General features: G+C 42.0%; 1 protein-coding gene across 1 annotated transcript; it reads right to left on the reverse strand.

Annotated features, from left to right (window-relative positions):
• Positions 1 to 15,550: 15,550 nt before the first annotated feature.
• Positions 15,551 to 41,926, reverse strand: TMEM170B (transmembrane protein 170B). Its single transcript, XM_074944882.1, has 3 exons — positions 41,723 to 41,926; positions 26,954 to 27,124; positions 15,551 to 20,605 (listed from the first exon to the last, which is right to left on the reverse strand). Exons 1-3 carry the CDS (start codon positions 41,817 to 41,819, stop codon positions 20,475 to 20,477), a joined length of 399 nt encoding a protein of 132 aa, XP_074800983.1. The 5' UTR covers positions 41,820 to 41,926; the 3' UTR covers positions 15,551 to 20,474.
• Positions 41,927 to 72,089: the final 30,163 nt, after the last annotated feature.

The following is a 72,089-nucleotide window of genomic DNA, read 5'->3' on the forward strand; positions in this document are numbered from 1 at the left end:
GTTTTTAAAGGTTATTTGCTTGATTATACAATTGAAGAAGGATTTCTCCTTTTTAGGTGGTAGATTGATTTCATAACTATTGGGCCAGTGGAAATCTGGAGGAAGGTGGGCTAACTTCTTCAGAATCTGAGGAATAAGCACATTTTATTGAGGTGCTAGGTGCATCTTCACAGTTAAGGTTGAGTTTTGCATATAGATATTTAGAAAAATCCATAGTATACTTAAATTCTTTGAACAAATTCGCAAGACAGTAAGTTGCACATGATTTTAAATGAACGGTTTTAAACTGAATTAGCTTTGGCCTATCACAATGGGACAGAACAACATTCTCCAAAAGCAAGGTCGGAGCCCTATTGCATGGGACCCATCCCTCATTCTAAAATAGAATGTGCATGTGGGCCCTGCTACAATGACTTTATATTTGAGACACTTCTCTTAGCACTGAACTTTTACTGAAGAACTACAGTCATCTATACATTTTCCATGGACATTGGCAGAATGGTGACAGGAGCTCCTGGATCACTCTGCAGCATCGTTCTGTTAAGTGCCAGTAGGCACAACAAAGTGGTATGTGTACATGTCCCCAGCAGCTAACTCTCAAGGTTAAGAGGGTATGAAAGACCCCTAACACTAGACACCCTGCCAGTCCTCTTTCTACCAGCAGAGCCAATAACCCTTCCCTGCGTGGGATTTGTTTTGCTCATTAAAATGGTTTCCTAGTTGGTGTTAAAAATTAGTTTACCTAGGAAATTTGAGTGAATGATGCAATTTTGTCCATCTAGCGTCTCAGAAAACATGACTTACAGATCTACCATTCTACTTCAAACGTGTATCTTATCCAAACTGAAGTCTCAGCCTGTCTCTCTGGCATGTCCCTGTGCATGTCTAGCTATCAATTCATGCTCAACATGGCTAAAACAGAAATCTTAATCTTTCAACAGCCCTCCCGACTTGCTCCTCTCTCAATTGCTGCGGACACCGCTCCATTCTGCCTGCCACTCAGACCCATAACTGGCACAACATTTTCAACTCCGACCTCTTCCTTGGACCTCACATCCAGGTGATGCGCTCTCTAAATATTGCCAATTCTTTTTGCATAAGATCTCTCAGTTATGGCCTTTCCTATCCATCCAAACAGCTAATGCTCTCATCCAGCCTCTTATCTCACATCTCAGTTACTACGTCCTTCTCTCTAGTGTTCAAAAATGCAATCTTACTTTTCTAATATCCATTCAGAATGCTTCTGCAAAGATCATTTCCCTGGCCAATTGCTTTGATCGCATTGCCCTCCTCTGCATCCCTCCACAGGTTCTCCCTTCTCCATTGCATCAAACCCTTCAAAGCTTCAAGACTCTTCATATCCTAACCCCACTCTACCTATCACTGAGATGTCAACTTGCATCTCTGAGCAGCCCATGATGCCAGCCTCTATCATCCTCATGGTAAATTTTCAAATAAGTAGTTTCAGGCTCTCTCCCATGTTGTCTGTCACACTTGGAAGTCACTCCCTGTAAGCTCATTGTTCTCCAGCAAAACCCTCCTTAAAACTGTGCCACGATACCTGCAAAAAAACTTGACAACAGTTAGGCTGCTAGTGTGATGGCACCACTGCTGATCATACTGACCAGAACGGTCTCATGTTTTCCTTGTGCTCCCCCATTTCTCTTTATCCAGCTGTCATTTCTTGTTTTGTACTTCAGCCGTAAGCTCTCCGAGGCAGGGATTGTCTTTTGGTTCTGAGTTTGTACAGCACCTAGCACACTGGGGTCCTGGTCCCCAGGGCTGTTAGGTGCTTTGTTAATACCCAAATTGTCCATGTGAAACATACGTCTACGGAGCTTACACCCCACGGCTGCTGGACTGCTTGACATGTAATTCCTACAGTGGGGGGAGGGAGGGCAGTAGGAATAATTTTATGGAGAACAGAAGCTACCAAACACAAAGCTGACTTGAATATTTTAGAATAGAAGACATGTATTGTTACAGCAACAGAGAAATAATTGAAGACAGATAATTCATACAGTTGAAACAAGGATTACTTGTAAGAGTAGCAGCTTTTCAGATGACTACGTCACTCGCACTGGTCGAGCAGAAGTACTCAACAGTGAAATGTAATCACCACCCAGCAGGTACTGTTCAGATGAAATCTTTGCTGTTATGACTGAAATAGTCTTAAATGTCCATTTGCACAACAATTTCAAAGATAAATTGGAGTATACACATCTTAATATGCAGAGGTACAGACATCCAAATAATACACAACACTATCACTTCTGTCCTTCAGCAACAACATTCTTTCAGAGGATTTGTCCTATAGTAGCATTTAATTTAGTTCATCTGATCTGTCAAAACCATTGCCACTGCTCCCCAGCACACACCCCTTGTCCCATTAAACGAGAGCAGCGGCAGCATGGCCCATTTAAGAAAGAAAACCAATTGGGTATTTATGATTCCTGAACAATTTGAATCAGTTTCATATATATTATAGGTGCTGAATAGGCTTCATCTGTCAATGTACTTTTAGTGTGAGGAATCTTATGAGAGAAATATTTAAAACTAATGATTACTAGAAAGCAATTTAAAGAGATTGTGTCGATAGTCCAAAATCATAACTTTAGAGGCAAAGCTTTTACATGAATCAATCTTTAGCCAAGTATGAAAAATTACATGAGACTCAAAATAATGGTATGAAGTTTAGATGTTTGTTTATATAGTTGAAGTTTTACTGCGCTGATTTACATTTCAGCATGCTGGTCATCAGCTCAACTATCAGATACTATGGCAAATTATATATATATATATATATATATATATATATACACACACACACACACACACACACACACACACACACGACTATTTGATCAAGGAGAACCAGTGGTAATTTGAAAGTCTGTGATCTGGGTAACACTGGATGTTTGACATTAATGCTTAATACCACTAAAAAAACAAACTTGGATTTCCAGATGGAAAAAGAGAGTCTTTTTTTAATTTTGGGAAGTAACAAGGTCTTTTTACATCAAATAATGAAAAAAAATGAGATCATATTTTCAAAAGTGCTTAAATGACTAAGCGTAAGTCCTATTTTCAAAAGTAACACAGGCTTAAGAGTTTTTCTCATTGCAAAGTTACTCAGTGGCTGCCAAAATGTTAAAAATAGTGATGGAGAAGAAAAAAGGAATTAAGGTCAGGGTCAAGTTTTCAAAAGTGACTTAGGCACTTTTGAAAACAGGATTTAGGCAGACATGCCAAACCCATAAAAAAAAAAAGGCAGAAATTGGGCTTGTTTTTGGCTTACTTGGCTTGTGAGTTGCTTGTTGGGTAGTTTTTGGCTTGTAGCTTGTTGCTTGTTTGGCTTGTAGCTTTTTTTTTTTTTTAAATAGGCTCTTGGCAAGCTGGGGCAAGGGGGACGAGAGAGTTAGGGGTGCACAGCGGGCCCACCACAGTTCCAGACTGCATGCCAGGGAGATCTAGTCACAGAGTGTTGGGGTTCTTAGGGACTGGCTTGTTTTGGCCTTGTTTTGAAATGGGATTAGCTTGATTTTTGGCTTATTGTGAAAGCTGGGGTGCTTATTTACCGCGTGAAAGTTGGCAACTATGGATTTAGGGCTTGTCTACATGGCCAATTAGCATGCTGAAAACCAGGGTGTGAATCTACAGAGCACTAGCACTAACTGGCCATGCACTAAGTGGCTGGGTGGACCCTGCTACAGTACACTATTGTCTGCTTTGCTGTTTCAAATGTGAGTATGTCAAAGCGTGCTGTAGCAGAGTACACATGGCCAGTTAGTGTTCAGCAAGCTAGTGTACTATAAATTCACATTGTGGCTTGCCATGCACTGACTTGTGTTGACTCAGGCTTCTAAGTAACATTACGGTCAATGTGAATTAGGACCTGAAGTCATTTGAAAATAGGCTTTAAGTATTTTTGAAAATATTACCCTTGATCTTTAATTCCTTTTTTCCCTTCTATCATTTTACATTTCAACATTACTTTGGCAGCCACTCTCAGAGTACCTCTGTAATTAGAAAAATGCTGTAGCCTATCTGGAAAAGGGAAGTTACTTACCTTGTTGTAACTGGAGTTCTTCGAGATGTGTGGTCTCTATCTGTATTCCACCATGGGGTTCAAGTTCATGGAGCTCATGCATACCAGAGAATTCTTGCCAGTAGTGTCTGTTGGTCCACACCTTTGGCAAGGTTCCCCTTGTGCTCCCTACCAAGGATATAAGGGGCAGGGCAGACTGATCACCTTGCCAGTTCCTTCTCTACTGCCAATATAGTCATGATCCAATGCAGAGGAAATGGAGGGCAGGTAGTAGAATACAGTTAGGGAACCACACATCTTTAAGAACTCCGGTTACGCTAAGTAATTTCCCTTCTTCTTTCAGTGCTGGTCCCTATGTGTATTCCACTGTGAGCGACTGAAACAGTATTCTGAGCAGAAGAAAGTGAGAGGATGCAGGTGGTATAGCTGCTTGTAGAACTGCTCTCCTAAAGGATGCATCAGCAGTGGAGTCCTCGACCAAGGTGTAATGTCTTGCCAACGCATGTGTGGAATTCCATGTGGTTGCCCTGCAAATATAAAGTAGGGGTACCTCTTGAAGTGAAGCTTCTGAGGTTGCTTGGTTCCTTACTTGTTGTGGGAGAGGAATCTGTGTAAACTGGTAACAGAGTAGGAAACAGCCAGATGTTCACTGAGAAGACATCTTGTCCTTGTATTGTTCTGCTATGGAAGCAAAGTTGAGGGAATGAAGTCTTTGCTCCACACTGGAAGCATGGGGCTCAGGAAAAAACACAGTAAGTGTATTGACTGGTTTATGTGAAATTCTGAAACTATCTTGGGAATGAATTTTAGGTGTAGTTGTAGCGAGACCTTGTCTTTATGGAATATTGTGCATGGTGGATTAACCATAAGGTCCTAAATTTAACTTAACCTTCTGGCTGAGGGGATGGCAGGGAGGAAGGCAATCTTCACTGACATGTGAGACATGGAACACGTAGCTAGCAGTTCAAAGAGTGGCTTAGTGAATGCTAAAAGAACTAAAGTAAGATCCCAGTGCAGGGTTAATTTATTTACCAATAGAAAGGTTCTGATCAGGCCCTTCAAGAACCTGGCTGTTACCAGACGGGTAAATATCGAGTACGCATCTGCTGGCAGGTGACATCCACTAATTGCTGACAGGTCAACCTGTAGTGAGCTAAAGGAAAGTCCCATTGTCTTGAGGGTAAGAAGATAGCGGATAGTCCGAAGTAGCAGGAATATCTCTAGAGATATGATTTTGCTGGGTCCACATTTCCATTTGGCTAGATAACATTTTCTGATGGAGTCCTTTCTGTTATTATTAAGAATGACTTGCACAGCTTCAGAGCAGAAATGTTCTAAGCTTGACACCCATCCAAATACCAAGCCACGAAACAAACAGCCGTTGGTGTTGGGATGCCTGAATCTGCCATCAAGAGATCCAGAAAGGTCTGAATGCTGACAGGTGGATGGGATGACATTTCAAGGAAGTTTGGAAACCAGAACTGTCTGGGCCATCTGAGGGTAATGGAGGCTGATTTGTGACTTGGCCAGTCGAATCATCTGTATAACCCGAGGTAGCAGAATGGGAAGCAAGACATAGCTGAAGTGATCTGTCCAATGACTCTTTTGTCTTCTAATTGAAAAGATTTGACAAGAAAGGTAAATCCTCATAAGTGTTCCCCCCTGGGAAACCATGAAGTGTAGCCATGATTTCTGTCACCTCTTGATGATCTTGATGCCATAGCAGCTGCATTGACTGGAGTTTGCAAAGAGGTTCTAGTTTGCCCTTGTCCATAAGGTCCTGAAACTGAACCCTGTTCTCCTGAAACAACTTGTTCCTAAAGTCCAGGAACTCAGAGTAATTCAGGAAACCTTGATAGTTTGAGATTCAACACTGAAGGCCAGTAAATCTAAATATACTTTCTTCTCCATAAGGTTGAGATGCTTGACCTCCTTATCTGTGAGAGGCCCTTTGGTGTTGTCTGGATCTTTCCATGGCTGCCTGGACCACCAAGGAGTTTGGGTGGGTGAACAAGAACTCTGCTCCTTCAGCCGGCACAAAGTACTGCTCCTCTACCTGCTTGGAGGTAGAGGTATGTCCCATACAGTCCTTGTCAGTTGTCATGACCTATGGGTCTCCAACCCAGGTCCACAGGAACAACCATGATTCAACCCTCCACTTGTCAGCCTGCTGACCCAAGACCCATGAAGCCCAACACCTATTTGAGCCTCCACCCATTGGCCGAGTCCCAGAGCAGTTGATTTGCTGGCTTAAGTAGGGCCAGCAAGCCACAGAAACAGGAAGCTGTTCTAACAGCTGGGATCCACTCTGCTCTGGACTGTGTACCTTGTGCCCCCTGCTCCCCTGACTTGACTTCCTGACATACTGACCTGGCTTGGCTCCTGACCTCTGATGTGTGGTTCTGATCTCCAGTTTGTCTCCTGCTTCTGACCCCTTGGTATCCTGACCCAGCCTGACACTCAGCTCCCGATTGAGGACGCTGGCTCTGACCACTATGTCTGGATGCCCACAACCAGGCTTTGACCCCAGTTCTAGTATGGCTTCATTTACCAGGAGTACAACCCAATTGGAGCCTGTAAGCAGCAAGATATCTAGGAGCTTATGCTAAGAATCCTGGACCTCCTCTAAGTAGACTAAGATCTTTTGCCACTTTCTGTAACAGCTCTTGAAACTGTTTGTGATCTTTTGGGGGGGGCAGGGAGAGAGAGAGGCTGAAGCAATCACCTAAATGGGTGACAAGGACAAAACCCCTGTTGGAACCAGTGCCACCAGGGGATCTGGCTTGTCTTCCCCTTCTTGCATTGGGTCAGGGTATTTAGACTGATCCTGTGGAGGAGAGATGAGGTAAGACTCCCTGCTGGAATGGATGGACTCTGGGTAACGTGTGTAAGGGTCCTCTTGCCAGTATATAAGTAAATAAGGCCAGTATGAGGGGTCAAAGGCAGATTGTAGTGATCCCCAAGGCACTGGGTACCACTGGTCCCAAGGAGAAAGCTCCTGTCTGTGTGGCTGAGACTAGTTCCAGGAGATTCTGTCTAGGCTGAATTCCCTGGGTGGAGAAGCTGGTTCCACTGGTATATCCGACTCTCCCAAAGATGAGAAAAGGTCAGATATAGCTCCAGCAGCAGCGCCATTGGTTCCACTGAGAGGAAATTGTGGCTAATGAATGGGACGGAGGATATACTTCTTCCAGAGTCCTGGATTCTCGCAACCATTTGTATCTCTCTGGTAAGGATCAGTCTCCCATAAACAAGGGAACACGTAGGTTCAGGAGGACAACAGTATTCTCCAGAGTGGTATAAGTCACTGGCACCTTCAAAGATTGCATCGTCACAATGTTCCACCGGAGAAGGCTCTGGTCCAGAAAAAAGGTGTAGACAGTGGTTCCTTATGGGGCCATGATGGTACTGCTGGTGAATGAATGTCTCTGACCTCTTGGTTTTTGATGATACTGGTAGTGCCCGATGCTTCATGTCCTAGTGTTCTAGAGGACACCACAGTAGATATTGAAGTTGATGTGGAGGCTGGTACCAAAGCTGCCTTGCTCCTATGATTCTTTTGAATGTGTCTATGCAGCTTGGGCGTGAAGGCTCACCTGACTTGGAAGTAGGTCAGGACAGGACCTCTCCTTTTAAAGGGTCTAGGAGGGAATCTGCTTTTATGTTTGGAGTGTGTGTCCCTTATTCTCAAGAAGGGGCCTAGCCAAAGGGTCCTTTCCTCTGCCCTCGAGTTGGACATAGTATTAGGGGGCATGCTCCTTGCGGATTCTAGCCAATGTGCAGCAGGAATCTCCCTGGCCTGGATCTGACTGGGACCTCATTGCACACTCCAAAAGGTGCTTCTGAAGTTGAAGTTCTTGCACCTGCCACATTCCACTGGAGCAACAGATACTTCACTTAGCAGAGATCTGAGCGTCAAGGAGGCAGGAAGAGGCAGTGCTGGTGGCTGTTGCTGACTGAAAATGAGTGGGGGCAGGAGTTTCAGTTTTTGAAGACCGGTGTGCTGGGCATAATCTAAGACCTGCACTGGGAGACAAGGTGCGTTCCCCAGCCAGGGGATTCTAACGCTTACTAGGGAACTATAAAACATGAACTGACAAATAGCCTGAATATTTATAGAAGAGAAGGATCCGCTCTGGAGAACAGTGGAGAATTCTCTGGCCATACAATGGGTAAGGAGAACCTGGAGAGGTGGTTGATCCACCCCACCCTTATATTCTGTGTGGAATGAAGAGAGTGGGGGTGCAGGTGTGGACCAATGGACATTACTTGCAAGAATTTGCTGGTCTCAGATAAGGCATGTGTACCCACAGTGGAATACAAATAGGGACCAGCACTTGAATAACCCAGCTTTCATATTGTGCAGTGATACTCGGGCTGCAGCTCTTTGCAGCACATATTTAAACACTATGTGATTTAATTATTAAATAACCTAAATTATTAACCAGTCAGGATGCTTTTGCTATGTTATTAACCAAATTAAGTGATCAACTATTATTAACTTATTTGCTGTGAGAATATTAGTTGTGTGTGTGTACACGTACATACACACACACACAAAATATTTCTTGTCATACTGTTTATGTGCATGCAGCCATCTGTGGGTCCCGCTAGTCATTGGCAAACAATACACAATTATTTGTATTTGGATGTGCAAATTTGATCAGTAACTTTAGAGTTTAGAAACTGACAATTCCATGTACAGAAAGCATGTTCATGAACATTTGATTAGAGAAGCTGAATCAGAACATAACTTGCACTCAGTCACAACAACATTTAAATGTAGTGATGATATAATTCATGCAGAGGTTACTGTGAAGCTGCAGAGCAGAAATCAAATACATGAAGTAGCAGAACATCAAGTGTCTGGAAGAATACGCACCACAGATTGATATCAAATTTAAGTGATTTTGGCTTTGATCCCTTTATATTGTTGATTGTCAACCATTGTACAGGCATGCTATTACACAAAGAAAATGGCAATACATACAGCTTTAAGATCAATTTATTTATAAGTGCATGAAACAGGTTACAGAACATTATTAAAATACTGGCTTGGGGGTTTGTATTTTTTTTACCAACTTTTAATCAAATAAATCTGTACAATGAGTATTATCTACACAGTGGATTAATTTGTAAGTTACTGTATATAGATCATTACCAAAGATTTCCTCCAGTATGTTACAAAGATGAAAACTGCATAAAGATCCCCTGAAATCTTATGACTAGACAGGGCAATGTCAATTGTGCTTCACTGCTTTGTAGCTGAAGCAATGGAGTGGAAATATTTGCAGAAAAATTTGCTTTAATCTAAAGTAATATGCCAACTTTTATTGCTACCCTTTGAAGAAAATGAGAGGTGAGTGTGCTGTGAGAAACAGAGAAAAAACATTTGTATGGCTATACTAAGATCATTACTGCAATTAAAATACAGAAGATTAACCGCAAAACTTTTATAGTCAAGAAATTATTGTAGGTACATAGTAAGGTTTATACACAAATATGGAAATAAAAAAGTTGCTTTTATAAAAATTTTAAAAGTATACAATATTTACAGCTTGTTAGGTATCATCCATGAAAGTATTTTAATCTTAAATTAGAGCTAAACTATTATATAACATGCAGTACATACAGATATAACTAACTTTAAAAATACTGTTTCACACAATGTAATATGAATAATTTCTCAATTAAATTACCTCTCACTATTCTTGCTATCTTTAAGCTTTACAATAAACCTCAGGGCAAATTTTCAGCTAATGTAAGTTTGTGTCATCTGAGAATCTGGCCTTTATTTCTAAAAGAGGAACATACTATAGACTAGGAATCACATAACACTTTCTCCACCTCCATTTTTCTAATGCCTGGAGAAGCTGCATCTACTAGGTTTCCTATAATTGAACATTATTATTTAAATCACGGTTGACCAAAAGCCAAAATAAATTCAATCCAAATCAATCTTTATCAGCTTGCTACTGCAATGACTATTAAGACTAGATTTTTAATTTTATTAATCCTCTCAGAAACCCTATTCTTCTCCCTTTTATCTGACTACATAAGGGCCAAGTGATGTCTGATTTTTTTCAGCTGATTCAAGATGTTCACATATGATGGGAACTAGCTTAGCCCTAATGGTTCTTTTAAAGAGTCTCTACTGGATTCTTAAGATTTTTTTAAAAAATATTTAAAAGTTCCGGCCTTCATAGACTGTATTGTTGCAACTAAAACTCTAAGGCAGGGGTAGTCAATTATTTTTTGTCAAAAGTTCAAATTTCTTAGTCAAGGTCCACATTCCAGAGAAAATAAAAAAAACAACAATCATAATAAGTAAATAAAAATATTTTGTGGTCCATTCAAAAGCACCTGGCAGTCTGGATTTGGCCTATGGTCCGCCTATTGACTATCCCTGCTTTAAGGATTACCAGAAATGTACACAATCAATGTACTTTCATAGGTCAAGAGAAATGCTAAGCATTTTTTAACTTGTATATATTAATATAGTAAAAATCAAACTACAACTTATATAGTTTACACAGTTTTTAAATGGGAAGAACAAACACCTGTCAACCTAACCATTCTTACCAACATTCCTCTGAAAACAGATGACATTATTTGAGACAATAACTAATTACCAGTATCAAGCTAAGGGGCTAGCTTTCAGAGAAAAATGGCTTTATTTAGATCAGTCAATAATTACTTATTCAGTTAATCTTCAGTGTTTATTGAAAAAAATGTTAGTTATTTAGTTTGGCTTATAGATTAGTTTGCCCAGCTCATAATAGAAGCTGGAAGAGCAAATGCTAAGGATTCATTTTGATTACTGATAAAGAGAATAGTTAACATTCATGCAGTTTTAGTGATTTAATCTCAAATATAAACAAATTTTCCTACTTCTGATAGATTTTTTTCAGTGTAATAGATCATGGAATTGAAAGATGAACATTTGAGGTGAAAGAGGAAGAGGAATATTTCTGTAGATATCCTCACATACTTCTACTCTAAAATCAATTACTTTTAGCTCTGCTGTAGTTGGAAATTACTTTGAAGTAAAATGGCACTGCGGGGTCTGATGTTGCATCTCTTTAATTACACTACATATTAAACTTTCATGTAAACTAAGCATAAGGATGGCTTTAACTGCTTCAACTTTCATACAGTCTGGAATCAAGCCATGGTCTTTCTGGCTCACGAACCACCGTAAGTAGGTAGTAAGGATTCTGCAGGCCAAGGTCTGCAGTTACAATGCACCGAACCAAATGGAATTTACTTTAAAAAATTTGTTGACAGGCAAGATTGAATAGAAACTAGCTTGTTTTCACACAGCTGTGTTGGGTCTCTACCTCTGTCAAGAGTGAAAAGGTAACAAGAGCTTTGTCACTCGAGTAAACAAAACACTTTTAAAATACACAGGGTAAAATTCACCCATCCACAGAGGCCCACACAAGGCCTATGTACAACCGAAGGTCCATTTAAGCTGTACTTTGAGGGCATAAAGGGGGATTTCAGCAGTGCATTGACCTTGTGCTGGCCACTATATTAGAGTGAATTTTACTCAGCAGATCTGCTTGCTGTGGATGATGAGTTGATGCATTTTTTTAAATGATCACTTTTGGGATTTAAATTCACAATTCCCATTCACAATATTGTTTATTTTTGGAATGTCAGTGAAATATGTACAGTTATATTTAACAGAATACTCAAGCAGCTCATGGACACTTGTCTTACCTTCTGTATTTATTTTAAACTAGAATCTACAAGTCCAAAATCAGAAGACTGGTCAAAGCTCCAACATACGATGGATCAGATGGTTTAGCTACAGATATTATTTTGGACTGTAATTACAACTATAACTTCAAGTTTCAAGTATACATACAACAAAACCAACTCCTACAGTAGAAAGAAATGGTTGTCAGATATGTGAAGAGGGGATTATAAAACTGATTCCTTTCAATTGCAATGCAGAATATTTCCTTGGCAAGTCATTATTTGAAATGCCCCCGCTAAACTAATGGAATAATGTGTTAAATTAGGCTATGTGAGGATATCCCAAAAGTTAATTTTAGGTGGTGAATTTGAAAACTAGAAATAGACCTACTGTCCAAGAGTGTCAACAACTAATTTTTAGTTCCTTCAATGTAGTCCATAAAAAAGAGAAGAGACTACACAAAAAATGGTTAAGAGGAAAGGGGGTGCCCAGGAGAAATACTACCAATACATCAGCTACATGGAAGAACTGAGAGCAAGTCTTAATCTTATTGTGAGTATCAGGATCTAATATTTTTGTCTGCATGGAAACTTCCACCTTCACAAATGTATGTGGAAGGGAAGAGGGTTTGTGTCAGTTTCTTTCAACTGCTGACACAATGGAGATTGTTAAGTATATCAGTAGTAGAAACAAATAATCCCAATTTTAAAATAAGGTAACTTGAAAACAAAGTTTGTCTGAAAATTCTGTGCCTGTCAGTTACATATAAGATTACTGTAATTCAAAGTTTGTGAAAAAATATTTTCCTCAATGTCTATTTGACAGCACAGTGTATAATCAGTTTCACTTTTAACATACCTTTATAAACAGGGGAGAAGAAAAATTCTTATAAAAGAAATTTTAAATAATCAGGACCTGTTATTTAAGTTGTTCTACAGAAACTGGAATTTAAAATATGAATCAATTTTTGAGACGATTCAAGTTAAGAGTCCCTTTAAACAGTTCAAAATTATTCCTCTTCCCTCCAATTTAAAATTTTCTGGGGTGCTCTCTCCTTCCCCTCTATTTTGCATCTGACAAGTTCCTGAAGACTTGAGTGGGGTGAAGTGAGGTTCCTGCTCATCAGGCATCTCCTCCCCAATACTCTGCAGTCAGAGATTGAGGAAGGGGATAGGTATGAAACCTGCCCCAGAATTACAGGCTGAGCAGCTGCAGGACTGAGGCTTCTGCTCTGCATGTTGAGCCACCAGGGGTATGTCTACACAGCAACATAAGGCCATGTAAGCAACGTTAAGTCCCCCTGGCATCCACACCCCAATCACGTAGGGCTCGAACCTAGGGCTCCAGGACCCTGCAGGGCTGGAGGGTCTGAGCCCATATTAAGCTGGGACTGTGTGTCCAAATCCTATTGCTTTCCCATGTGCATGCGGCCCCTGACTTGACTCAGGTTCCAGAAGTCCTCCAGATGTTCCAGAGTTCCTTGGAGCAACGTCCTTAGCCCTCTTGGTATCCGCTCCACTCTCTGGCCCCCTCTGGGCCTACATGTGCAAGGGCACCTGGGCAGCATGCGCACTGTCAGGGTGGCAAGTGGGAGCCAGCCCCAAAATTTCCCTGCAGCCTCCCACAGTGGTGGCTCCAGCTTCAGCTCCTCCTCGCTGCTGTGCAGAGCTTGCCTGGAGCAGGGAGCAAAGCTGACAGGGAGCTCCAGACTGCCAGGATCAGAAAGTTACTCACCTTGTGCAGGAATGTAGGTTCTTTGGAGATGTGTCTCTCTATGGGTACTCCACTTTAGGTGTTCGGGTGCCCTTGCACTTGTAATCGGAGATTTGTGGCAGCAGTGCCCGGCTGGGTCGCACATGCGCGGTCCCCGTCTCGCACCACCTCAGGCAGTTAACTGGCGCTGTGTGACCAACACCCCCTCAGTTCCTTTTCTACTGCAGAGATTAAGTGATAAACTCTGAAGTAGAGGTGAGGAGGGAGGGTAGTGGAGCACCTACAGGGACACACATCTCGAAGAACCTACATTACTGCACAAGGTTGAAAAAACTTGAGGGGCATTGGATAGGTCAAAAGGAAGAACCTTATATTGGAAATGTTCTTGTCCAATAGTAAATCAGAGAAACCTCTGAAATGAGGGATGGATCGTTATATGAAAATACACATCCTGGACGTCGAGGGCCGAGAACCAATCCACTCTTTCTAGTGCTGGAATTATGGTGCCTAGGATGAGCATTTTGAAGTGCTGTGTCTTCACGAACTTGTTGAGTCACCGTAGATCAAGTATGGGTCTCTACCCACCCAACTTTTTCTTTATGAGAAAATGGAATAAAAATCCCCTCTCTCTGTGTCTTGTTGGAACAGGTTCTACTGCTCCTAGATGTATGAGATGGATTACCTCTTGACACAGTAGATGCTCATGAGAAGGGTCCCTGAAGAGGGATGGGCAGGATGGTGGATAAGGGGTTTGAAAAGAAAGGGGCTGGTGTAACCAGTTTGTATGATTTCTAGCACCCATCTGTCAGATGTGATGGTTTTCCAGATTGGATAAAATGGAACTAGGCAATCTCTGAAGGGTCAGGAGAGAGTAGACGTCTTCAGCACAGAAAGACATGGAGCTCTTGGGCCCTCAACAAAAGCTTCAAATTTGTTGCCTGGATGTCTATGGCTGCGACACTGCTGCTGGAAAAATAGGCTGTCATCTTCTCAATGACCTCTGTGACTCTCATATGCCAGTGTTGCTGTGAATACGGAGCGTGGCTGTAATGCTGAGGGGCATAGTAACAGTGCAGCTTGGAGGGCTGTTCTAGAGATGAGTTGTCCCTGATAAAACTCCTGAAAATTGTTCTTATCTTTGGAAATAAAGTCAATAAATTCAGAAAACTTTGTAGTAGTAGTTGTAATCATACTTTGCCAGCAAGGCCTCATAATTGGCTATCCGGAGATGTAGTGTAGCCAAAGAGTAAGCCCTGTGGCTGAAAAGGTCAAGCCTTTTCCAGTCCTTATCATAAGGTGTGCGCTTGGGCTGCTGTTGCCTGTCACATTCATGGAATGCATCAACCACCAGTGATTTGGGTGCCATATGGGAGAAGAGGAAGTCTGTACCCTTCACTGGCACATAATATTATTTGTCAAGACTTCTTGCAGGTTGGAGCAGTTGTTGCAGGTGTCTGACAAATGGTCTTGACAGGTTCCGTTATTGCATTGTTCATAGGTAAAGCAATTTTGAAAGGAGAGGATGTATTCAAAATGTCCACTAGTTTGTGCTGTGTCACCTGGACCTCTTCCAGAGAGATGTCCAGTGAACTTGCTACCCTTTTAAGTAGGTCCTGGAATTGTTTGAAATCATCCCCCATATTAGGGGGAAGAGGCATGACGGTGGAGGAGGCACAACTCTTACTGGTGGCTGCTCTCACTTTTCCTAAAATATTGTAATTTATTTATTTGCTAGCTAGTAAGTCTGTTGTGAAAAGTGATATTAACAAACATACAAATATCACTTTTCACAGCAGACTTACTCAGCCCTGGCAAGCCTGGGGACAAATTAAGCCCTGGATGGAGAGTTGGAGAGGGAGTGGGTGCCAGGCGAGATGGGGGTGGGTGGCTGGGGGAGGCAGTGGGGGGCTTGAACCTGAAGCTCTGCATCCAGAGCCAAAAGTCCTGGGGCCCGGGGACAGAGCCTGAAACCGTGTGGCTGGAGCAGGCCTGTCACTGCATAGCCAGAGCCCGGAGGTGGAGTCCAAAGCCCCATGGCCAGAGCCTGCTGCCCCACCACCACAGCACTGAAGCTCAAAGCCTGAGCCCTACCACCCCTGGGAAGGCAAAGAACTCACCATCTGCCTGCTCCTACAGCATTGTGCCTCAGCTGACTCCAGGTGGAGGCCCCAGCAACCAAACACCAAGGCAGTGCATCCAAGAGAAACAGTGAAAGGAAGGTGGAGGGTGCGCTACTTCGCCCACCCCATCCACAGCCCAGAAGGCTGCGGCCGCAAGAAAAGCCACTAGTGGCTGTATTTGAGAAACATTGCCATAGGAGGCCAGGGGAAGAGGATATGAAAGTTGTCCCTGCCTAATCTGCCTTTGACCATCAAATAGCTAAAAAAATTAACAAAAAGTTGTCCTGCTCAGGGGGGGAAGAAAAAAAATCAGAGACGGGAGAATTGCAGGGGCCTTGTAAATGTTCCAAAAAATCATAGCAACTCAGCAAATGAATTTAAGGTTCTTAAAATATAGGTCACGTGTTCACTAGAAAAGAACTGATTGCCAAACACAGTAATATGTTTCATGGGTAACAGATACTATATGCAGAAACAGGGGGGAGGGGAGACACAAAAACAACTACTCTAAAGATGCAGCAGTTTAAACAAAATATTTACATGTATTTAACAGCTACAATAAAGGCCGAAGAGATTAGCTGGAGTTTAATGGCTGGTTAGATCATTAATGCATAGAAAATACCCCAGTGCCTCACAATTCTTACTAGTTATCACACACACACACACACACAATACTACTGTAGTTTGGATAAGCACACTGAGATTTCTGCTTACCTCAAGTACCTTGGTCTGAAAAATTCAGGCTGCAAGCCTCATTGTGACAATGATTTCCTAATTTTGGCCATGACAAAAATACCATAACAGGTTCTCTTTATTTCCACTTCCAAAGTGAGCACTGCAATTGAACAAAACCCGATAGAGTGAGTGAGTGTATCATTTTCTGAGTTATGGTGCAATTTGGTCCATTTATTTTACCTAAAGTGAGATTCACCCATCCTTAATTACAACCCAGAATACTACCACATCTCAAGAGCAAAACTTCAAGTCTTTTTCCTGATCATCTTACTATGGGGTGCGATTATGCATGAACTACTTTGGATGACCATGTACAGCGCCATAAAGCTAATACATTAATGATGCAATATTATGTTTTAATATATTAAAGGCATATTAAAATATGCTCAGTGAATGAAATGTCAAAACACACATGCAAGTGAAAAAAAACAGTTTACAAACATAAGGACAGATTTTCTAAACAGTTATAATACAAAAAGCTATTTACTAGATGGTACTATGTACAACAAAAAAGACAAATGTAATTAAAATAAAAATCAACTGATCATACTAAAACAAAAAAAAGAACAAATGAATAGCAAAGTACAAAACTAACAAAGAATCACTATTTCCCTTAGATTAAAACAATCACAATTCAATGAACATTAGAAATATATTTATACTGCTATGTAACATTACAGATAAAGACAGAAGTATAAATCACTCTTTGGTCCCTGTGTTCGTACATTAAAACCGGTATAACTACTGTCATCTGTTGCTGTAAACAACTGAGGAGTATGCCCAGAATTACATTGCTAACCATGGTACATAGATATCAGTTCAACAAACATAAGAAGATTATCACCAAAAATTAAAAAGATTTGAAATATTTTCTGCATATAATACAGCTGTTCTAGCTATCTGAAAACAGAATTCTTTTTTTACAGTGATGCATAGCTAATAATCAAATATAGCTGGTATTTAAATCTTGAAAACCAAAAGAGCTTCTATCTTAAAGTTACAAGTGGTTGAAGTTTCTTCACATCAATTACCACACTGCCACTTTTCCAAAGACCAGAATTGTGTAGATATATTGCACTTCTACACTACTGTAGTGAATAATAACCATCAAGCGTATCCATTTAGGGCCTTTCATATAAAAGATGCCTTTGTCTTGAAATACTGCACAGTACTATTACAATAAAAGAAATAACACTGTCCCAAGAAATTTACTGTGAGATGTTGTGTGAATTACTAGCGTGCGTAAATTCTAAAATATATTTTTCACAAAATGAATTATAAAAAGACCATTCCCGGTTATTACGTGTATACATTTAGACTATTACCATTTTTTATAATAAGGGCCCAAGAGTGTAACAGCCATCCAACTCCCAAAAGCAGTCATTGGAATAAAACGTCAGTGCTGAAACTGATCTATTTCTTTCAAAGGCATAAGGCTACTGAAGATGTTTTCACCACTGGTAACTGCTTGTTCATTCAAATACTGTATTTTAATGTGGAAAGGCAATAAGTTAATACTGTACTTTGTGACAAGCTAGTCATCCTCCTATCTCCCCCATAAAGGAAAGCAGTTAAGAATTCTTCCTCAGAGTTGATAGTTTTGTCCTATTGACATTTGGTGAGCCACTTGGACATTGACTGCCTCCTGTTGCTACACATTAATATAGTACATATAGACAACTAAGCAACTCAGACCATATTTTAGAGAGAGTGACAATTCTGTATGCAACGTATATATTTTTTAAACCTAATACATGCTTGAGCTAAAGATCATTCAACAGCTGGTCCTAATATTGCAGAGGTTTCCTCCTCTGAAAAATGCTGACCTATATCATAAGGAGGCGCACATTAGCAAACACTTCACTGGCACCTCAATTGAGGTGAAAAGCACAGTTTACCATTCAATGAAATTTTAATTTTTATTCAAACTTCTGAACTTAGTAATGGTGTCTTTTGTTGTCATTGGCTTAATACAGTGAGACTGAAGATGTTAAATTGTCATAAGACAACAATGTTATGAATAGAACAGCAAGTTAAATGTGCAAAAAAAAATCTGAAGTCTAAGATGCAGCTTTCTAGTGAAAGTTAAGAAGTCTTGAAATTATTCAAGTTACCGAAGACTATGTTTTAGGAAAGGAATTTTTAGATCCAGATAAAACGCGGTTCCATAGTTTGTCACGTCATAAGAATTCATTACTCCTCCCAGTACTTCTGTTGATTAAACCATTGCATCAGATAACCAAACCAAATCTGTTAGTAAAAGCAACAAGAGAACAAGCAGTAAGAGGACAGTAAAATTATTTAAATTCCTTCCCCTAAAATCTCTCTCTCCAAGGCACATTAAATTAGAAGGAACATAACTTCAGTTATTTTATTTATACTAAGTTTTTTTTGAAGTCAGGGACTTGACTATCTGCAATCAATTTTTCATAAATTAAATAAGAAAAATTTAAATAATTATCTACAGATATCAGCAGCCTACCAATTACGAATAATAACTGATAAACTAATGTTTATGGAGGAAAAATGGTAAAATCAGATTTTAATTTATTGTATTTTGAAGCAGTGAGCAAAGTGATTAAGTAACCATTGTGACAATGTCCTTTTGATAGTGCTGCAAATACTACTGTTTCAACAGGCCTGGAATAATCTTGGACATCATGACAGCAACACCTTTGGTGCTTAAGCCCTCCCTCTCTATGCACACATTTATTCAACTGTTGTAAAGTACTCCACTGAAGCAGGATATGAATGATTCCCTCTTTCCTTACACAGACCTTCTTGCCCTTCTGAATTCTGCACTCCTGTAATATTTTAAAATTTCTATTCACTTTGAACCATTTTATATGTGCATTTTACATGCATATTACCACTGTTCCTTTTAAAGTAGAAAGAACACAAGTCTACTGAAAGCTAAATATCTGAAAACTCCACATAGGATAAAATGTGTTCAGAAATGAGGGAGTACATGCATCACACTATTGTTCCAGTTTTGATACTGATAGACCGGATCTTAACATTAAATTTACCATTTTTGTTCAGCAGAATACTGGAACAATCATGTACCAAACATAAAATATTTCTTAAAATCCCTTTCAATTTTCTTTGTTTCTTTACTTGTTTTTTTAATTCTCTTTCATAGCCTAGATTAGACCATGTTTTAAACATTAGATGTTTCAGAATTAAAGACTGGTTCTGGTTTTTAAATATCATTAAAAAGAAGATTTAATTGCAACAAGTAACTTCTCTGACATCACACTGGAAACAACTTCTTTCTTTGAAGATAAACACAAGTACCTTTTTCAGAAGGGTTAATGAATACCTACATTTCAAACAAAATTTATGAGTAAAGGAATAATTTAAATTTCATTTGTAAATATACATAATAGGTTGTACTTAGTTTGCCCTACTCACAGTCCGCTTGATGATTTTTGGACTGATAAAATACCAAGTATGTAGAAATAAAACCATTAAAATCTCTTTTCTATAGTTGGTGAACCTCACAGAATTGCTTCATTGAAGATCTCCTACATATAGTGCTAACCACATGAATTTTATGAAGAGAGCTGCTGCAGTCCTATATCCCAGTAATACTTATGTACAGTTCAAAAAACAAGTAGTTACTTCACATGCTGAATGGGGTAACACTCAGCATTGAGTAGGATTGAGTTAAACAAATGCAAGTACCTTACTAGTTTACCTGAATTAATGTGGAATATATTCACAGCACTCATCTATTACTACAATTTCAAATGTTCACACTATCAATAGTTAAAAAATTAAACTTCAAGTTTGGCACATGTACCGATTCTTCAGAAATGTCCCTGTATTTCAACACTGTTAAGAACAATGATCTCATCATCAAGTGTTAACCTGACTGGCAGCTCTTCAAGGTGCTTTATCTCACAGCTTCACATACATTAATTGCACCTTTCCTGTGACTGAGGCACATAAGGTGCAGAGCAGTAGTACAACAGTGTGGACACTAGAGGGCAGTCCTTTCCCACTTGACTGAACTTCTAGATTTGAAGTACAGGTCCCATATTCTTCCTGTTGCACTAATCCATGTCCACCAGCCACTGAAGTCACTTTCAGGAAACTTCTCTGCAGACAATAGGTTTCCTTATATCAACTGACTGTTTTCACAGAAGTCTCAAAGTGTAGCAAGAATCCTTGAAAATGAGATAATCAATGTCAGTACTGTCTGTCCAACTCCAAATACCAGTGCTTCCAAAGGAGCCATGTTCTTCCCTGCTACTCTGTAAATTCCAGCTACTGCTGCACCTAGAATCACAAGAAAAAACATGTGAAATTATTACATGAACAAAAGGTCAAAGCAGAGGCTTATGATGATTAATATCAGGTCTCAACATATTCTATTAGCAAACCTGTTATCAAACTACTACTGCAGAATTATTAACACCAATTTGCTTTACTTCTCTCGCTGTCATGATAGGCATTAAGTATAGTTTCCCAGCTGAAGTGCATTTTTTAAAAACCTAGGAAATTACACACACACATACAAATGCTCCTAACTTTCAAACAAATACTTATACATTTTATGTATTTATTTTTGTAATTTGTTAAGTTTTGCAGTTTCCTCAGACATTTTCACACTATTTATCTTTGTGTAAAGAAGCCTTGCAAAATTGCCAAGAAAATTTACCAGCTGATACAGTCTACTTGTATCCCCTTATAACAATGCTTATAATGAAGTAATTAATAGTTTTATTCACTCCATCAAAAACATTTGAATTTTGCAAAGCTCAGATACAGTAAAATATTTATACCACCCAACAATGTTCTACATCTCAACTGGGTTCCCCTCCCCATAAACTATTTTCTAGCGAGACTAAACTCAATTTCATCATAGCAAGTCAGTATCATTCTGACTTACCAGTGCTAAAATCTTTAAGAGTTGTATTAGAGGTACATAAAAAAACATAATACTAGTAAATGTTGCAATATCAGCCTGCAGAGTATATGAAAAAGAATATCAATATAATGTTCTATACAATGTTTAATAGCGAGGAAATAGTTTTTCTTGCACTTCTGCATGTGGGCTTTCATCAAAAGTCTGTATAGCGCCAAGAGGCCAGGATAGGTTCTTGGTAAACTAAAAAAAATAGAATACCATATTGTAAATTAACCAGACTGCTACTAATAACCCTTCCCACTAGCATCCTCATGCTAAATATCACATCACACATGCAGTATGTGATGTTTCACAAATCAAGATCAAAGAATAAAATCATGCAGTCTTATTCACGAGTGATTTAATATGAGTAAAAGTGACATTATTAGCAGTGAACAACAGTTGGGAATAACATGCACTGCTATACCAGTGATGAAGCTATGAACCAGGAACATTAGGTTTTGCTGTATAACATTTAATCTTTGCCTTCCAAAATAATGCTAGATGTTTCCGTTTACAATGAAACTCAGTCCTGCTTAGTGTACCTTTGCAGTCTGTCAGTAGAAGAATGTAAGAGCCTGCAACAGTTCTGTTAAGAGCAACTAATTTTTCTATTTCATATCCCATGTGCTAGCATGATCTGGATCACAGTAATCCATTTTCAGTGCACCTTTTTCATGCCTTCAGAAAACATATGGAGGGCAACACATCCTATTTCAGCATTAGAAGAAGTTTCTTAGAGGAATAAAAGGTTGGTGGAATGGTACACATTTAGTATGGAAAATGTACATGCCACTTTCTTACAGTTCAGTACTTAAAGATCACAAGGAAAAGAAACAGCCTATTCAGGCTCCAGAATGTAGGGAGAACATATGGACACTATTTGACATTAATGAAGATAGGTTTAGTTGAAACATAAAAAGAGCCCTTTGTAGGGTCAACGTACCATGGGATGGTGTGCCAAAGTAAACAGAAGCAAGGAATATTAACTTTAAGGAAAAACACTACTTTGAACTGATTTTCAGTAAGTATATCAGGCTCAACGTCTCTAATTATGTATCTAATTTGGCACCTTCTAAAACCAGAAAATCTTGTTTTCATACCAACCATAGTGCATGCCGCTATTCCAAATGACAAAGTACTGTGTTCAAAACAATACACTCCATGTAGGTATTGCTGGGGTTGGTTAGGTAAAAAGGGATTTTTTTTATTCTCAGAAAAACTATTCTGTGCTGCCATCTACAGTATCTCACCAGAAATACCACGCTTATATTATTTCAGCCACCTGGGACAAACTCTTTCCTAAATATTTCTTGCCTATTCACTGTCAAAATCAAACAGATTCTTTAGACAGAGCCCTTCTTCCTGCATTGGAGATCATTTTTGTTGGTGAATGCACCCCAAACTGAAATCCAGCTGCTTGGTTTTAACAAACAGCATTCCTAAAAAATGGTCTCAAATTCTAGTGTCTTAATAGTTGGGACAGAGATTGAAGAGCTCTTGAAAGGCTGGCAATATTTAGGTGAAAAAAAGTCAGTGCTGTTAACCTCTCAAACTTTGGTAGTTTGAGAGACTTTTAATCTATTCTTGTCAAATTGCAAATTAGGGCGTGTCCATCATTTGCATTTTATAAACACAGGAAAATTGGAATGGAGCCAAAAAACACACTGGTTGAAGTCTGCCAACATAATAAATAGAAAAGCAAGCAGCAAATAAGTAGGGGAGTGAAGAGAGAAAACAACATCTGAGGAATATATGTATCAAAAATTCCTGCATCTAGAACATTGTGGCGAGAAGAAAAGAGATATGCATGACATTGTCCAATGTTGTTTAATCAATATCTTACAGCTTCTTGTCTACAAACATTAAATTCCATTAGACAACTTGCATGCTCTGTCAACATTTAGTTGTAGTGCATTTAACAAATATTCCTTCTCCTGGCACAGAGATTCTGGACTTCCTGCCAATTAGTGGGACAGGATTTTCCATTTGTCAAATTACAATTTCTTTATTTAAATAAGCTATTCTGCATTTCCCAAAAACACAACAGAGGCAGGAGATGTGAAATGTAAAATGGAAACTCAAGTTGATCTTGTCACGTGGAAATAATTACTTTAAATTTAACCTAGCTGAAATACAATACTAAACAGGAAAAGGATGGAATACCTCAATTCACATCACAATTTGCAATGCAGTAAACTATTAAGAAGGGGAAAAAAATCATTTCATGGCCATAGCTGATCTTAACAAGTTTACTACAGCCTGCTGTGTAGGTTAAGCAGCAGTGTTCTCTGCCACTTGCCAAAACAGACAATACCTGCTAATAAAATTATTTTGCTCCTCTAGTACCTTGATTAGCAGCTAGTGATGCAGTGTTCTAAGCCAGCCCTTGGAAATGATGCACTGAAAGATTGAGGAGTACAGCACATTCAAAAAACATGGCAATATGCATTATTTACACAAAAACAAATTTTGCCTACTTGTTATAAATTTTTTCCACAAGACAGAACTCCCAGACAAACAACTGGGTTGCTCCTCCTTTTATGCATAAAGGAAGTGAATCAGTTCCAATAAAAAAAAAAAACAGACTGTCTTTAAATTCCAACCCCAGTACCATATCTCTCCAGCTTCAACTATCGCAGTACATTAAAATACACCTTAGGTAAGTGTGACCCACAGTAAGGGCCATCTAGATCATTCTTAAAAAAAAAAAAAAAAAAAAGGCAATTCTGGATTGGGAAGTAAACTGCAATGAAAATACCCTTTAAGGCACAGATATCTAAAGGCTTGGAATAATTATGGTAACTAGTAACTTTCTGAATGGGGTGGCAGACATCTATCAGGAATCACTGCCAGTGTATGGACAGAGTGTATACAGTTTATGTGACTTTATTCTTTTGCTTTTACTGGACAGCAAAGTTAGAGGGTCATCCTGAAACACCCCATTCTTGCCTGAGACAGGGAGTAACCTGGGGAAAGAGAATGTTTTAAAAGTAGGGCTGTCAAACGATTAAAAAATTAATTGCTACTGATCACAATTTTAATCGCACTGTTCAACAACAAAATACCAATTTAAATTTCTTATAAATATTTTTGGATGTTTTTCTACGTTTTCAAATATATTGATTTCAATTACAATGCAGAATACAAAGTGTAGAGTGCTCACTTTAATATTTTTATTACAACTATTTGCACCATAAAAAAGATAAACGGATAGTGCAATCTAAGTGTCGAAACATGATGGAGCATGCAAATGTTTAGCATATCTGGCACATAAATTCCTTGCAATGCCAGCTTCAAAAATGCCATGTGAATGTCTTTTATCACTTTCAGGTGACATGGTAAATAAGAAGTGGGCAGCATTATCTGCTGTAAACGTAAACAAACTTTAGCGATTGGCTAAACAAGTAGGACTGGGTGGATTTGTATGCTCTAAAGTTTTACATTGTTTTGTTTTTGAGTGCAGTTATGTAAAAAAAATAGTTCTACATTCGTAAATTGCACTTTCACGATAAAGAGTTTGCACTACAGTACTTGTATGAGGTGAACTGAAAAATACAATTTCTTTTGTTTATCTTTTTTCAGTGCAAATATTTGTAGTTAAAAATAATACGAAGTGAGCACTGTACACTTTGTATTCTCTGTTGTAACTGAAACCAATATATTTGAAAATGTAGAAAAACATTCAAAACTATTTATGATAAATGTAAAGTGCTATTATTAACAGGGCAATTAAATCTGGATTAATTGCAATTAATTTTTTAAATTGAGTTAATTTGTTTTGAGTTAATCTCTTGAGTTAACTGCAATTAATTGACAGCCCTATTTAAAAGGCTTGTACTTTTACAGTTGTTCTTGTGAAGTGCTGGAAATGGCCCACCTTGATTATCACAACAAAAGGTTCTCCCCTCCTTCCCCTCACTCTCCTGCTGGTAATAGCTCACCTCTCCTGATCACTCTTGTTACAGTCTGTATGGTTAATACCCATTGTTTCATGTTCTCTGTGTATATAAAATCTCCCCACTATATTTTCCACTGTATGCATCCGATGAAGTGAGCTGTAGCTCACGAAAGCTTATGCTCGAATAAATTTGTTAGTCTCTAAGATGCCACAAGTACTCCTTTTCTTTTTAAGAACTGTTGCTGAAGCTGTTACAGAGTACCAGGGAATGTGATAAAGCCAGAAACATACTCTTGTTCTCTCACCTGATTTCCTGACCAATCCTTGGAGGGAGTGGAATGGGACAAAAAGGAATAGGGATGACATTTTGCCTATAGCTGAAGTAGGGAGTCAATGGCCTTGGTTTTATGGTCCCTACGCCTTAACAAGAACCTTTTGACTTCAGTTTATCCAGTCTGCAAAGAGATCTAGATCTAACTTAGCTCATCCCACTGATGGCACTAATGACTCCTTGGTTGAAATTACTCCTGTAGTCTACTATGGTTCTGTTCAACCAATTCACTTTAGTGTGGGAAAATTCCGTATATGGGCATTGTTTTAATGAATGAAATACAAGTTTCTGCTCCTTTGCTTTTTTGGGCTTTACTCCAACACTTAGGCTTTGTCTGCATGATAAGTCATACCCATATAACTAAATCAGTTTAGAAACAGATTTAGTCAAGTTGGTGCAACCTCCTTGTGTAGATTCTTATTTTGCTTAGAGAACCTTTTTGATTTAGCTTAAGTTGGTGAGTAATTGGCTTAAGCTAAATGAATAATGCAGTCAAACCAAAATAGGAGGTTCACTTAAAGGGGTTGCTCCAATTTAACTAAATCATTTCTGAACTGCTTTAGTTATATCCGTGCAATTCTCACATAGACAAAACAAGGCCTTAGTTCCTCATTTGGGTCCAAGGATTGAGCGATGAGTGAGTGGAGAGGTTTTTTCTTTCGAAGAGAGGATTTCCCACGTTGTCAGAAAAGTGCCCGTCTAGTCTGCATCTGATTGCTCAGAGGTCTAACTCCTTCAGGACAATTGTTTCCTGTCAGAGCATAAGTTGGTTCAAAGCGGGGATCCAAGACATTGAGGTTATTGGTGGCCTAACCACCAGGTAGTAGGACAAGACCAGCAGAGTCACTGTGGCAAGCCAAATCCAGAGGAAACCATTGTGAGACTAAGGTTTTGTCTACACTACACAGCTTTTAGCGACAAGGCCGTGACGCTAAAAGTCTGTCAGTGTAAATGCTGTCAGCACTTTTGCCAACAAAATACTTCCACTCCCTATGAGTGGGGTTTGTGTTGTTTACACTACCACTTGCTGCACAAAACTTGTGTCTTTCGCGAGGGGAAAGGGGGGCTTTTTAAGCACCTGTGAACAACAAAAGTTTTGTCATTCAATTGGCAGCGTAGACAAAGTCTAATACATGATTTCCTTCCAGTAACTAGAAACACTTATCACAGAACCCCAGGAGACCAGAGAGCTGTCACTTCCAGTCTCAGTAAAGAAGAATGGAATGACACCCTTTCCAGGACAGAGGTCTCCCCACGGTTTGCAAATATGAGGACACAGAGATTTGAAGAGTCCTCTGCTCCTCTGACAGTTCTGTACTGCCTTTATCTTCACACAGGAGAAGGAGCAACCAAGTTGACATTCTCATAGGAAAAACTACATGATTAAGGTAACAAATTTGTATGAACAGTTACCAGAATAGCTAAGAAATAACGTTCTTTTAAAAATAAGATGTAAAACTATATGTAAAAACAAAATAGACTTACTGGTTATCATTGCTCCAGATACAGAACCCAGAAATCCAATGCTGACCACAATGACAGAGATTAGTCTCCCCTGCCTATGCCTCTGCAGCATCACAAACATTAACACTCCCACAGCACCATGGACAAAGAGAGAGGAGAAGAGAGCCCATAGGAAAACCCAGTACCACATCTCTGAAAAGAAAGCAGTCAAATAAAAGTTAATATTCTGATTATAAAGCAAGACGTTTAGAAATACTGTATTTTATAAGAAAAACACTGATTTCCGTCTTCAGAAGAAAGCAATCTGAAGATAGCGGTATGTGCTCAAGACACTGTAACTATTTGGCCAAACATCTTAAAGAAACCCCCAAGTATATCCAAAAATTCCAAGTAAAATTTGGGTCCACCTTCATCAAAAGAGTACCTCTGAAGCAACGTGTTTCCCTCAAGTTTTTTCTAAAACCAAATTTCATTGTACTTTCATACTAATATATAGTATCTACTGTAGAACTATTCAACTGTCACATGCAAACAAGCTTATCAAAAATATTTAACAAGGAAGCTTAAAAAGGTGCAAAGATTAGTGATTTAAATGGGGAAAATAAGATGAAGGCTAGCACCCTAGCTAATCAAAAACTTAAATGAAGAGTTCTGACGAACAAATTAACCCCAAAGGAGCGGAATTTTTACTACAGTAGAACCTTGGAACCTCGGGAATGGAGGTTGACCAGAACACTGAAATGTTCCACAGCTCTGAAGCAAAAGTTTACGGACTTCAGCCATATGGCGCGGGGTGTGGGGGTTTGGGTTGGCAGCTGCAAAGGGGGTGTGGGGTGTCAGGGCTCCGGGTGGGTGTGGCTTCTGCCCTGGGGGAGAAGCAGGGCTCAGCACTTTAGACCTGTGGGGGGTGCTGGGGCTCGGGGCTTCAGCCCCACAGCTCCATTCCCAGCTTCAGCCCCACGGGGGGTGCTGGGGCTCAGGGCTCCCCACGGTTCCGCTTCCGGCTTCAGCTGGGGAGGGGGAGTGCCAAGGCTCAGGGCTTTAGCTACAGAGGTAGCGCTGGGACTGGAACTGGCGCTCCCCTCATAGCTAAATCCCTGAGCCGCAGCGCCCCCTGTGGGGTTGAAGCCCCAACACCCTTAGTGAAGCTGAAACTGGGATCGGAGCCCTGGTGCTCCCAAGAGTCAGAAGCCCCCCGCCCCAGCTGCAACTACAAACCCCGTGGCTGAAGCCTTGAGCCTGAGTGCTAACACCCTGAGGCAGTATAGTATTTGCTTTTTTGTTTTGGTCTGTGCTGCTGCCTGATTGAGGACTTCTGGTTCCACAGGATGTCCGGTTGACCAGTAAGCCCATAACTCTGGTGTTCATATCTCTGAGGTTCTACTGTACCTAAGTCAAAAACCTAACGTTTATAAAGAGCCAAGTTACAAATGGTTTTTATATTTCTAGTTGCTTATTTACAATTAGTCAACGTCAGTCTAGTAATTTCTACTATTTCTTCAAAATATGCCGACATTATATTGTCACAGCTGGGTAACCACTAAAACTGAAGTTCTTAATGGTGTAATACATGTGCTTGAATACAAACAGGTCCCCCTTTTAAATGTCAGACAAATGTTACTACTACTTTGAAAGTAAAGGAGCAGTAAGGATCATTGAAGGTATATGGGAATGAGAGAACTACTAAGAAATCAGAAAGGCCACTTAAGAATGCTCCCATTCACTCCAGTGCTACATGCCTCAAACCCACAAATCTCCTCCTGACTCTTTATGGGTGCTTATCCATCCCTTATTTGCATGCCGAAATCTCTAACTTTCCCCTCAACTTCTAAAATGTAGTTATATATTAAAAACAAACAGTGAAAAGTTAGGGGTAGCATAAAGTATTTTAAAAAGACTGTCAAAAGATTGCCAAAGAACTAGATAACACTTATTGTAGTGAAAAAAAAAAAAAAACCCCAAAAATCAATTAAAATTGAATTGATTGTACTAATCATGAAAATGAATTGTAGCATATTCCCTGTGTGTACTGTGACAAAGCTCTGTCCTTGCCTCCCGACGGTCCCGCGTTTCCTGGCGGATTTCGCTAGCCTCAGAGGCTCACTGTGACCCTTCTCTCTCTAGAGACAAGGGTCACAGTCTACTGAGCCATTTTCATCATAAGCCAGCGAGGAAGGTGAAGAGAAGTTATCCGTCCTTGCACAGTCTCTGTTGTCTCCCAGTCTCAGTGATTAATCAGGGGGCAAAGGGGGGTGGGGGGGGGAGCCCATGCCCACCCTCTACTCCGGGCTCCAGCCCAGGGACCCTAATAGTATCAGCTATGGTAGCTGACCTTTTAGAAACATGACATGTACAATTACCTGGGCTACTTCCCCCACAGCAGCCCTCATTTCCTCAAGCTCCACTTCACCCTTACCTCCGGGCCTCCTTCCTTGTGCCTGATATGGTGTGTACTGCTCAGTCTCTCCAACAGCACAACTTCCTCCCACAGCTCCTGACATGCACACCTACCTGACTAACTGGGAGGCTTTTAACTAGTTTCAGCCAGCCCCTGATTGGCTTCAGGTGTCCCAATCAACCTAGCATTCTCCCTGCCTTCTGGAAAGTTCTTCATTGGCCCCAGGTGTCTTAATTGACCTGGAGCAGCTGCCATTTCACTTATCCTGGTACCAGGGATTTATTTAGCCTGGAGCTAATATATCTATCTCCCCCTACTTTTCTACAGCCATCTGGCCTTGCCCCATCACAGTACTTTATACTGATTTCAATAAAAGTCTCAAGTGAATGTTTAAACTATAACATAGAACAGTACATATGGCAGGAATCAGGAAACCTTCCTGCAAAGTATGGATCCAGTGTCCCATGAAGTACACAGGCCCTGCTTATGACCCACTCTAAAATGTGCTTTGTCTTTAACTGAATCCATTCAAGGTTGCCTTTTTAGAGCCTTTTCTACATTGTAAAATATACCCATTGCTGATGGTGCATCCAGCTGAACCAGTGCTGAACACAGTTTATCTGCAAGCATAGCCAAAAACATAAGTCTACAGCTCTGTTTCAGAAAATGATCAATCAATCCCCATTTCTATGACACATTAAAACTACTGCTGCAGTCTTAGCCTGATATTACCATATTATTTTACAATCAGAAAGTTATTTTCACAGTTATAAGGGCTGCCAACTTTTCTTTTTTCCAATTCCATGGTCAAAGAACTACAAAAGAAACAGGACTGGATAGTGAGAGGATTTATAATTAAGAGCCTAAGCACTAGATGATCAAGAAACATTCCCAGAAGGTTTTTCTCTTGAATTTTCAGTATGAAGAGACAAGCTATTTGAATGGTATCCGCGTTGCAGTCTCAGCCAGGATTGTGTACCATCATGATAGCGTATTAATATAATACTGATATCAATGACCCCACAGAATAAGGTGCAAGAGTTGATACCATCCACTGTTTTGGAAGAAGAAACTGTTCTGCTCTTGATAAGCGTGCACCCCATGTGCTCAGGTTTGGATTCTTTTGGGTAACAGTGCCTGCTGAGTCTGTATATGTACCCCATGTGTCCTCATACCTCCCACCCAAGAGCATAAAGATCCAGGCAATCCTAACTACCTCTCAGTTCCTTCGCCAATATAGAATCCAGGTGTTAAAGGACTCTGCAGTAGCAGAGAAGGAGAACTGGTCATAAAATATATATATGGACAACATCTCGAAGAACCACAGTTACCATAAGGCCTGAGCGTGGAGATGGTCAAGGTGAATTCCCCCATACTAGACTGGAAACGTCCGTCATCTGTGCGTTGGATGGCAATAGTGGAAATAAGGGTAAACCCTGCATACTTCTGGAAGATCTGTCCTCCAATTTAAATATGATGGGACTTGGGGGTTAGTGGGATCTGCACTCTCTAGATGTCTGCACAGTCTAGATGTCTGTTGAGTGGATATATAGACTTCAGCCACTCTTGCAAGCACTGAAGGTGAAGTCTGGCACGCAGAGTTATGAAAGTGTGAGAGGCCACGTGCCCTAGGAGACTGAGGCAAACTACTGATGTCTGAGGTTGGGCTTGTAACTGATTGACCAGACTTACTATGCAGTTGAATCTCAGATGAGGCAGATAAGCCTTTGCTGTGGTGGAGTCCAGTAATGCCTCTATAAACTCTATTGTTTGGGAAGGAATTAAAACCAACTTCTCCTTGTTGACTGACTCAGAGGGAAGCAAAACACTGGAGTACCCGATAATGGGCAAAAGTCACATGCTGAGGAGATCTCTCCCAAATGAGCCAGGCTGTCTAGGTAAGGAAAAACTTGGGTAACTTGTTTTCTGAGGTATGCTGACACCACCACCAGGCATTTGATAAATGACTTTGGGGCAAGACCTGAATACCAATTCTGCGGATGCACAGAAGGAATTATGGAGAACACAGTGATCATTCTTAAGATGAACCTGTAGATGAAGATGTTCAGCTGTTGCAAGTCTGTAATTGAATGTCAAACCCCTTTCTTCTTAAGTATTCAGAAGTAAGGGGAATAAAACCTGTTTCCCCTGTAATCTCGAGGGACTTCAACTGCTCCAAGACTTAGGGCAAGTCTACACTACAAAATTAAGTTGACTTAAGTTATGTGGATGTACACCCACCACAGTAATTAAATTGGTTTGGCATGTCCACACCAGCTCCCTCTGTCAGTGGTGTGGTCCTCACCAGGAGCGTTTGTTTGCACCGATTTACCTTGAAGTGTGGGGCACTGACAGCTGGAACAGTCAACGCAGTGTCTACGCTAACACAACGTAGTTAGGTCAATGCAGACCTAAACACTACGTTGCTTGTGGAAGCCGAGTTAAGTTGGTGTAGTGGGTGATTTACAGCAGTGGGAGCAATATTGTAGTGCAGACACATACGTTGACCTAACTGTAGTGTAGACCAGCCTTAGAAATTATTCTACTTCTTGTTGTAGTGTGCTCTAGTTAGAAAGGTCTCTGAATATGGACGGGGAAGGGATATGTGGGGTGTGAAGAGTCTGGAATTGAATGGAGTACCCCACCTCTGCAATCTCCTGTACCCATCAGTCCATAGTTAGAGAGATGAAAAACTGTTCTCAAATTGAAGGAGGTGGGGGAAGGGAAGAGAGAATTCTTTAAGAATTCTAATTGAGGAGTCAAATCTGCTTTTTGAAAATGATGCTGCATAAGTAGCTGAAGAAGAAGAGGCAGATGGCCTTCTCCTCTGCAATCTGACTCTTTTTGGAGGCTTCAGACAGTCTGTGATGCAAGAAGCCTGATAGAGTCTGATAGTGCTGAGGCCTAATCTGTCTTCGCCTAAGTGCTGATGTATACATTTACAAAGACCTCAATGTTGCCCTAGAATCTTTTAAGGAGCATAGGGCTTTGCCAGTCTTGGGACTAAACAATACAACATCGCTCAAACGGTAGGTCCTCAATTGCCACCTGGACTTCTTTAGGTATTCCAGAAGATTATAACAAAGATCTCCTTGTGGCTGTCAAGACAGCTATGGACTTTGCTGCCGTGTCTTATCCAGTGCAGCTTGAAGAAAGAGTATACCACCAGCATTCCTTCAGACGCAGGAGATTACAATTCTCCCTAACTCTCCAGAGGAAGTTTATGTAAAAATTTATCAGCACTATTCCAATTTAAGTAATTGTATTTCACTAATAAAACATGGTAATTAGCAATCATTTGTAAAATGGCTGATGAGCAGTTTTTTAGTCCCAACAAGTCCAGCTTTTTTGGTTCCTTGACATGGGTGTGGTCTTCAGTGGTCACTGTTGTTTTGCCTCTTCATGTGCCATTACCAGGGACAGGTTGAGTGTAAAATTGTTCAAACCCTGCCGATAGGAACAGATGTTTCCTCTCTAGGCACTCAGGTGTAGGCGCCAGAGATGCTGTTGTCTGACATAGTAAGTTGGCTGTTGTGATACTACCAGGTCTAGTGCCAACTCTTGCCAAGGTTGCAGGCATTAGCTAAGATCTAACAAACTGATAGCTGGAGACCAGACCAGTTCACTTATGTGTTAGTGTTGCTCAAAATAGGTATTAGTTTTATAACAATGTGTACAATCTACAGAATGTTGGCAAGTTGCTGCATGTGTTAATCTTATTTATAATGTCTGTATTACATGATAAGAAAATATGGAAGTTTTACTTTGTAACTTTGAAAATGTTCACTCTAAACTTGTGAGCGCAGATGGGAAGAGCGTTTCCCACCTCATGCATTCACAAGGGCAATCAAAATCAGATATGGCCATATCACAGTCCTTTATATTGCGATGTTCCTTGATGGCCTGTCACACCTTGGAAGTGCTACATGCAAGGAAGCTCATCTTATGGACTTGGAGGCTGACTGAAAGAAATAAAACAAAGACACAGGAACATTTTCCATCTCCTTGTTGTTTGAACTCTCATAGGGCCAAGACTAATTGAAGCTGGAGACCCCAAGGCTTACCCCTGGGTCTGCCCGGAAAGACATTTTGAATTGACAGATCACTACAACTCTGTCATTCTTAGCATTGAGATTGCAACTTATTTGTGTGTATAAGTTTGCTTGCTTTAAGCTGTAAATAACATTCCTTTTCGTAGGCTACATCTACACTGCAGCCAGGCTCGAAGCTCTGAGATCAATCCACTGGTGATCGATTTAGCGGGTCTAGTGAAGACCCGCCAAATCGACAGCAGATAGCTCTCCAGTTGACCCCTGTACTCTACCTCTGACAAGAAGAATAAGGTAAGTTGTAGGGAGAGTTTCTCCCGTCGACACCCTGCGGTGCAGACCCTGCAGTAACTCAACCTAAGGTACGTCGACTCCAGCTATGTTATTCACGTAGCTGGAGTTGCGTAGTGTAGGTCGACTTACCGCGGTAGAGTAGACATAGCCCTAGTTAATAAATCTTTACGTTACTTTATTACAGGATTGGCTATAGGTGTTGTCTCTGGTGTAAGATCTAGGGTACCCACCGATCTGGGGCAAGTGATTGGTCTCTTGGGTCTTGAAGCAACCTGAAAACTTTGTGATTTTTGGTGTAAGTGAACATTTACCACTAAGTCCAGCTTGCCTGAGTGGCAATATAGACTAGAGTGGCCCAGGGAATGGTCTATGACTCCATGGTGAGACTGTTACAATGATCCAGGAGTTCACATTTGTCATTGGCTTGGTGAACTCTAATTATAGAGCATACCACCAGATTGGGGTGACTGCCTTCTTTTTGAGGGTCTGCCCTGAGGTAGGCACTTATGGTCATAAGCCACTCCAGACAGTGTGACAGCTGGCTCAAGCATGTTCTCATTTATTGGCATCACAAGATGTCCTCGAGGAGTAATATGCAATTTGTCAAGGAATTTATGAGATTTCCCCTGGAAAACTTCCACTGGACTCTTGCGTCTGCCATGCAACAGAACAGTTCTTGAAAGGTCTGCATCAGGCTGCATGTTAGTGAAAGTGGGAACCAAAGTCTCATCATGTAACAAAAAAAGAGATGGGAGCAAAAATGTTGTTCTCCTCAGCCTATGGATCCTCTTCTTCAGAGTCTTGCTCCCATGACTATTCAGTTGGAAGGACTGCTGGTTGGGCCACCTGCAATGCTCCCCATACTTTGATGGAAAGAGGCACCTCATTCTGGCTGAAACTGTAGATGCTGACTTCCTGGCTGGCTGTAAGACCCATGGTACCCAGTAGGGCCAAGGGTGCTGATATAGGTATGCCCTAGGAGGCTAGGGGATGGGTACCATGGGGTCATGTCCCTTTTAAGCTTCTAGGCCTAAGGTATGTGCTCTAGTCTCCCTTTTCTGAAAGGCAGGGATCAAAACAGCCTAGGGCTTTCGGGAATATGTTGGTGACATCTCCCTGCTGCTATGAGAAAGAATACTCTCTTCTCTCTCTAAAGTTGAAGTAGTGTTAGCTGGAGTGCCAGGTGCTTACTCTGAACCCTAACGGATAGCACTGATGGGCTGAGTATGGATCTAGGGTAGTGGTCAGTACCACAAGTGGAATTTTTACCATGACCTATGAGTCCAAGACTCATTTGAACTGTCACCATAGGATTTGATCTTGGGTCACTTCTGAACCAGAGAGACAGGAACCTGTCCTCTGGGAGGCAGGCTGTTGATGATCAGCATATTTATATATATGCTGAGTGTCCTCAGATCTACAATAGGACAAAAAACCTCTTCTTGAGAATGAAGAAACACCTTGAGTAGAAGACTTTTCCCTTCAATTCTGGTGGAACTTCTATTATGACGACTTCTAGATGAAGTAACAAGGCTACTTCTGTATGTAACAAGCTCTCATGGGAAGGGTCCTTGAAAATGGTTGGAGAAAGAGGGTCGGTATAGGTAAAGAATGGAACGGGGGAGCCATGACAGCGATCTCCCGTCCGTAAGTGAAATGTCATTGTAGATGACATGCAGTGGAATAAGGTGAGGAAAATTCCAAAGGTGATGCTCTCTAGACTGCGTCCAAAGTGGCTCCCAATGGTACCATCAAATTGGCTGACATGTTGTGGGAGGGGTGTATTGCTGAGGAAGGCTGGCATCCTCTGCTGTATCTTCCTGGCATGGTCACGTCTCAGTATGATATTTAGGTTGCGTAGGATGGTAAGATAGTGCCTATTGTCTTGAATAGGGCTGAGGGCAATATGACTTGCAGTATGGTGGTGGGGTGTAAATCCACAAAGAGCAAAGGTTGAACTGAGTCCTTGAATGAGCGGACAGGCAGAGCTCTAAATTCATTGAACAGGCCTAAGCCCTCAAAGGGCAAGTCCTCAATCATGGCCTGTGCTTCTCTAAAGATGCCTGAAGCCAAGAGACTTGGTACATTGTCACCATAGTGGCCACAGACCAGGCTGCAGTGTCTGAGGCATTCATTGCTGCCTGTAGGGTTGTCTTGGCCACTAATTTGACTACCTTAACTATGTCTTTAAAGTTTCCTCTCTGCTGTCATGCTGGAGCTTTGTGACAAAGGAAGTCACCCTGTCCCGTGTTAGAAAGTCATAACTGAGCAGTAAGGCTTTAACAGTTAGCCACACGCAACTATAAGAAAGCAGACTGTATGACTTTGTCCCCAAAAGGTCAAAGCCTTTTGTGGTTCTTGCCCTTGGGGACACACTTACTCAATTTTGACTTTTCTTGTACTTCAGACACAATTAAGGAGCCCAGATTGAGGTGACCAAAGAAGTACTCAAATCCTGTGAGAGGTACCTGTTACCTCTCCTCAGTGTTTTGCAGCAGGCATTATGGCAGTTGGTATCTGCCACAGGGCCTTGGCCAGGTCAAGCAGTCCCTCGCTAACAGGGAAGGCATCCTGCTTGGACTCGAAATTAACAAGATTTAAAATAGCTTGAAGAATATGCTATTTTGAAAGGCTTTGAAAACAGACTCCAGACAAAACTTTCAAACTTGAGCATCTAAAGTTACACATCTAAGTAACTGGTCTGATTTTCCACAGATGCTGAGTGCTCACAGCAAGTTCAGTACACAGTATCTCAGGGGGGTGGAAGATGTATTTAGCTGCCTATGTTTTAGGTATCCAAGTTCAAAAATTTTGATTTGGCTGGTTTGCCTGTAGTTGATTGGTTGGTCATATTCGTTCAAGATCAAGTATAGTAATGGCAGTTTAGGAAAAAACACAAAGATACTGCCAACTGAAATCCAGTCAGGTTTTTTTTTTGTTTGTTTAAAATAGACAGGCTGGGGGGAGTGTGTGTGTGTGGGGGGAGAACGAACAGGGAAAGGTCTATAATCACTAGAAAGAACTCTTCTCTCAGAGACGTAGAATTGAAACCAGGAGTCCCAAATCTCAATATTCCTGTTGTCAGCAAATATTTGTGAAACCCACTGGCAAAATGTCTTTCATCACTCTCTAGTGCCTGATCCACCTATTCAGCCTGCTACTGCTACCAGTTTGTTAGCTCAAGGGGTCTGTGCTTGGGATGAAAAGATCCAAACCCCACGGATGACTCAATTTGGGTTCAATATAGCTCCCTGTGATTAAAAAAAAAAAAACCTCTTTAAAATTAAAACATTACATAAAAAAGAACTACATTGAAAAATGCAAAGGCTGCAAAATCCAACACCCAAAAGTTAGGAAATACCAGGAGGTTGCTAATGAAATCCCCTTGTTCTGAATTATGACAGTCTTATTATACAATCACACACATTTTTTTCCACAAGACCACTGCCTCATTCAGTGCACAGCATAGATGGGGCTCTGGAAATAGCTTAGGGTTGGGTAATGAATGAGGCTGTCATCTGTAGAATCCCTACCTCATTTGTTGCAGAAGTTAGATGGTGTGGAATGAATAAAGCAGGGGGTTGCAGGAAGAGGAAAGCAAAGTCTTATGCTTAAGGAAGCTGAAAGCCACCCTAGAGAATTAGATTCTATCCCTGCAACTGCCACAGAGATTCTATGTGACGTTAGTGAAGTCACTTAAATCAAAATGTTCTCAGTTGGCCTCTAGCTGTGTTTTTCTTTTTCTGGGTGCCCACGAGACACCTGGGACCAGATCTGCACAAGTATGAGCACTCACAACTATAACTGAAGTCAACTGGAACTGTGCTTTGAACAAATAATATGTTATAAAAATGGCTATAAAATGCTAAGTTTTCTGGGGAAAAAACAGGTCCTAGGTGTCTCAAACTGGGCACCCAAAATTAGTGGATACTCGACAATTTTGGTCATCTTTCTATGCCCTCAGTAGAATTGATATACCACCGCCTAGTCTCACAAGTGTGTTGTGTAGATAAATTCATTAATGTTTGTGAAGCACTCAGATACTACAACAGCTAATTAGAAAACACCCAGGATAAAATTCATAATTTTGTATTCAGTCCAGGGTTTGAACAGGGTGCAGTAAATAAACCCAAGGCCATACACCAGATGAATATTAAAGACTACTCACTCATTGAATGAGGCAAGGCTTCTGCAGGAAAACTAGTATTCAATCATAATGCATATGCTCAAGAGGGCCAAATTCTGGTTGCACAGGCAAACTGAAGCCTGGCATTTCGTAGAAGTGCTTCACTTTGCAATTTTAACATAGTGGCTTTCTCTCTTCTTTTTTATATAATTGTAGGATAGGTTATTGCCAGAAGAATAATGCTGTAACTCCACAATGTTGTACTAAGGCAGATAAAAATTCCTCACACAAAGACAATATAATGTCTAAAAAAAGAGGAGCCTGGAACATAAGCCATACTAGATTATTATTATTTTAAACAACTGACAGGGCAAAATTTTTGCTCAGTTAGCTGGGCTCTTCGACGTGCCCAACAGGTTTTGAAGTGAAGGTGGTTTTCTATTTTCTGCACAAGGCTAATAAACTTTAGGCCTGATTTTCAGCGAAGCCAAGTAACACCAGCTCTCAAAAGTCAAGAATTCAAAGTGCTCAATGATTCTAAAAATCATGCATTTTTAAAAGGAAACAAAATGTCCATAGTAAACTGTGGAGACTAAAGTTGAGATTAACATAACATACTCTGACTTTAGAAGGTGTAATCACTCACTCTCCAGCAAGAATTTTTCAAATTCCCTCTCTCAGCAGGGATGTAGAGAAAGAGAATGAGGTATAGCGCAGGGATGGGGAAAACAAAACTAATGCAGGTGCATGAAGCTTAAATCCTTGGAATATGCAACAACAGGAAAACATGCAGAAAAGATATACAACAGTTACATGGGGTAGTGCAAATAAATGCTGCAGAGTTTCCTTGACTAGAGGTGATCTTTAAACATAATACATTTTAATGTAGCCTAAAAATTCAGTCAAACTGTTCAGCAAACCTTCACTTTGTTTATATAAACTTTGCAGTTTTATATAAACATAACCATTACAAGGTCAATTTGTTCATCTAACTAAGATAGGCCTCTTTAGGACAAAACCAGTTTGATTCCTGAAGTCAATACGTAAGGGTCTTCTTGAATGCATTCCTGGGGCTAGATTTCTTTGTAGATACCTTTAAAAATGTCTTTCCTCACTCCATCCAAGAAGTCTCCTCTTACACACTGTACATGTCAAAGGTAGAATGAAATGCTTTACACTCAGTTGAGTTAAAAAATTCTCATAAATGCAGCAGGAGAACAAGTGAAGTAATGGTCAGCAAGCAAACCACTCATTCATGCATCCACCTTTCTCTCTGTATGGAGAGTCACTGTACCCAACTCTAAAGCAATTTATTCTACCTGTCAAATATTTTGAGGGAAGGTTTGTTTGATATCTATATATAAAAAGCTTATATAATTATTGATTTATTTTTTACAATAAATCACAGTTATAGGTCTAACATTAGCTGTTGAGTATGATTTAAAATAAAATAAAAACAACATTTAAGTCCCTAAATGCATATCCACGCAAGTCACAGTTTTTATAAAGAGTGAACACAAAATTCCTCAAAACTATGCAATATTATGCTATGAAAGTCACTCACTGTCAGCAACGGGTGTCAGCAACAGAGAAAGCAGAACATGTTTTAAACTGCAATTGTAAATTAAGTACTAAGTGTATTCCACACACCTTTAGAAACTGCCAGATCCAATACTGACACCAATTGGTAGAATATACAGGTTTTATTTTTTTACTATTCATTAAAGAGAGTGCCAGCTCTAAAAATAAATTACACAGCCTTTCACTAAATTCCATATAAGCATAAATGATGACCCTCATTACTTACTACTCAGCAATTAACTCAGATTCACAAAGACTAAGTGAATGGAGTGGATACAGTAAAACCGAACACAAACTTGGGGAAGACTATCAACCTGATCCTGCATCACTTACATTTGGTTATATACTCGGGGGGTTTTAGCATCTAGTCTTCAAAGTTAGAAACTACATGCTATGGTGGTGCTGTATAACTATTTAGCTTTCTTCCAAATCCCCTCCAGACTTGATGCACACTGGGCATCAAGTGGACACTGGGCCCAACAGCAACAAGCTGAGGGAAAGCACGGTTTCAAGGAGGACTGGAGGAAAAAACCACCATGATAAACAGCAACCCCTCTACAACCCCTTTGTATGCTGAATGATTAATACAGAAATCTACTTTGCCAGGTAAGAAAAACCCCCCTAGGACTAATGATGAAACTTTAAGAGGAAATATGCCACAGAAGCGTCTATCACACTCTGGCATCCTTTTCCCTTAAAGACGGCTAGGAATCCAGGATTTAAATTTTAATAAAACATAGTTAACTTTCCAATAGTTATGTTTGCATATATTCAGTGTATTTTTATTATTACTACTACTACTACATGTATTCAGGCTTCCAAGGCTTGAAAAATTTACTTTATGCCCAGTACTCTAAGGAAAAAAACCTACTAGTCAAGTTGAAAGTCCTGTTACCCTTCCCTCCAAAGTCATGCCCCCTATGATTTATAGAGAGAAGAGAAATATTACATACTGTGTTTTATTGTCAACGTTTCAATTTGCTGCACTGAAAAATTTTACGTCTGTCTCTTGCTTCTATTATGACTTCTTTCTACTTCCTCACTTTATTCAACTTTCTTATTTTCCTACAATAGATTATGGTGTATTGCCAAAAGCAAGTAGATTTTTCAAGCCTTGCATGCTTATTATGATAAAACCTCAACCTTTAAAAGAAAAGCACATATCTAGCAACTCAAGCCACAACTACATCAATGGAAAAAACATGGTGACGGGGGAGAGGAGCAGACAACTTATTTCAAAACCAGATTACTAATATTAATCTCTCAATGCTACATAGTATGTTGTACAGCAGAAATCCAGACCCCATTTAGTTCAGCACTCCCTCCTAGTCCAATCATACTTACATAGGAAATACTTGCCCAATAAGAGCACCACCACTCCAAAACTTCTGCCTATCAACACAACCAATGATCAATTGATGTGCCCTACATCCCATGCAATCCAGGTGACACTGTGCTCTTCAGTGTCAAAGAAAAATTAGGTTTCAGAGTGGCAGCTGTGTTAGTCTGTATCCGCAAAAAGAAAAGGAGTACTTGTGGCACCTTAGAGACTAAGATGCATCCGATGAAGTGAGCTGTAGCTCACAAAAGCTTATGCTCAAAAAAATATTAGTCTCAAAGGTACCACAGGTACTCCTTTTTTTAAAGAAAAACTAGTGGGCAGAGTCTAGTAGGATGTGAAAGTTCAGAGTTTATTGAGGCCATCCCCCCCCCCCTCCCGGTTCCTTGCAACAGTTTCATTAGCATAGATAGCCCAGTAGTCTTCCTTGTACTAAGGCAAAGAGAGTCCCCCAAATAAACCTCCACAGTACTGGACCAGGCTCACTTTCCTCCAGATGAGTCTGGCAGTCAGCAGTCTCTGCACAGGCCCTTTCCTTGGGGAGCAGAAATAGGAGGTTTTGGGCTGTCCTCTTTCCTTTTTAACTGCCCCTTCATCCCTGACAGCAAGCCCAAGTGTAGCGTGGAGGGGCTTAATGGGCCCCCTCATCAACCTTTCCCGGCTCAGTGTGGGCTTGCCAGCCCCCATCAGCACACCTGGCCCCTTCCCGTGACCAGCCCCCAGAGAGGAAGGAAACCACTCACTGTCAGCCCTCCCTTACCACAAGTGGAGGCAAAAGCGAAGGCCCCCCCCCTGCTCTGCCAGTGATGTGGGACCCCACCGACGCTGACGGGGGCTCTGCCTTTAACAGGATTCCCGCGCTTATCCCATTTCGGAGTCCCGCCCTTTGCCCTGAGTCACCCCCGCCCCACGGGTCGGGTTCAGGCGAGAGCAGCGTGCACAGCCACCCTGCATGCCCCTCCCCGCCGCCGGGTACCGGGGGCGCGGGCGCTGGGCTGGTTACCGGTGAGGCTCCGCAGCACGGTGCCGTGCGCCCACAGACTCAGCACTTGCTGCACCGACAGGTTGATCATGGAGTTGTCTCCCGCTTCCGCCTTCATCTTCCCCGGGGGGCTCCCTGCCTCCTCCGCTGCTCCTCAGCCGCCAGGGGCTGGCGGCGGCCGGGTCGCGGCGACAGCGGGGAGGCCGGGCTCCTTCCGCGCCCAGGCGGCTGCTGCGGGCCGACGGCGAGGGGGCAGCGGCGAGGGGGCTGGGGCGGCTGGACTCCAAGGCGGCAGCAGCCTCCCCGCGGCGGGGAAGACATTGAGGACGGAGAGGGGGCGTGGAGCGGGCCGCTGGCTCGCCGCCTCCGGCTCGGCCCGGGGCCTCCTCAGGGGCAGGGGACGGGTCGGCGGGGCTCCGAGCCGGTGGGCGGGAGGCGGGGGTCGGCGGGGCGGGAGGCCCCCACCTCCCTCCTCAGCCTCTTCCTCATCATCGCCCCAGCCGCCAGCATCACCTGAGACGGGGGTGGAGGCGCCCGCGAGGCACACACGGAGCAACCGCCACCCCGGCTCTGAACCGCTTTGCGCGCGCCGGCCACCCTCGCGCCACCCCCTGCAGTGCACGAGCCGGCGTCAGCGAGGGACGCAACGGTAAGCGTGTGTGCGCTCCACGCTTGGAGGGAAACCTTCTGACTGCGCAGGCGCGACTCACTCCCCCTCTCTCTCGGGGGAGGCTGAGAGCGCAATTGGATTTCATTGCAGTGGGGGTGTGGCGTCTCCCTTTGCCCAGCCCTGGAGGCATCGCATCCCCATACCCATCCTGTGCCCACCCACCCCATTTCTGCAGCGAGTAGGTCTTCCACCTGTTGCCACAAACACATGCTGCTGCACCTGCAGGCTTGAGGTGGTTTCCATCATATACAGGGTTTACAGTTTGGTTCAAAGGCTCTCAACACCCTAAATTTTTTTCCAGCACCCCTGCTACCACTCCTACGCCTGGGGAGCTAGCCTTTTTAGTGCTGCCCCCAGGTGTTAGTGCCTGCACTTTTAGCTGCCAGAGTGGTGCCCACACACCTGTCCCATTACTGGGGTTATGGTATGGTGATACAAGCACCCTGCTGCCCCTAGTGAATAGTGCCTGCATTATGGCAACCAGAACCATCCTCACATCTGAGGCAGTAGCAAAACTCCCATTGACTTAAGTAAGATCAAGTCCGTCACCTCCAGAGCTCAGATTTCCACAGCACTAAGCATTCCAGGAGGTTAGTTAAAACTTCTATTTTAAAATGAATTAAATGTAATCTAATGCTGGTACAGGAGCCGCAACTTGGTCAGCAACAGAAGAGTCAAGGTGTACACACCCTCCTTTGTAAAAAGCATGACTATTAATGTAGCACAAGCTTTTGCTATTATTTAGTTTGATAGCTTTGAATCTGTCTTTATCCGATAGAGCATTTACCATCATTAAACTATGTAATACAAGAATAAAATTCACAAAAGAATGAGCTTTCCCTGCACTTGTCCACAATAGTAACAATTAGTGCTCAAAATAGCACCATCTATGATGTCTCTGTGGCACTAACACTACCCCCATTAATCCCACAGATAATTACCCTATAGTCTCAAACTACCCCTTCTGCCAGCTGCTTGTGGGGCGGAGTGGGGAAGAGTCTTTTTGACTCAGGCTTTAAGGCCAGAAGGGACCATCATGATCATCTACTCTGACCTCCTGCACATTGTAGGACACAGAACCTCACCCACTCACTCTTGTAATAGACCCTTAACCTCTGGCTGAGTTACTAAAGTCCTCAAATCATGATTTAAAGTCTTCAAGTTACAGAGAATCCACCATTTACAGTAGTTTAAACCTGCAAGTGACCCCTGCTCCATGCTGCAGAGGAAGGCAAAACAAAAAAAACCCACCAGGGTTTTTGCTGATCTGATCCTGGGGAACCAACCCCAAATATGGCAAACAAGTCCCAGCAACCAGACAAATGGGAAAGTATTCTTTGTAGTAACTTGGAGCCCTCCCCATCTAGTGTCCCATCAGCAGCTGTTGGAGATATTTGCTACTTGCAGTTGCAGATTGATTACATGCCATTGTAAGCAGTCCCATCATACCATTGCCTCCATAAGCCTATCAATCTCGGTCTTGAAGCCACTTAGGTTTTTTGCCCTGTATGCCACTTGGAAGGCTGTTCCAGAACTTCACTCCTCCGATGGTTAGAAACCTTTGTCTAATTTCAAGCCTAAACTTGTTGATGGCCAGTTTATATCCATTTGTTCTTCTACCAACATTGGCACTTACCAGGGAGGGGGAGGAGTTATTTAATTATTTATCCCTCTGATGTATTTATAGAGAGCAATCATATCTCCCCTCAGACTTCTTTTAGTTAGGCTAAACAAGCCAAGCTCTTTGAGTCTCCTCTCATAAGGTAGGTTTTCCATTCCTCTGATCATCCTAGCAGTCCTTCTCTGGACCTGTTCCAGTTTAAATTAATCAAACATGGGAGCATGGGCAGCCGGTGACCCGGCCGCCTGGGGAGGCTAACGCCCGGCCCCTCCCCTTGTGCCCAAGGCCTCGCCCCACCCCTTCTGCCCCACCTCCTTTTACCTCCCCCTTCCCCGCAGGAGCCCAAAGCACCCCCATAGCGGCCTCAGCCCCAGTAGCCCCCAGTCCTGGTGCTCAGGCGGCCAGCGCTGGGCAGGCAGCACGGCCCAGCACCAGCCGCCCCGGTGGCCGCCAATCACTGCAGGAGGCACCAAGTACACTGGCCTGGGCGCAGGGCCACAATAGGCTGTTTGGGGAGGCAAAGCCTCCCCTTGGCTATGATACCCGCTGCCCACGCATGGGAGACCAGGATTGCACATAGTATTACAGAGGAGGTCTCACCAGTGCTGTGTATAATGATACCAATATTTCCCTGTCTCTACGGAAATACCTCACCTGATGCATCCTAGGACTGCATTAGCCTTTTTCACTTTTGCATCACAGTGGCTGCTCATAGTCATCTCGTGATCAACCAATACATCCAAGTCTTTTGCCTCCTCTGTTGCTTCCGACTGATACGTCACCAATTTATAGCAAAAATCGTTCTTGTTAGCCCCTAAATGCATGACCTTGCACTTTGGACTATTAAGTTTCATCTCGTTTTTATTACTCCAGTTTTCAAGGTCCTCCAGATCTTCTTGTATGATATTCCAGTCCTCCTCCCTATTGGTAATACCTTCCAACTTTTGTCATCTGAAAATTTTATTAACACATTCCTACTTTTTGTGCCAAGGTCATTAATAAAAATGTTAAATGCAATAGGTCCCAAGACCGATCCCTGAGGAACTCCACTAGTAACCTCCCTCCAGCCTGACAGTTCGCCTTTCACTAGGAAAGGTTATAGCACTCACCCAGGATGTAGGAGACCCAGTTTAAATCCTCCCATTGCCTGAGTTGGAGCAGGGATTTGAACCCACACTTCCAGAGAATGCCCTAACCATTGGGCTATGGAATATTCTGGGATGTCTCTCTCAATCTTTCCTGTTGAAGCTGTTCCACTTTGTATAAATAATTAAATTTTCATAGGGTCAGAAAGCATGTTAGAATGACTATATCCCAGTGGTTAGTGTACTTACTGTGATGAAGGAAACCCAAATTCACATCCCTGTTCCAATGACTATAAACCTCTTCCCCCTCCCCCCACCCCCTGCCTTTTTGGAAAAAAGATTAGGTGTCTAACTCCATGAGAGGGTTCATGGCTGTGGATCCCAAGCAGAGATAGGTACCTCCTTCTGGCCCAGACTTAGGCCACACCTCTTTCCTTAGCATTTCCTATTGGCTAGTTTAGGTGAGAATGGGGATCCCATTCTCAGGCATCTGATTCTCTCCATGCAGTCCACAGTCAGCCAGCATGCCTAATATGGAGCTGCGGATTCCATTAGGCGGCAGCATGTCTAAAGTTAGATGTTGCAACACTGAGCCCAAGTCCCTTTGTGGATCTATCACCTTGTGTCCAAGACTTGTGTAAAGACCCTTCATACCACTTATGTTCCAAAGTGGGGTTGTGGAGCAAAAGTAGCATAGAGACAAATCTGCACCCGTGTGCTATAGAAGGTAGCAGAGGACTTAGGCTCATTAGCTAGGGGATCTATAATTACGTGGCTCCAGTGGTCCTACGCCCCCTACTAGCCATGGGGACACTATTCCAGCCCACAGGCTGCAGCAGTAGCTGCTAGATGCTGTGCTGCAGCTCCATAGCCTGCCTCTGGACTTGAGGGTGGATTTTGCTCTCCAGGCCCCATGCTCGTCACCTGCATAGAAGCCTCTGGCTTTGTGGGTGTGAAATAGAGCTGTGGAGGAACTGGAATTTCCATCCTGCAGAAAAATTTGCATTTAAAAAAATTCTGAATCAGAACAAAAAAGAGTCAGAAATGTGAAGCTTTCTGTGGAATGGACATCTTCAAAAATTCCATTTGAGATGAATCAAAATGGAATTTTTCAAAAAAGTCTGGGCCAAGAAGCTGGTTCCCAAGCCACCTTGCTGGCTTGGGAGCGGGAAGCCTGGCAGCTGGGGAGCCCATAGGACTGCCCGGTGGGCACCCAAGGGAGCTGGCCACCCAGGAAGCTGGGGGGCCCACCAAGCAGCCAGCCTGTCTGGTTTCCATCTAAAGTTTAGACAGAATAGACATGTTCCTGCAAAAATTTTTAATTATGTTCAACTGGAATTTTTGCCATGGAAAAATTGTTTTCAGAAAATTTTCAACTAGCTTCAGTGTGTAATGAATGTCGCCTACTGAGAGCCAAACACATCACTGAGGCTGTCCAGGTCTTTAAGCTGTGATCCAGGGGAGAGTCTTCAGTGCTGTCTATTTCAGAAGTGAAACAGCAGAGACATCCAGTCACTGTGCCAAAGTAGCTCCCAAGGTTGAGGAACAACCCACAGAAGAAGGCCTTGAACACACCCACAGGATCTATATTAACTTTCCTCCTCCTCCTCCTCCCTGTGATGGCCATGTCCGGGAATTATCACAAGGCTCTGCCCCGTCCCAGCGCCTGGCACTAGAGGGGTCAGGTTGCATTAGACATAAAAGGATGGAGAGTCATATGCCACCCAGTAGAGCTCATCTGTGCATAGAATCATAGAATATCAGGGTTGGAAGGGACCTCAGGAGGTCATCTAGTCCAACCCCCTGCACAAAGCAGGACCAATCCCCAATTAAATCATCCCAGCCAGGGCTTTGTCAAGCCTGACCTTAAAAACTTCTAAGGAAGGAGATTCTACCACCTCCCTAAGTAACGCATTCCAGTGTTTCACCACCCTCCTAGTGAAAAAGTTTTTCCTAATATCCAACCTAAACCTCCCTCACTGCAACTTGAGACCATTACTCCTTGTCCTGTCATCTTCTACCACTGAGAATAGTCTAGAACCATCCTCTTTGGAACCACCTCTCAGGTAGTTGAAAGCAGCTATCAAATCCCCCCTCATTCTTCTCTTCTGCAGACTAAACAATCCCAGTTCCCTCAGCCTCTCCTCATAAGTCATGTGTTCCAGACCCCTAATCATTTTTGTTGCCCTTCGCTGGACTCTCTCCAATTTATCCACATCCTTCTTGTAGTGTGGGGCCCAAAACTGGACACAGTACTCCAGATGAGGCCTCACCAATGTCGAATAGAGGGGAACGATCACGTCCCTCGATCTGCTCGCTATGCCCCTACTTATACAGCCTTGCTTGTCAACACTGCTCATCTGTGCAGCCTTTTCTCTCCTCCACTTCATTGTTCCCCCCCTCATCACTTGACTATTATGGCATCTACCATGGTTTTCATCCTTCCTCTCATGAATCCTAGTGATGCCCATCTTGTTTTGCTGCACTGGGATCAAGCAGCTGAAGAAGAGACCTGTGTAGCTCGATAGCTTGTCTATTTCACCAGCAGCATTTGGTCCAGTAAAAGATATTGCCTCCCCAGCCTTGTTTTGGTGGTAATTAACTATAGCTGTTGGGAAAGTTCTAGGCTTCTTGGGTTGTGGTTTGAACAAGCAGAAGGTGTCAAAACTTAGCTTCAAAGATCCATGTGGAAAATAAACTCTCTGGTGGAAGGAATATAGAAAAAGAAAACACTTAAATCATCATGTAATTTGTAATTTAACAGACAGGGGACTTGCTTACTGTTTGAGTTTACAGTACTAGTAACAAGCTTTTTCCAAGAAATCAATACTAAAAATAACTGTAAAGTTATCAATAGGAAAGGCGAACTTTCTCATCTATTTCACAAACACAAGTCCACCTCTTACACATTGTCACTTAAACCAGCAGTGCAAACGCGAAAGAAACATCTTCAGCTCCATGGGGAGATGAGCAGAAGAATGTTTGTTCAGTGCCCTCTGGTGGCTGATGCTAGGAATTGTCCAGAGAACTTATTCTAGCAAAATGACAGGTTTCAGACTAGCAGCCGTGTTAGTTTGTATTCGCAAAAAGAAAAGGAGTACTTGTGGCACCTTAGAGACTAACCAATTCATTTGAGCATAAGCTTTCATGAGCTACAGCTCACTTCATCGGATACATTCAGTGGAAAATACAGTGAGGAGATTTATATACACACAGAACATGAAAAAATGCGTGTTTATCATGCACACTGTAAGGAGAGTGATCACTTAAGATGAGCTATTACCAGCAGGAGAGTGGGGAAGGGGGGAAGAAAACCTTTTGTAGTGATAATCAAGGTGGGCCATTTCCAGCAGTTAACCAGAACATCTGAAAAAAGAAAAGGAGTACTTGTGGCACCTTAGCGACTAACCAATTTATTTGAGCATAAGCTTTCGTGAGCAACAGCTCACTTCATCGGATGCATACTGTGGAAAGTGGGATCTACCATGTCATCTACCATGGATCACTTTCCAAAGTATGCATCCGATGAAGTGAGCTGTAGCTCACGAAAGCTTATGCTCAAATAAATTGGTTAGTCTCTGAGGTGCCACAAGTACTCCTTTTCTTTTTGCGAATACAGACTAACACGACGGTTACTCTGAAAAAAGAACATCTGAGGAACAGTGGGGGAGGGGGAGAATAAACAAGGGGAAATAGTTTTACTTTGTGTAATGACTCAACCACTCCCAGTCTCTATTCAAGCCTAAGTTAATTGTATCCAATTTGCAAATTAATTCCAATTCAGCAGTCTCTCGCTGGAGTCTGTTTTTGAAGTTTTTTTGTTGAAGAATAGCCCCTTTTAGGTCAGAATATTCCGGAATATGTTCATATTCCGACCTATTCATGATGACAACAGCACCTCCTTTGTCAGCCTTTTTGATTATGATGTCAGAGTTGTTTCTGAGGCTGTGGATGGCATTGTGTTCCGTACGGCTGAGGTTATGGAGCAAGTGATGCTGCTTTTCCACAATTTCAGCCTGTGCACGTCGGCAGAAGCACTCTATGTAGAAGTCCAGTCTGTTGTTTCGACCTTCAGGAGGAGTCCACCTAGAATTCTTCTTTTTGTAGTGTTGGTAGGAAGGTCTCTGTGGATTAGTATGTTGTTCAGAAGTGTGTTGGAAATATTCCTTGAGTCAGAGATATTGAAAATAGGATTCTAGGTCACCACAGAACTGTATCATGTTTGTGGGGGTGGAGGGGCCAACAAAGAAAATAACAGAACGCCACTAGCCGTCACCTTCAGCCCCCAACTAAAACCTCTCCAACGCATCAACAAGGATCTACAACCTATCCTGAAGGACGACCCATCGCTCTCACAAATCTTGGGAGACAGGCCAGTCCTTGCCTACAGACAGCCCCACAACCTGAAGCAAATACTCACCAGCAACCACACACCACACAACAGAACCACTAACCCAGGAACCTATCCTTGCAACAAAGCCCGTTGCCAACTGTGCCCACATATCTATTCAGGGGACACCATCATAGGGCCTAATCACATCAGCCACACTATCAGAGGCTCATTCACCTGCACATCTACCAGTGTGATATTTGCCATCATGTGCCAGCAATGCCCCTCTGCCATGTACATTGGTCAAACTGGACAGTCTCTACGTAAAAGAATAAATGGACACAAATCAGATGTCAAGAATTTTAACATTCATAAACCAGTCGGAGAATACTTCAATCTCTCTGGTCACTCGATTTCTGACCTAAAAGGGGCTATTCTTCAACAAAAAAACTTCAAAACAGACTCCAATGAGAGACTGCTGAATTGGAATTAATTTGCAAATTGGATACAATTAACTTAGGCTTGAATAGAGACTGGGAGTGGTTGAGTCATTACACAAAGTAAAACTATTTCCCCTTGTTTATTCCCCCCCCTCCCCCCGCACTGTTCCTCAGACGTTCTTGTTAACTGCTGGAAATGGCCCACCTTGATTATCACTACAAAAGGTTTTCTTCCTCCCTCCCCCACTCTCCTGCTGGTAATAGCTCATCTTAAGTGATCACTCTCCTTACAGTGCGTATGATAAACACCCATTTTTTCATATTCTGTGTGTATATAAATCTCCTCACTGTATTTTCCACTGAATGCATCTGATGAAGTGAGCTGTAGCTCACGAAAGCTTATGCTCAAATAAATTGGTTAGTCTCTAAGGTGCCACAAGTACTCCTTTTCTTTATTCTAGCAAAGCAAGGTTTCAGTTGAGACTGTGTTAAAAAGAAAAAGAACTGGTCCCTAAGCAAAGACAGACACTTTGATCAGCTAATTGAGGCACATTAACAAACAAAGAACTACCAAACCAGAGTATTGAGATGAATTGTGCTCATTATTAGGATAGTGAAAATACTGCAAAATATTATTTACATTTTTGAAACAAATTCACTTTTACTGTGTTTTCCTCGCATTTATGTTCACGTTCCACAAATATTCTAGCAAACCACTTTACTGGACAGAGTATTTGCTTGAACAGCAAATGTTGCAGAATGTGCACTGAAAGCAACCTTTAGATTGGTAATTGCAAGTATTTGCACTGGGAACCTCATTCTAAGAGTACGCTCATCCAGCCAAGGAGCAGGAAAAAAAAAATCTCTACCTTTGTGTCATCAGATTAACTCATACTTCAAATGCTCATTATCTGAAGGGTTATTCTGGCAGAATGGATCATGAGCAATCCATAGGCTGAAATATAAAACATTTATCAAATTTCAAATAACTAATGGGAGGGAATGATGATCTTTTGGAGACAGTTCAGGCATAGAAAAAACGGCTACATAAAATGACTAAATTTTTCACTTCAAATAATTCACCCAGTTCACTAATTATGCATTTAGAACCCAGTTCTGTCATCATATGCACATGCATGTGGATGATGACTTCAAACAATTCCTGCACTGACAAGATGGCAGACTTTTACTCCAAGAGATCAGACTCCCCCTTTTATTGTCTGTGCCTCAGTTCCCTTACTTGCAGATGGGATTAATGATAACCTTCTTAGAAGGGTGCAAGTCACTATAAAAGAGTTACATTGGTCCCAGACTATGAGAGAGATAAGATGGGTGACATAATATATTTTATTGGACCAACTTCTGTTGTGGAAAGAAACAAGCTTTCAATCTGAAGACCTCTGAGTAGCTCAAAAGCTTGTCTCTTTCACCAACAGGAGTTGGTCCAATAAAAGGTACCTTACCCATTTTGTCTCTATGAAAGAGCTAGTTATTATTATTATTTTATGTATAGAGTGAAATTCACCTTAAAATAAGAGAAATGGCTCAATCTGCTTTTTCTGTAACATTCTCAAAATATTAAAAATGACCTTCTGTACAATAAACAATTAGGAAATGTCAGGCTATGCTGTTTAGAGGCTCCATAATTTCTTCAATTTACAATAAAAACTATTGAATAGACTTCATTGGAAAATCTTTAGTGGAATCACTTTCCATGGAAAAATATAATTCCATGGCAATCAAAATGCTTCTCAAAATTCTGCTGATTTTGGCAATTTTTTATTTTGGAGAAAAGCCCCCCCCAAAATTCTGACAACGCTGAAACATTTAATTTTGACATTTATTGAGCAAAACATTCTGATTTTTTGTTTTAAAACTACTTTTAGTTTTAAATTTTTTAAAAAATTGTATTATATACTATCATATAAAATACAAAAGTTGAAATCAAAACAAAATATTTTGATTTTGTCTAAACAAAATGTTTCAATTGATCCAAAGTGATTTTTCCCCCCAGAATTTTCCTTCACTGAGGATTTCAAAATGTTCAGGTTTCATTTTGATTTGAAAAGAAGCCAGATTTCAAAATCTTGAAATCCTTCACAAAACAGAGTTCTTATCCTCCTCCCGCTCTACTAATGAGCTTTCCTACTACAGCCATGGTTACCAAGATTGAGGTTTAAAACAGATGAATGATCTTTTGGAGACAGTCCACCGCTTTATTTGAACTGAAGGGCTTTAGGGCAATCTGAGCATCTAGATAGAATTTGGTCATCCTCTGGCCTGATTTTCAACATGCTGACAAGTCAACCTAATGCAAATATAGTTAACAAGTGACTGTCCTATAAATGTCTGTAAGAAAATTGACTATCAGTAATAGATTTACATTCCTTTTGTGTGGCTGAGCCAGTGTAAGACTATCACTATATGTAATGTAGTAACCTTATGCACTCAAAGGATTTGTGGTTTCTGTCAGTTGTGATTTGAGATTCAGGTAATTTTAAGATATTTTCCCCTTTAATATCAGTTCTCCAAAAGCTGAAAAGGGGATTTCAGTCTCTCGGTCCCAATGATGGAGGAAGAGGTCTTGACAGTGATTCAGGAGAGGAAGAAAGTGAAGCAATATCATGAGCTATATAGGGGAATTTTTCCCAGCATGATAACCTCACAAGTTGCACCAAAACACCAAAAGAACACTCAGAAATGACTGCTAAGCTTAGAGAACTGTGTTAGCAGGTGGAACCTGGTGTACATTAGCCTTAGAGGACTGTTTTTTACATGCCAGTAGATGGTGCTCTGTTAATCATCTCCATACACACGTGCACAGATACTGCTTTTAAATAGGGCCCCTATAACTATAGACAATAGCCTCCTGGAATTCATTATTTAAGTGGGAAAAGGGTTCTCTTATTTTTAATGTCATTCTTTCACCTTTATAGAGGGTGAAATATTTCTAATGTGAATTAGAATTCACAAATTTCTATTTGTGAATATGTGCTTCCCTTCGAATTTTAAGGCTTTTAATACATTTTTTTTAAAAAATCTGTGTTACAGTGTCAAAGTATCCATCTGTACATTATAAGGCCCATTGACTTCAGCAGAAGGGTTGAGTGCATAAAAGAATAAAGGTTCAGGCCCTATGCATGCCGCAAACTACCTACAGCGTTCTGATCTGCTTGAATGTGTGAGGAGTCATCTGGAACCTTATTCAGGAAAACACAAGCACATGCTTAACTTTTTCAGCATGTGCTTAAGTCCATTTGACTTCAGCAGGATTTAACATGTGCTTCAGTGCTGTCCTAAATGGAAATGGTTTCCTGAATTGGGGACTAAAGCTGTAAATTTTAGCGTGGATATCTGTGCCATCCAAAAAGGTCAGATCAAAAATATGATTTCAAACCCACACCACCACTCAGGAGAGCACCAGAGATGCTCATTTTGATCAGTTATTGCATGGTGCATAAATGAGAGAAGGTGCCTTGCACCATTCTCACCTGTTGTGTGCTCAGGTCCTAATATAGCCCTTGTGTTGTTATTATATGTGCTACTTTAATTGTATTTATTTGATCCTTATTGATACCACTGAGCAGTCTTTTTTCCATCCGTTCTATAATATTTCTATTCGTATTTTTATGGTAACTAATTTTATCTGCACTAATCCCTAGTTTATTCTAACTGGACACAAAAGTTCACCTAAATATTTCCCATAAAATATATAATTGAGGGACTTGAGGGACAATTATAAATTTATTTACAGTTTCCTGATCCATAATCTGCTGAATTATGGATGATCCATCATCCTTTGTTCCCCCAGCGTCTGTACATTGTGTATTAACTGGGGACAAACCCCTGTACCTTTGGTTTTCCATTCAGTACACCCACAGCTGGTCATCTTTCCACCATTTTTAATACTTAAAAGGTACCAGACTGATTTTCTTACAATACATCTCTGTTGACACAATGATAGCCAAGTGGAATTTCTCATATGTTTAGCACATTAGCTAACAAGGTCACTGTCAACCTATTATTCAATTTCTAAATGTCCTTTTTAAAAAATCCATGCCTGTAAATAACCCTTGGAAGTTTAGAAGTGAAATCTGTTCCTTCCATTCAATATTTTCCCTTTATCTTTCACATACACATTCTGGTCTAAAGTATATATAAAGTTCTTTTTGCATCATAAGGACGAGACAATGGAACATTTGTTTTATAAATATATATTACAACAACAACTAGGGCTGCCGTTCAGGAAAGCACTCCTGTTCAGGAAAACAATTCAGTATGTGCTTAACTTTAAGGACATATTGAAGTCCAACTGAAGTCAATAGAATTTAAGCACGTACTTAAAGTTAAGCGCATGCTTACATGCTTTCTAGAACAGGGATGTTTAAGTGCTTTCTTGAATAGAGGCCTTAGTTATTGATTCCCTTTATTATCCCTAGTTCCATTCCCTTTGGCTCTCTCACAAACACCTTGTGCTAGCTTGACTGTCATCGAAGCTCAATGACTGCTGCTCTTGAGCATACAGCAAATGACACTTGAACATCACAAAGTTGATAAGTTGAGCACGTAGCCTCCGCAATGCTTCTACCACAGCGTGCTTGAGAATTGACCACACGCCACAGATTGCTGTAGTTCTGACACTCTTGATTTTACTCTGCTCTTTCTCCAGCTTGTTCTGTTTCTGCTTCATTTCTTGACCTTTTTTCCCCCATGCTGCCGCCAGCTTACTACAGCCTAAGAGCCTGATCCAAAGCACTCTGAAGTCAGTAGAAGACTTAATAGATTTCAATGGGCTTTACATCCAACCCTAAATGGCAGAACAGTACATTTGCAATCTGATTTCATCATAGTTTTCTTTTATTTGATATGTAACTGTGTTAAGTTTATGGATCTAAAATTTACTTTGCAGGACATCTCTTTTTGACAGTTCCAGCTTTAATCTTCAGATTGTCTTCCAGAGACTCGCTTGTACTAACAAGCTCTTTGTAACAGACTAGTAACTTGGAGAAGATTTTTTCCCTCTGGGTCACAGTCTGATTTCATCTATTCTTGGGCAGATGCTTTTAATTTCCCAAATATGTTTACAATGCTGATATAAATAACCTGTAGTCATCCAGCTTACCACTACAGTCAGTTTCAGATGAATTGCTTTTACATTGTTTACTCCACCAGATTTAGAAGATACTTCGTCTAATTGTGTTGTCATCTTCTCTTCATCTTTCTTGATTTCATTTTCCCCCCCTAAATCCCATAATATTCTAAAATCTCTAAGACTCATGTCTTGATTTTAATTTACTGATAGAGCTAAAACCTTTTGGCACCATATTTCACATATTTTACTGAGCTCAGTGGTAAGTTTCCATTTGAATTCCCGACATTTTTAAAAATCTGTTTTAACATGCATCTGAATTCCTGCCATTCCTTATTTCCTTTCTTCCTGCAGGTATGATCTAATCTTTTCTTTTTTGTCCCTCTTAATTGATTTAGGTAGACATTGTGGAGGTAGATACTTCTGGAAGGCATGGTTACCCAGCATGTTTACATTACTGATTTGAACTATAGATGAAATGGAACCTACTTTTGACTGTAGATAGTGATGTGAGAGTGATGGTGGGGAATGTACTGATTCTCATAAGTACTGTAATCTGATAGGCTAATTACCTTTAATGAAAGGGGATCCAAAAATTTTATCAGGCTCTTTCGACTGACTAATGTGACAAAGAATGGGGTTTTCAAGAGCACTGGTGTGACGTAGGAGCATAGTCACTTAAGGGCTTGTCAACACAGTGTTTGTTCTGCTTTGCTATGGGCTTGTCTATATCAGCAAGTTGCAGCAGTTTAATTTAAATCCATCTCTAAATCAATATTGTTAAATCTGTGCAAAAGGACATGCAAATAGTCTTATTTCAGTATAAAAAAAAAGAGACTTATTTTGCTTTAGCTAAAACTGTTCCGAATCAACTTTGAATAAACCAAGAGAATCCATTCTTGCATCAAGACACTCTTTCTCACCATTTTAACAATATCAGTTTAAAGTCACATCTTTATTTACACCAGTGCAACTTTCTTGTGTAGACAAGACCTAAATTAGGGCACATCTACACTGGCAAAGTTACAGCACTGGCAGTTAATGCACCACTCAGAGAGCACTGAGGGGAAACCGCTGTTGTGTGTTCCCACTGACAGCTGCCTGCGCAATAGCATGTTCACACTTGCGGCACTTGCAGCAGTATTTGGAGTGGTGCACTCAGGGCAGCTATCCCACAGGGCATCTCTTTCTCTTTTGCCTCTAAAACTTGTGGGAAGGTGGAGGGGGTCATGGGGCATCCTGGGTCCTGTCCCAATGCCCCGTGATGCATTGCTTCGCATCCCAGCAATCCCTGTGCTTCCATCCACATTTGGTGCCATCTTCCAACGGTTTGTGTACTGCGCGCCCTGCCTCTTCGGGCTACAGGAACGGATGCCGCACTGCTGACCAGTCTGCTGCTCGCTCTGACCAACACATCATGAGTGGCAGTAGAGTTATTCCTTAAACTGCAAAGGCAAGAGGAGTGCGACATTGATCTCGCCATGCGAAGTAGCTACAACACGAGATTGCTTGTGGCCATTCACGGAGGTGCTGAGCACAGTGGAATGCCGCTTTTGGGCTCAGGAAACAAGCACTGAGTGGTGGGATCACATCATGATGCACGTCTGGGATGACGAGCAATGGCTGCAGAACTTTCACATGAGGAAAGCCACATTCATGGGCCTGTGAGATGAGCTCGCCCCAGCCCTGCAGCGCAAGGACATGAGGATGAGAGCTGCCCTGTTGCTGGTGAAGCGCGTGGCGATTGCACTGTGGAAGCTGGCTACTCCAGACTGCTACCGATCAGTCACTAACCAGTTCGGAGTGGGAAAGTCGACCGTTGGAGTCATGTTGATGGAAGTGTGCAGGGCCATTAATCGCATCCTGCTGCGAAAGACCGTGACACTGGGCAACGTGCATGACATTGCGGATGGCTTTGCACAGATGGGCTTCCCTAACTGTGGAGGGGCGATAGATGGCACACACATTCCAATTCTGGCACCAGACTGTCTAGCCACAGAGTACATTAATCGCCAGGGGTATTTCTCAATGGCTCTCCAAGTGCTTGTGGATCACCATGGGCATTTCACAGACATTGATGCAGGCTGGTCCAGAAATGTGCATGACACATGCATCTTTCAGAACACCAGCCTGTTCAAGAAGCTGCAAGAGCAGGGACTTTCTTCCCAGACCAGAAGATCACTATAGGGGAAGTCGAAATGCCCATTGTGATCCTGGGAAACCCTGCCTACCCCTTAATGCTGTGGCTTATGAAGCCATACACGGGCAACTTGACAGCAGCAAGGAGCATTTTAACAAGAGGCTGAGCAAGTGCAGAATGACTGTTGAGTGTGCATTCGGCTGTTTAAAAGCCCGCTGGCGATGCCTGTATGGGAAGCTGGACAATATTCCTATGCTTATAGCTGCATTCTGTATGCTCCATAATATTTATGAAGGGAAGGGTGAAAGCTTCACTCAGGGCTGGACCTCAGAGGCTCAGCGCCTGGAGGCTGAGTTTGAACAGCCAGAGACCAGGGCTATTAGAGGGGCACAGCGTGGGCCATAAGGATCAGGGATGCCTTGAGGCAGCAATGTGAAGCTGAAAGCCACTAATATTTGTTGCTATACCCAGGACTGCAGTGCTTGTGATGCTAGGAGGTGACTGGTGCACATGATGCAAGAAGGGGCCTTAATAGAATAAAGATTGCTTTCAAACAAACACAATTCTTTTATTAAAAGACAACAATCGGAGGAGAGAGTCAAATGAAAAAATGCATCAGCAAGGAGGGGGAGGGGGATGGGGGAAGGGAAGGTCTCCAGAGGAGGAGGGGTCCCGGGACAGCTACAGCTTTGTGTATGTCCAGGGATCATACCCAACCTTCTCCTTTGGAGTATAGTGCAAAGGGTGCTATACTTCAGCAGGGCCAAATTGTAGAGGGATGGGTGTTAAGTGCAGTCGGTAGTGGGAGTCCACAGTGCTGGACTGTGAAGACGGAGGAGTGGAATGTTGTGGGTAGAGACTGGAGCCAGGAGGTTGATAACATTGTGTTGGCGGTGGGGGGGGGGGCGCATGGGAAAGAGTTTTGTGACAGTGGCTGCAGGGGAGGGCGGGCTTGGAGCTTCTCGGTATGAAGAGCTAGTATCACCTGGACCGTGTCCACTTGGTGCTCCATAATGTTTAAAAGCCGCTCCGGGGCTTCTTTCTGGTGTGCCGCGTTCTCCTTTCGGTCCCTCTTCTTGCTGTCCCGCCACTCCTTCAATTCCTGTTTCTCGGTGGCGGAGTGCATCATAACCTCACAGAGAAAGTCCTCCTTAGTTCTTCTTGGCCACTTTCTAATTCTGTGCAGCCGTTCTGCCACCGATAACAAAGAGGGAAGCTGGGCTCCCATGGTCATCTCTGTGAAGTTTAAATGCAACATTTTACAGAAGCAGTATTGTTTACAACACTGATTCAGGGCTTTAAAATACAGCCAGTACTCACACACCTGTCATTAACTGGCTGACCCCAGGCTAGCACACATGAGCCACAAGACCCCCAAAATGGTGAGTAGCCACAGGAGCAGGGTAAATCATTCTTCCCGGACCCTGCTGTACACTGGACACATGGATCTTGGGGAGAGCCAGCACTGTAGGGGGTACCTGATAATCATTCCTGTCCCCACATTTTCCACAGGCTGTGTTCACTATGGAAGATATCTCGCTGCTGAGGGAGAACAGGGAATCAAGGGAGGGTCTTCTCCAAGCCTGCAGCTTCCACCCTGGCCCCTATGTGGCTCACTTGTGTGCAGTAATGGTCCCCCCACGTACGCACTCCGTGACAGCACAGTGGCGTGGGAAAGTTACCATTAATATGGCAAGAAACAAAGCAGCTCTGCTGAGGAACCTGCAGAAGTGGATTGCCCAGTATCTCCACAAGAGTTGCCTGGAGATCTCTGAGGGAGATTCCCGTGAACTGAGGGAGTCTATCAACAGGCTGTTCTGCCGCTCAGACTAGGCATACAGTGGGAGACAAGCCTGCTTTTTGCCACCCTCCTGCCCCCAACAACTCGCTTCAGCAATTCCCAAAATCAGATCCACTTACTAGGGGTCTCCTCTCCTGGTTGTGGTTCGCCAAGATCTGACTGCTGTGACTGGCTAGGCTCCTCTGGGGTAAAAAAGAGCTTCTGGCTGCATGCATCTCTGACCTCCAAGTCATCCTCTGCCTCTGGGTACCCCTCCAGATCCTCGTCCAAGATTTCCTCCTCCTGGCTCAGTCCACTCTCGACTGGCACGCAAGCCAACGAAGTATCCACAGTGGCCTTCGCAGTGGAGGTGGGGTCGCCACCAAGTATCGCATCCAGCTCTTCGTAGAGCCAGCAGCTCGTGGACGCAGCACTGGAGTGGCAGTTTGCCTCCTGCACCTTGTGGTAGGCATTCTGCAGCTCCTTCACTTTTATCCTACACTGCAGTGTGTCCCAGTCATGGCCTTCTTCTATCATGCATCATAAAATCTGTCCGTAGGTATCATAATTCCTATAGCTAGAGCACAACTGGGACTAGACAGCCTCCTCACCCCAAATGCTGATGTCCAGCAGCTTGGCATTGCTCCAAGTGGGGGATCGCCTGGTACGTGGAGCAGGCATGGCCACCTGGAAAGATGTGCTGAGACCACTGCATGCATCACTGAGCAAACAGGAAGGGGACTTTCAAATTTGCAAAGGAATGTACGGGGTGGTAGCAAGAGCTAGCACTGGTAACTTGATAACTGCAAAGTGACATTGCCTGCCTTGTCCCTGGATGAATATTTCCATTTCCCTGGACTGTACTGAGCTTTTGTAAACAATTGTCTGTGACAGCTTCAGTGAATCTGGCCCTAGATCTTCAGGAACAAAAGTTTTCCCAAAAACACATTGTGAGTATTTCAAGAGATATATTTTAAAAAAAGAAAGTTTAATGAAATGTGAATATTCTTATGTGATAGTTACAACAAAAGTTAGTGGCTATATTATGCTGTTCCTATAGATTTCTAATGACTCTTCTGATCTGACTATATGTTTATCCGTACTTTTCAGTTCTGTTCACTCTTACGCGACTATGGTTTTCACATTAATAGGCCTGCACTGATTCTGCAGTTTGAATGTATTCATACTGGGTGAAATTCACCCTTGAGCATAGTGCTAGCATGAGATCCATGCACCACTTAATTCCCATTTAATCCTTGATTTGAGGGCTGAATAGAGATTTTAGGGGTGTATGGCGTAGGCTTGTGCCAGTACTGTGAACAGGCATGAATTTCACCAACTGGAGGAGGGGGGGCCAATCACAGTGTATCGATAATAAGAAAAGAGGTAATTTTCTAAGAGGTAACAATTTCTTGATAAACATGGAGATATATTTTATATTCTTTTCCTTTTTAATAAATACTAAAAAAAAAGTGTAAGACTTAGGTCTACAAGCAAAAGCGTTCATGACTACATTTGCAAGTACAACTTCCCTTCTGTATCCAAAGGAGATGATAATTTGTGCAAATGGAAATTTAGGCACCTATCCATTTGTATGTGCAGTTACCTGATTTGCTTGTGCAATTGCTTGATTTGCATGTGCAGTCATGGTAATATCCTGTAACAGGGTGCACTCATCTCTTGTGAGGGCCCCCTTGGCCGAATGTGCGGCTGCACACACTATCTCTCTCTGATTGTCTCCAGAGGAGGGACAATGTCTTCACTCTCTTGGGGCTTCCTGGCTACAGCTCTCCAGCTGGGCCACTGTAGTTCAGTTCCCCACCGGGGGAGGGGAGAGGGTGGCTCTCTGTCCAGGCCACTTCCCCCGGTGGCTAGTGGATAAGGTACTTGTATCACCTTAGAGACTAACAAAGAGCTGGATGTGATACTTGGTGGTATCTCTTCTGCTGTAATTCCCTGGACCACTTCCCCATGGCCCTGTGCTGTCTTCACCCTTACATCAGGGCCTTGCCCTGATGGAGTCCCTGTAACCAGCTCCAGCTCAGGGCTCCTTCTTGCTCTCCCTTGCTTCTGGAAACACTACCTCATCAGCCAGCCAGCCACACTCCTTCAGCTCTAGCAAGGAACTGACCTCCTTATGGCCCTGCAGCTTTTCTTATACTAGGCTACTTGGCCCTGATTGGCTGTGTCCCACACAGCCACTCTAGGCAGCTTGGAGGACCCTCTCCACTGTCCTTTTTTAGGGCAGGGTGTGGCAGAGCCACGAGGCCTCCAGTAGGGCGCCTCAGAGGGTCTGGTATACCCCGTCACATTCCTCGTCCATGTGGAAATTTGTGAGGGTGTGTTTTGGGGTTTTTTTTATAATCTAAAAGTGTGAAGGCAACACACTGACAGTTGAGGAGTGGGGTTTAGGTATCTGTTCATCAGCACAGATACCGTACCATAAGCAAGCTTCCCCACGCTGCCTTCTGATGAATCTCAACCGTGTTCTGAAAGGACCGTTCTTAGGGCACATAGTTGTATGATTTCACAGGTAACAAAATAATTGCAAATGCACTCTGTTTAGCACCTATCTTTTCAGTTTAAGAAACGTTTGTACTTTTATTTTATTTCTAACAAAGCTTGCACAACCAAAATCACCACAGAGCTGTGACCTTCACCTCTGTGTGTCCTTTCCACAGCTGTACACCAAAAAAGACAGTTGGTTGTAAACTGCTTTAATTCATGCTAGCTCTGTTGAATCTGTTAAAGCTCAGACAAACATGATGTCAGCTGCAGAACCCAGCAGGGCACCTTCAGGAGATTAGATTTCGTAAAATTACAAAAACACTCTCTTTACAGGAAGCAGCAGACCTTTAAAGTCAATGTTTTATAATCCAGGTCAAGCTTAATTTTTTCACTCTTCACTTAGAATAACAGCATGAGCTTGGTTGACCTAACACCGCTGTACAGATGTCCGGTGTAGCAAACACCGCGTGAACATTAAGTAGCATTTAATGAAAGAATCTCCTGACTTCTGGATCTAGGCCAGTCTTACAAGTTACGAGGCTTTTCAATTTTCATATGCAGTATTTTATGAGGATGAGGATTATTATAATGCTGAATTAGAATTTCATTTAGAAATGTTTTAACTCTGACCTCTTCATTCTTCTTTTTAATATAGAGCCCTGACTATTACTGTCCCAGACATTAGTGCATGACTTGAGAAAGTATTTGTTAACCATCCCCAAACCTGGTAAGAACAAACTATAGGGTAGATCTTAAAAGAGATATAGGGACAGATCCTCAGCTGGTGTAAATGGGTAGAGTGGAGCTCCATGTGGCGTAAGGATAATGTACACCAGCTGAGGATCTCTCTCCATGATTAGGAACTCTACGCTCTTCTTAGTCAAGCAGTAAATTACTTCAACGCTTGATTTAATGGAGTTTACCAGGATGTCACCCTAAGCTTTGTTCAGTGTGAGCATCAAGTTTGTTATAGTTATCAGCATCTTGGTATGTTTTTAGTTTGATCTCTGGTGAGTAGCAGCTTAAATGCCCTATGTGGCAAAATGAAACATGAGATATTGTTTAAGATATAGGGCCAGATTTTGCCACCTTTTATACCTCACTTTGTAAAAAGTCCCATTAGTTTCAGTGACACAGCTTGTGAAGTAAAGAACTGCCCAATGTGAATAAGTGTGGCAGAATCTGGCCATTAATCTGCAAGTGTCTATTTTTATTTCTACATCAGTTTTTCCTAGGGCATCAGATGGGTGCAGGCAACAAAAGAGAACACAGGCACACGGAGATTCTGTCTGAACATCAGACAGAGAGGTTTTAGTGATCCCATTTTCTTTCTACAGAATGCTCGCAAGTGGCAATGATCTGGCTACTTTGGGCTCCTCTTTTAAATAGATGGAAGAAAGTATTTTAAATAGAGTTGGTTGCTTTGAACGTAGCCAGACAAAAAATACAAAACTGACCCCACTGATGTTTGTCTGGTCATGTTCAAAGTCAGTTTTCATCACCTTGTTTGTATTTCTAAATAAAATATATATAAACCCGAAGAGTGAAATTCACCTGATGCAGAGAGCCCACCTCAGGGTTCTGCATCACCTAAGTCCCAGGTAAGCCTTCAGGATAGGGCTGAAATGGCACATAAAGGGTACATAGGCTTCAGGTGGATTCTCTGTATAGGGGTGAAAACTGCTTGAAGAAAAATGAAAATGCTCCATTTATCACACAAGTATAGCTACTCTTGGAGCCTACCTTACATCCAGGTGGTACATTTGCATTAGTTTCACTATAGCAAATTTAGGAACATATAGAAGATGATTGGCACGCTTCACAATAACTTCACATAAAAGTACTCTGCCGGGGTGGGGAGAGGTGTCAAAACCATAGCAAGATTGAGTAAACAGTTCTATGACAGAATTGAGCTGTAGCTCATGAAAGCTTATGCTCAAATAAATTTGTTAGTCTCTAAGGTGCCACAAGTACTCCTGTTCTTTTTGAGAATTAACATTGAAATTGTTGACAACACAGTATCTGTACTCTACATTTTAGCTGTTCTCTGATTATCAACAGGACAAAAATATATTGGCCTAACAGCAACCCATTCTCCACTTGTCCCCTGCAAAGCTATATAGTGACCTGATGGCATCTTCAACTTGCACTCCCAATTTGTCCCATGATGTCCATTTCTCAGACGGTGCCACAGAGTGCAGCGGTTTGTCTGTTCCAACCCATTTTTCACCTGACTGACTCTTTGTGGCTCCTCTCCTGACCCGTGCACATACAACCAATACATTGGGAAATCTCCATTTTGAAGGCACACCAGCATACGTTTTGCTGCACCCACTTACACCAGCTTGGAGTTTGGCTAAGGAACCATTTTATTTTGCATTTTAATTTGGTCACTGAAGATATCAAGGGAACTTTTACAGGAACCTCTGTGAATAAAGAAAAGGAGGACTTGTGGCACCTTAGAGACCAACAAATTTATTTGAGCATAAGCTTTCGTGAGCTAGTAACAGCCCATGGATATAAATATATTTGAGCAACTTTCTCTCCACACATTTCTAGAAGAGCAATCAGCAGAAAATGCTGTTGAAGAAACAGTGCCTTTAAAATGATTAGCAATGTACTGATGCGGACGTAATTACAATGTGCTTGCTGGGACAGTGGTGGGCTTTTTTCATGTGATAGTGTCAGCAATCTCGCTGGGTGGGTCCAGTGTGGTTTGACTTCACAGACCAGTAACATCTGATCCCCTGGATATTTCAGGCATTGCTGACTGCTGCTTTCTAAGAACACCAATTTCTGGCATGTAAATTCATTAGAGGTCAGATTGCTTTCTGTCCTGCACTGTGCCTCACAGAGCCCAAATGGAGGGTGTTACTCTAATTAAAATAAATAATACTATTACTACTAATTCATTTATACAGTGCCTACATTTATACTACCTCCACTTATACAGTGCCTTTCATCACAAACGCTATAAAACACTTTATACATTTATCTAATCGATAAACAAAACTACCGATGGGGATGATTTTATTCCAGAGATTTATACTTTAGAGCAATTGGAAAGTTGACATGTTCTGAGGCAACCATTTAACCAGTACAGTCATTATGAATCGTAGAATCGTAGAAATGTAGGACTGGAAGAGACCTCCATTGGTTATCTAGTCCAATCCCTGCACTGAGGCTGGACTAAGTGTTTTCTAGATCACCCCTGACAACAGGTTTGTCAAACCTGTTCTTAAAAACTTCCAGTGGTAGAGATTCCACAACTTCCATAGGTAATTTGTTCCAGTAGCTAACTGCCCTTACAATTAGGCAATTTTTCCTAATGTCTAATCTAAATCTCCTTTGCTGCAGTTTAAACCCATTACTTCTTGTCCTGTCCTTAGTAGAGAAGGAGAACAATTTATCACCCTCCTCTTTATAACAACCTTTTACATATTTTAAAACTATTTTCATGTGTCTCCCCCCCCCACATTGTTTCTCCTCCAGACTAAACAAACCTAATTTTTTGGTTTTAATCTTTCCTTGTGGATTTTGTTTTCTAGACCTTTAATAACTTTTGTTGCTCTCCTTTGGATTTCCTCCAATTTGTTCACATCTTTCCTGAAGTGTGGTGCCCAGACTTGGGCACAATACTCTAGTTCAGGCCAGCGCTGAGTAGCATGGAAAAATTACTTCTTGTGTCTTGTTTACAACACTCCTGCTAATACATCCCAGAATTATGTTTGCTTTTTTTTGCAACAGCATTACAATTTTTGACTTGTATTTAGTTTGTAGGCAGTCATTTCCCATTTTGTATTCATGCAAATGATTATTCCTTCTTAAGTGGTACTTTGCACTTGTCCTTATTGAATTTCATTTTCTTCATTTCAGACCATTTCTCCAGTTTGTCAAGATCATTTTGAACTGTAATCTTGTCCTCCATAGCTCTTGCATCCTCTCCAGCTTGGTATCATCCACAAACTTTACAAGTATACTCTCTGTCCCATTATCCAAGTCATTTATGAAGATATTGAATAGAACTGGACCCAGGACAGATCCCTGCAAGACCTCACTTGATATGCCCTTCCAGCTTGACTGAACCATTGATAACTATTAAATATGGCTTTCGTACCAGTTGTGCAGCCACCCACCCCTTATAGCAGGTTTATCTAGGCAATACTTCCCTACTATGCTTATGAGAAGGTCATGTGAGACAGTACCAAAAGCCTTACTAAAGTTGAGATATATCACATCTATGCTTCCTCCTATCCATAAGGCTTGTTATCCTGTCAAAGAAGGATATTAGGTTGGTTTGAAATGATTTGTTCTTTACAAATCCATGTTGACTGTTATTTTCCACCTTATTTTCTTCTAGGTGCTTATATTGATTATTTGCTCCATTATTTGCTTGGTGTGGGTACTGAAGTTAAGCTGATTGGTCTATAATTCCCAGGGTTGTTGATCATCATCATCATCATTATCATGTTTCCATTACGCCTCTGGCATTTAGGGCAATGACGAAACTTCTCCACTCCTGTCTGTTTCTGGCAAGTCTTTCAATGGTTCCCCAGCTGTGCCCCAGGTTTTTCAGCTCCGCTTCCACAGCTCTTCACCGCGTCGTTTTTGGGTGGCCTCATTTTTGCTTGCCTTCAGGTGTCCATCTTAGTGCTACTCTGGTGATGGAATCAGTTTTCATCTGAAGCACATGGCCAGTCCATCTCCAGCGCATCCTGGTAATGACGGTGCTCATATTTTCTTGGCTGTGCTCATATTTACTTGGCTGTATTTTCCAAGATGTACAAGTAGATCTTGGTTTGAGATTGTCCTGGGCCAAAAGATACGGAGGATTTTTCTGAGGCAGGTTGTATGGAATGAAGACAGTTTGGACATGTCGTACTTTCTCATTCTCCAGCATTCTGCACTATAAAGTAGTGTTGAAAGGATGCAGCTCTGATAAATCTTGAGTTTGGTTTTGGTGTTGTATTTTGATGATTTCCAGACTGCATTTACGCTCCTGAAGGTGTTCCTGGCTTCACTGATTCTCTTCTAGATATCCTGGCTTGTTCCACCGTCCTGGCTGATGGTGCTGCCCAAGTATGTGAATGTTTCTACATTGGTGAGAACATGATCTTCTATTCATACAGGTGATGGTGAAGCAATATTAAAGGTCTTACTGCAGTTGATTTTCAGTCCAATTTGCTGGGTGAATGTGTTGAGTCGAGTTGTTTTTTCTTATATATGGTGTTGGGTATGTGATAGGAGAGTGAGATCATCTGTGAAGTCCAGGTCTTCAAGGGGTGAGAAGGGTGTTCATTTAATGCCTCTCGGCATGTCTTCTGTTGTACGCCGCATTACACAGTCAGTGGCAATGGTGAAGAGGATTGCAGACGTGACACACCCCGATGTACTCTTGTTCCAACTTCAAAACTGAGCTCGCTGTGATCAACACTGCATGTAAAGTTGGAATAGAAGCTTTTGATGATGTTGATTATACAGAGGGGGATTCCATATGCCTGCAGAATGTGCCATAGACTGGTCCTGTGAATGCTATCAAAAGCCTTCTCAAAGTCTATGAAGTTTATGTAGAGTTGCTATTGTCATTCTAAACATTGTTCTATTATGTTTCGTAGAGTGAAGAACTGATCTATGCATCCGCACCCTTTCCGAAAACCAGCTTGCTCTTTCTGAGAATGCTAACTGCCTCTTGATATACGCTGGACTATGATCTTACACAATACTTTGTTTGAGACAGATAAAAGTGTGATACCACACCAGTTATTACAATTACTTTTTATAGGTAGGTGCTATATTTGCTCTTTTCCAGTCCTCTGGGACCTCTCTCATCCTCCATAAGTTCTCAAAGATAATGGCTAATGGCTCAGAGATCTCTTCAGCCAGTTCCTTAAGTATTCTAGGATGTATTTGACGAAATCTACCTTGTTAATGTAACTCTTTACTTGTTCTTTCCCTATTTTAGCCTTGGATCGATTCAGCCATCATTTACACTGATGTTCACTATGATAGTTGTCTGATCGTCGCTTACCTTTTTGATGAAAACTGAAACAAAAAAGGCATTTAATACTTCAGCCATTGATGTGTTTTCTGTGATCACTTTCACCCAAGCTGCCTTCCACCTTCAAATTTGCAACGAGTTCCTCCCTGTTTGTCTGAATCAAATCTAAAACAGACTTTCCCCTAGTTGCTTTCTCCACCTTCTGTAATAAAAAGTTGTCTTCAGTGCATTCCAAGAACTTGTTGAATAATCTGTGCTCTGCTGTATTATTTTCCCAACAGATGTGTGGGTAGTTGAAGTCCCCCATCACCACCAAATCCTGTGCTTTAGATGATTTTGTTAATTGTTTTTAAAAAAGCCTCATCCACCTCTTTTGCCGGGTGAAATCATCTATAATAAACACCTACCATGACATCACTCTTCTTTTTACCCCTTTTCTCCTTACCCAAAGACTTTCAACAGGTCTGCCTCCCACTTCTATCTTGACTTCAGTGCACGTGTATATATCATTGATCTACAAGGCAACACCACCCTCCTTTTTTCCCTGCCAGTCTTTCCTGAACAAGCTGAACCAGTATTCCAGTCATGTGACTTATCCCTCCAAGTCTCTGTGATGCCAATCATTTTGTAATTGTGATTATTCATTAGTGTTTCTCGTTCTTCCGCTTATTCCCCATACATCTTGCAATAGTATACAGACATCTGCGATGTTCATTATATTTCCCTTCTGTATGCCCTCATCTCTCCTTTGTCTCTGCTATGATTGCTCATGTTCCCCCCAGATTCTGACCCTTCACCCAGGTCTCCATATTCTGGACTTACCTGTGGCTTTTGTCTCTTGCCCCCATCAGACCTAGTTTAAAGCCCTGCTCATGAAGAGCCCACTGACGTTACTCCAACATCCAAACTCCCACTATTTATCTGAATGGCTGTCTGGTGAGCTGGTCCCAGAGATGTTCAAATATAACACCCACTTGCCAGCCCATGTTATGAGGCTGGGAGTGGTGATAATAGTGTAGGTCTTTTTTGGGGGGGTGGGAGCCTGATCTTGAAAGTTGCTATGCACCTCCTATACAGTGCTGAGTGCTCTCAATTCCCATGGAAGTTGAGGGCACTCAGCACCTCACAGAACTGGATCCTTCAGAAGAATGAAGAGAGAAGGGGGAAGAGTGGTAGGGGCCTCTTTGGAAGGGGAGGAAATGAAGAAATTGGATCTCTCAAGGTGATCTTGACTCTCGGGCCTCGATATTAAAAAGCATGGTATACGAGGCCAGAACTGTCATCTGGAATGCATTTTGGGAAGCAAACAACATAATGCCCCTGAGATTCACAATCCAATAATACCCAGAAATCAGGATTTGAAACCATCTTAAGGACTTCCATATTCCAAGCTCTAGGTGTGTTGCTAAGAGATGCTATAACCCGCTGGTAATGGTGAGGGCCTGCCTATCACACTACCGGCCGTCAGTATACTGGGGTTACAGTACAAGTGGAGTCTGTCAAATTCTTGTAGCCATGGAGCTGATGTGCAGTAACACAGCAGCTGCTGGTGTGTGGGGACAGGGATCGTTAGCGGGAGAAACTGCAACAAAGAGGTTGGATGATAACTGCTTTTGACCACTCAGAATGAGGCAATATTCAGCACATAGACCGAGTATTCAAGTTTTTGTCTCAAGAGATGAGAATCTTTGGTTGGGGTCAGAGGAGTCCGTGCTCAAATATCCAAACTCGCTTCTGGGCCCGGCCCTCCCTCTAGCCCCCTATAGAACTCCTGTCCCCTGTTTAAAAACTTTGCCTAAGCTGCACAACTGGAGCAGGCTGTGATGGTGGCCCCTTGGCCCTGAGTAAATTCTCTTGTGATTGAGTCTTTGATCTTAAGAAAGTGTCAGTTCTTTGCTCTGTCAGCAGCCAATCTCTATGATGTACTGCAGCTGCTGCTGCACTTTCTGCTCTAACCATAGAGTGCTGCTTACACCTCCTCCTTCCCCCGCCCCAACCATCTTCCTCTCCTGTTTTTGTTCTGTTCAGAAAGCAGCTGAAGGGCCTGATTCTACTCTCATCATTATCTGCTTTAATACAAGGGTAACTCTATTGATTTCAATGTGTAAGGGAGGATAGGATCAGGCCAAACAAGCTGGGCCCAGTTCACCACTCACATCAGTTTTACACCAGTGTAACTCCTTTGAAGTCCCCTCAGTTTACATGGGTGCAAGTGGAGAATGAGGCCCATTGACTAACTTTTGTGAGCTACTCAAGTTAAATGTACACAATGCGAGCAAGTCTCCTCACATAAAGTAAACCAGGAACAACTCCACTGAAGTCAATGGAATTATACTTGCATAACTACAGGGCAAATGAGAGGCAAATCAGGCCCAGTATTTGAACTAGGCGTGATCAATTTTTCTGCTGGTGTCAAAGGGTGCAAATCCACTGACTTCAGTGACGTATTGCCTACTTCTACCAGCAAAAAAGTTGGACAAATAAATTTTAGATATATACTTAATTTAACTCATTAATCAGTATTTTAGATCTGCACTGCTCAATGAGAGTCTTATTTTTGGATAGGTCTGATGGTACTAGGCATTTGAGCATGAGCTTCTCCTTGACCCTAAAGGCCATACCCTACAGGCCCCTGATGCAAGTGATTACACAATGTTTACTTACAGGTTTAGCCCCAGTGAAGTCAAAGAGAATTTGAACTGGCATTAGTGGGACTACTCATGTGAATAAGAACTACTCACACGAGTTGAGCCCTGTAACACTCCTTGCTCATATTATTTCCTCCCTAATTTTGACTGACAGATCACTATTATTTGTTAAACATTAGCAATATGCTTGGCCCTGTTCCATACATGAAGGGCTTGATTCTGCGATCCTTGTTCACGTGGAGTAATGCCTTACTCTGCAGGGAGTCCTGTTGATGTCTATTATTTCATTGACTCCAATGGGGCTGCTCTCAGAGCCAGGCTTTGCTCAGTGTGAGTAAAAACCCAGTCCAAAGGAAGACCCACTGCTGAGGAATCTAATCTAAGTACATAGTTAAAGATCAGATAGAAAAATATACCTGGAGACTCAGAAGCAGGTGGGAAATTAAGAGTGTCAACTTTTTGGTTTTGAGTCTCCCCTCAGGTTTCAATTAAATTATGGTTGATTCAAGAGGGAATATATCTGTCTAATCTTTTGCTAAATAAAAGCTAGTAAATTAAATCATGTTTAAAGTCAACATTACATTTTTAAATCAGGGTTATTGGCACTTGCCACCTGTTACAGTAAAGTGGCAAAACAACTTCCTAACTGAAGTAATCATATAGCTGGGGCTGTTAAACCAACCTGCATCTGTGATTTCCATCATCGGTTGCATCATTCAACACTTCAAGGGAAGAAAACCAGGGAGGTATCCTCTGTAAGAGGCTAATGAGATAAAAGAACCTCAGAATCAAGTGGACTGGTTCAGTGAATGCTTCTCCTCAAAGACAACTCTTGAATATTGTTCTTACTTCTATGTGTGTGGGGGGTGGGGAAATCACACAATGCTGTGCAAGCCAGCTTAACTATCAGAGGAGTTTATTGTAAAAGCTTGGGATGGTAAGAAAGGGATGAGGAAGTGCAAACATAAAATCTATTTGATGGCTTCCACATGTCACATGCTCATCTGTGGAGAAAAAGTAAGAGCCCTGTATCTCTAATTTTTATACAGCTCATACTCAGACACTGTCTTCCTAATTCTCCTTTCCAGAGATGCATGGTGCTGCAATTCCTGTTCATGTGAACTTCATGGATAATCCTACCGTGGGAGATTTTAACCTACAGAACACCCCTCTATTCCCAGACTGCCAGTATAAAGATTGTGAAGGAAGACACAATTATGAAGCACTCCAGTCACCAAAGGGTGAGCCAGTCGACCCTCAGGCCTTGATATTAAAAAGCATACCAAACAGAAAGAATTATTTTTAAGGTGACAAATCACTGATTGCTCATTGTAGATACGAGCTAGACCAGACTGGCACTGGGATCAAGGAACTCGTGGATTCAGTTCCTGGCTTGACACTGACTCACTGTGTGGCCTCGGCCAAATCACTTATACTCTCTGGTTCCCCATCCGTAGCATACCTAAGGCCCAAGAATGCTATCAGGATTAGTTAGTTTGAGCTGCCGGTCATCTCTACCATGGTTGGCACTTCCCACAGCGACCGGTCTCCCAGGATATATGGGTACATTGACTGTGGCTTTGGTGGTCGTGTGGAAAGCACTGAGCTCCCACAGACCCAGGTTCAAGTCCCATGAATCTTCACACTATCCTCAAGAACCAGATGGGGTGGGGGGAAGAAGGGGAAGCAGCTCACAGCTGAAGGATCCTTTCCCCCCTTACCGCTACCACAAAGGGCCATGCCGCAAATGCAGTCCCTGCACTCTCCTGAGTGTGGTGACTGCTCTCCACTAGCATCCCTGTCACAAGTCATCCCAAAGGGAGCAGGGAGGGCTTAGAAAGAGGCAGGGTTATGGCTCCATCACTTTCATTGGCCAGAGGAGCTGGGTGGATGTAGAGGAGACCCCAAGCTGCAACCTGTAAGGCATTCAGCCTAGGTGCCTCAGTCAGGCATTGTACCTTAAGGAGGCACAGTGACTTCTGGCACTCCCTAGACATGTGGTAGTTCCATAAGCCTCCAAATGGAGCTGTGCATCATAGCCACCATCTGACCATAGTTGTTTGTACAGCACCAAGGGAC

This window comes from Natator depressus, chromosome 2, assembly GCF_965152275.1.
Source record: "Natator depressus isolate rNatDep1 chromosome 2, rNatDep2.hap1, whole genome shotgun sequence".
NCBI lineage: Eukaryota > Metazoa > Chordata > Testudines > Cheloniidae > Natator > Natator depressus.

Coding starts and splice junctions, on each gene's coding strand:
- TMEM170B (XM_074944882.1), bottom strand. CDS start 41,819: ATGAAGGCGGAAGCGGGAGACAACTCCATGATCAACCTGTCGGTGCAG. Junction 27,125..41,722: donor CGTGCTGCGGAGCCTCACCG/GTAACCAGCCCA, acceptor CTTTCTTTTCAG/AGATGTGGTACTGGGTTTTC. Junction 20,606..26,953: donor ATCTGGAGCAATGATAACCA/GTAAGTCTATTT, acceptor TTGTGATTCTAG/GTGCAGCAGTAGCTGGAATT.